This window comes from Pelmatolapia mariae, linkage group LG7, assembly GCF_036321145.2.
Source record: "Pelmatolapia mariae isolate MD_Pm_ZW linkage group LG7, Pm_UMD_F_2, whole genome shotgun sequence".
NCBI classification, from domain to species: Eukaryota; Metazoa; Chordata; class Actinopteri; order Cichliformes; family Cichlidae; genus Pelmatolapia; species Pelmatolapia mariae.
This window is the reverse complement of record NC_086233.1, coordinates 13381767-13453241: the sequence shown is the minus strand read 5'-3', so window position 1 is coordinate 13453241 and position 71475 is coordinate 13381767. Positions and strand designations below refer to the sequence as shown.

The 71475-nt window shown below is 40.8% G+C and overlaps 3 protein-coding genes across 7 annotated transcripts in view; all 3 read left to right on the top strand.

Moving 5' to 3' along the window:
* Window positions 1-13965, top strand: part of ttc28 (tetratricopeptide repeat domain 28) — a 146174-nt gene extending 132209 nt beyond the window's left edge. For 2 of the 4 annotated variants that reach the window (XM_063477989.1, XM_063477991.1), the window contains 13 exons: window positions 1462-1606; window positions 1727-1906; window positions 2071-2639; window positions 2729-2976; window positions 3643-3767; window positions 5007-5084; window positions 5179-5338; window positions 5856-5932; window positions 7671-7694; window positions 7990-8119; window positions 11250-11357; window positions 11482-12103; window positions 12185-13965. In XM_063477989.1, the coding sequence (XP_063334059.1) occupies window positions 1462-1606; window positions 1727-1906; window positions 2071-2639; window positions 2729-2976; window positions 3643-3767; window positions 5007-5084; window positions 5179-5338; window positions 5856-5932; window positions 7671-7694; window positions 7990-8119; window positions 11250-11357; window positions 11482-12103; window positions 12185-13295 (3577 nt within the window). In that variant the 3' untranslated portion in view covers window positions 13296-13965. The remainder of the gene's footprint in view (window positions 1-1461; window positions 1607-1726; window positions 1907-2070; window positions 2640-2728; window positions 2977-3642; window positions 3768-5006; window positions 5085-5178; window positions 5339-5855; window positions 5933-7670; window positions 7695-7989; window positions 8120-11249; window positions 11358-11481; window positions 12104-12184) is intronic. The other 2 variants (XM_063477992.1, XM_063477990.1) reach the window with 1 other exon arrangement.
* Window positions 13966-16828: 2863 nt separating this feature from the next.
* On the top strand, window positions 16829-40683 carry pitpnb (phosphatidylinositol transfer protein, beta). 2 transcript variants are annotated; one of them, XM_063477988.1, is made up of 12 exons: window positions 16829-16867; window positions 21479-21509; window positions 22651-22796; window positions 28148-28239; window positions 28908-28915; window positions 29596-29670; window positions 30068-30151; window positions 35689-35766; window positions 35865-35969; window positions 36336-36458; window positions 36669-36755; window positions 38324-40683. In XM_063477988.1, exons 1-11 carry the CDS (start codon window positions 16848-16850, stop codon window positions 36714-36716), a joined length of 810 nt encoding a protein of 269 aa, XP_063334058.1. In that variant the 5' UTR covers window positions 16829-16847; the 3' UTR covers window positions 36717-36755; window positions 38324-40683. The 2 variants fall into 2 exon arrangements, with proteins under 2 accessions (XP_063334058.1, XP_063334057.1); XM_063477987.1 differs by lacking the exon at window positions 36669-36755.
* Window positions 40684-51352: 10669 nt separating this feature from the next.
* Window positions 51353-70463, top strand: naa25 (N-alpha-acetyltransferase 25, NatB auxiliary subunit). Its single transcript, XM_063477985.1, has 24 exons — window positions 51353-51433; window positions 52981-53066; window positions 57383-57521; window positions 57601-57719; window positions 57842-57916; window positions 58003-58110; window positions 58457-58535; window positions 58811-58922; window positions 59065-59154; window positions 60276-60448; window positions 60540-60652; window positions 60746-60953; window positions 62273-62362; window positions 62445-62625; window positions 64962-65061; window positions 65172-65323; window positions 65407-65532; window positions 65623-65866; window positions 66939-67062; window positions 67158-67223; window positions 67305-67402; window positions 67494-67604; window positions 67729-67869; window positions 68348-70463. The coding sequence occupies exons 1-24, from the start codon at window positions 51376-51378 to the stop codon at window positions 68468-68470; spliced, it is 2916 nt and encodes a 971-aa protein (XP_063334055.1). The 5' UTR covers window positions 51353-51375; the 3' UTR covers window positions 68471-70463.
* The last annotated feature ends 1012 nt before the right edge of the window (window positions 70464-71475 follow it).

The window sequence follows — 71475 nt, the reverse complement described above, 5'->3', positions numbered from 1 at the left end:
AATTGGTACTAGTTGCATCTCCTCTACTACATTATTAGCAACAAGCTTTTTTCAATTTATCTTACATTGAGAGATTTAGCCAAACTAAAAGCTAACTAGTGGCTAACCAAAAATGCAAAACAAGAACAAGAAAAAGCCCAAAGTTCTAATTTTAATTCCAAAACAGATGATAGACAGGCAATAGGGAAAATAAAACAGGTAAAGAACAACCAAGTTCATGAATCATAGCAAAAGGTCATAAACAAGGATCACAAGAAACTGCTGGATCACTTGGCTCCAAAGAAAACAGGACAGTCTATCAAGTGTGAACTAACGGACAGGAGGTGTGCATGTATACTGTACATTGGGAAGGCTGGCTGGATAACTGGACACAGGCAAGACAAATTCGAATCAAGTCAGTGAAGGTACCCCAGACGATTACTAAGAAGGGACAAACGATAACGACAGGAAGTGGACCTGACATAAGTCCAAAATGACCAAAAATAACTCAATAATACAGTAAATGGTAAATGGCCTGTATTTATATAAGCGCCTTTACTAGTCCCTAAGGACCCCAAAGCGCTTTACATATCCAGTCATTCACCCATTCACACACACATTCACACACTGGTGATGGCAAGCTACATTGTAGCCACAGCTGCCCTGGGGCGCACTGACAGAGGCGAGGCTGCCGGACACTGGCGCCACCGGGCCCTCTGACCACCACCAGTAGGCAACGGGTGAAGTGTCTTGCCCAAGGACACAACGACCGAGACTGTCCGAGTCGGGGCTCGAACCGGCAACCTTCCGATTACAAGGCGAACTCCCAACTCTTGAGCCACGATCGCCCCAATTATGGCGATCATGGCTCCATAATTGTTTAAATTGTGGATTTAAACAGAAATCCACAACTATGAGAAGTCCATTTTTCACAACTTTTTTTCCCACTACATTTAAACATAACACAAACTCACCAAGTTGTTGCTACACAACAAATAATTTAAACATTTAAAACATTTTGAAACATGCAGTGAAAAATCGGATCTAATCGGAAACTAAAAAGATCATCATGATACAAAATATGGGCACAAAATATTGCAGTTGCAGTCATAATACAAAGGTCTTCCTGGGATTAGATAAATTTAACTTGTAAGCAGCTGTATGCATAAGAACTTGAAGGGAAACAAAAACATTGCAAATATGTTTTTATAGTTACTTGAATTTGCAAAACTTCTGTTCATTGTGACAAAAAGGGAAATTGGTGTTTCATAAATGCTAAACTATAACACATTACTCAAAATCCTGATGAGCAAGTTAGCAAGCTAACATTACCGTTCAGTTAATATCACCAGTGCTTAAGTAGAGCTTCGTAGAGCTGCATGACTATAACATCACCATGATTATAGGTTCATAGCTGTTTTCAAACAGGATAACTATGTCTGGGAGTGTATTACATTTCTTGTGTATTTCTGCCTCTAATAGAAGCTGTCAGAGCATGACGAGTCTGTACAGTACCACTGTATCTCCAATAAAGGACGGCTTATCTTCTCCCCTCTTCAGACCAAGTAACACTGGCAAACCTCCTCTGCGGGCCCTTTATGACTTGCTCATAGCGCCAATGGAAGGGGTATGTATGTGTGTCTCCAAGGAAAGATTTATATTTCAATTCACAATTTGAATTTGTCTTCTTTATGGTTTTTCACACAAATCTGTGTGTTACGATTGCCCTCCACCTCTCTCTATACAGGGCCTGATGCACAGTAGTGGACCCGTGGGTAGACACAGACAACTTGTGTTAGTTCTGGAGGGAGAATTATACCTAATTCCATTTGCTTTGCTCAAAGGCAGCTCCTCTAATGAGTACCTGTATGAAAGGTTCAGTCTAATTTCTGTACCCTCTTTAGCCAGCCTGGGAGCAACAATAAAGGTAAGTCATTTTGGTACCCTTTGATTTCTGATAATAGATGTAAAGTAACAGATATTGTATTTGTTGAATCAAACAATTCCGACATATGTGTTTATTCAATTAATTATTAAAAAAAATTTATTGCTTATTATAATATCTCTGTATCAAATGTGTTCAAACTGCAGCCTCATGCTCGACGCAGTGGACACTTATTTTGCCCAGATGGAGGCTCAATGGCTGCAGTGGTCGGTGCACCTCATTTGCCACCGAGTGTCATGGACCGTTGGCTATGGGGGCCCTTACCCTCAGCCCAAGAGGAAGCCCTGTGGCTGGGAGAGCAGCTGGGATGTCATCCCCTAATGGGAGCCAATGCCACAAAGGATCGTGTTTTAGCAGCTCTGAGTCAGGCAGAGTGTGTTCACTTTGCCACACATATATCTTGGAAGCTTGCAGCTTTGGTCCTTGCCCCTAGCCAAGAGCATGCTGGAGGAGATGGGGCAGGTGGCCGACCAAAGGAGAAATCGCCCCGCAGGACGTCAGTGTCAGGCGAAGCAGCAGATCAGGGTGGAAAAGTGAAGGGTTTGTTTTCAAAGAGCAGCCCAGAGAGACTCAGAGGAGCAGATGAAAGGAGTGAGGATGGTGAAAGTGTGTGTGAGGTAGAGAGTATCTGTGATAGTCCACCACTTCAAGATTTCCTTCTTACTGCTGCTGATATACTGGACCTTTGCCTGACTGTCAAACTGGTGGTCCTGAGGTATAACTATTCACAGATTTGGTCTTTTGCACAGGCTTTTCTTAGCTTTTGACTGTCCCATGTAACTCTTTGACCCTTTGCCACCTCAGGTTGTACCCAGAGTCCGGCAGCAAGGTAACAGCAGATGGAGTTGTGGGGTTGACTCGAGCGTTCTTGGCTGCAGGGGTCCAGTGTGTGTGTGTCTCTTTGTGGCCTGTGCCAGTAGCTGCCTCTAAGCTGTTCACACACACCTTCTACACAGCTCTTCACAATGGGACCAAAGCCAGTGCAGCTCTGACGGAAGCCATGAAGACACTGCAGAGCAGCAAGCACTTCTCACACCCCTCCAACTGGGCTGGTTAGCAAACAATCATTAATGTAAAGTACTAAAGCTTGACTCAGTTGCTTTGAGCCACAGCACGCAGACACAAGAGGAGTAGCTGTAAAATATAGTGGAGCATTTATCAGCTAACCAATTTCTTCCTTCAAATGAGCTAAAAGCAACCAATTAGTTTGTACAACTTAGCAATGTCAATGTCTGAGATATGTTAGATGATACGTAAACGCTATAAAGTTTGAAAAAGAATAATTGTTGTGGCCACTGTATCCAATATGGCAAGTCTGTTGGGGTGTTACTGGTCAGCAGTGATATGTGTGTTCAAGCAAGGTATGAGAAAGAGTAAACCATGAACTAGAAGTGGGCGGATCAATCCAATTATCGATAGCATTGATATCAATGCTGGTATTGATTTTGGGTCGATACTAGCACAGCAGGATCAACACTTTATTTCTATTCTTCAAGTTCATTATGTAGCCCACTGTGTTACATAAGTTATTCTCTGGCGATGAAAATTTTACCTTAAACATGTCATGCCTATTTTATTCATAACTTACAGCACATTTAAACAACAGAAGCTAACCCAAAGTGCTTTGGAGACGGCTACATTTACATTCCAGAACTCCAAAAAACACAGTTTCAATATGCATAAGAAACTGAAAAATGTGTTTTGTTGTATTTTTTTAGGTTACATGCTTATTGGCAATGATGTAAAGCTGAACAGTCCCATGTCACTGGTTGGCCAAGCCCTGATAGAGATCCTTCAGTACCCAGAGAGGGCCAGGGATGCCCTGAGAGTGTTGTTACACTTGGTAAGGCTTCTTCAAACTTTGCAGTGTCACTTTCTCTATTAGTTCTCTATTAGTAAGTTTAAAATTCAAAAGATGAATTTAGATATCAGTTCAATAAAATGACAGCCGATTTGTCATAAATACCACTGGAAAATCTTAAATGAGCATGACTTTAATCACTTTAATTAGAAATGTGATTTTTATTTTTTGTCAGAGCATCCAAAGATTCACTATTGTAAAGTTCACAAATGTGAATACTGGCTTAACTGCTTTTTATAGCAGTTATTTTATGTCATTTAATTAAAGACTGTTGATTGAAAAAAGTTTTTAAAAAGCCATATGAAAACATTATGTTAAGTTTAGATAATTCATACTGAGCTATTTTAATGACTTTATGACTTTGCATCAAACAAGTATTGAACAATAAAGAAAGTCATTACATTCAGCGCTAGGTCTGTGTGAACATGTTAACCTACTTTGACTGCAAATTGCTTTTTTTCTGCAATGCTTCTTATCTTTACCCCTCTTGATTTGGGGACATCACTTTCCCTCCATCTAAGGAAAAAGAATTCAAATGTCTTAGCGAGACAGACTGGGGAAACTATACTTAGCTCTCATGAAGATCAATAAAAATCTAATACAGTGAATCATGACTTTAGTTATCATCATCAGACTTCCATCAGAGCATGTTGCCGAACTTTCAGAGTCATTGGGGTTCCAGCATGCTGGTGTTAGCTGATACCTTACAGCATTGTGGTCACGTCTGGCTCTAAATAGCATGGCAGGGGGGTAAAATGCTAACATTAAAGCCTTAAAAATGCAGAGTCCAGAATGATGTCAGTGAGTGCTGCCATTGTGGCTACGGTCCCCTTTTATGGAATAAAGTGCAGTATGAATGTGTGAATGAGGCTTGTAGTAGAGCTTAGACTAGAAAAGTGCTGTATAAATATAACTCCACAATCCGCGCACAGAGATCTGAGGTACCAATGAGAAATGGTAAAGCTATTTTCTGGTGAATTCTGGAATTAAAATGCTTCTTAAGGAAGCACCCATGATTGTGTTCAACACAAAGAAAACATCTTGATTGCTAATGAAATGCATGATTATCAATCAAGATGTTTTCTTTTAATTTTCTTTCAGTTTTGTCCTGTCCAGAAAATGTTAAATTGTTTATGAATGGCACCTCAAAACACATTTTTCCCACATCTGAACGTTCCAGTCTGATTAAATAACACAATTTGTGCCTGTTTCTGTCAACAGGTTGAGAAATCTCTACAGCGCATTCAGAGTGGCCAGTGTAACCCAATGTACACATCGCAGCAAAGTGTGGAGAATAAGGTCTGTGTGTTGGTCTTTCCTTTTCCTTCTCTTTAAATGTCAACCTTTGTGTATTCTCTGTTCATGTCCACATGTCTCCTCTGTGCTGGGTAAGGTCGGCGGGGTTCCTGGGTGGCAGGCCCTTCTCTCTGCAGTGGGTTTTCGGTTGGACTTCTCTGGTAGTGGTGCTGGACTCCCTGCGGCAGTTTTTTTTCCTACGTCAGATCCTGGGGATCGACTGCAGCAGTGCAGTACCACTCTACAGTCACTGCTTGGTAACAGAGTTTTTCCATTATTCAAAACATCTCCTATGTCAGTCATACTGATAAAATCATATTTGTTTAATGTACAGTATCTCACAAAAGTGAGTACAACCCTCACATTTTTGTAAAACTTCTTTTATATCTTTTCATGGGACAACACTGAAGATATGACACTTTGATATAATGCAAAGTACTCAGTGTACAGCTTGTACAACAGTGTAAATTTGCTGTCCCCTCTAAATAATTTAACACACAGCCATTATTGCCTTTACATTGTATCAAACTATCGTATCTTCAGTGTTGTCCCATGAAAAGATGTAACAAAATATTTACAAAAATGTGAGGGGTGTACTCACTTTTGCAAGATACCCTATATTAGCAAGAGAATAATTCAGATTATATTTTTATTTCAACTTATAGCTCTTTAAAGGCCCAGTTGTAAAACGTTACACTAGGTCGTATTAGTTGTTCGTGATCAAGATATGACAGTGCTATAGAAATTTCTAATTAACTTTCTGTGCATCCCCAGGTCTTACTCCTTCAGCCTTACAGGCACTCTGTAAGCTGGTCACAGCATCTGAGGCTGGAGAACAGCTCATTCATAAGGTACTATCATGTTGGACAGGTGGTCATGACAGTGGTTGAAGAACTACGCACATCTTTAATGAAGTATAATCCCCCCAAAAAATAAGATCTCCCTCCACCACCTGTTTTTATTCTTGGCCTTTACTACAGTAACGTTGATAATTCCAAGCTCAAAAAGCTAGGGGATGGTATTATTGTGTTGCTTAAACTTGGGTGCTCTACCAGAGGCCTCGGAGTTTGGGTGTTCTATTTTAGCTGTACCAGGGGCTGAAGGACAAACTGGCGCAGATGCACTCTTCTGAACAGAGACCTCTGTTTTGGGGTTACAGCTCCTAATGTTTCTATTACCATTGGGACAACTTTGGACTTTACCCTCCACATCTACTCCAGTTTTTCCTCCTGGCCCTGGTAACTCTCTATTTTCTTGTGGTCCTTCTTCCCATTGTTGCTGTCCACCACTATGTCATGTTGGTTGGCCAGTAGCTGCTTGTCTGTCTGGAACTCAAAGTCCAACATGACCATACCCCTATTGTTCTTAACCACCTTTGGTGGTGCCCCCCCACCCCCCCATCTGAAAGTGGGGACTTTTCGTCCATATGCAGCTCAGATGTTCCTGTACACTATTCAAGGCACTGAGTCATAGGCTTTCTTATGGTCAATCCAGGCAGAGCTCCGGTTGGCTTGCCTGATCTTAGAGTCCTGGTGTAAAAACAGCAATTCTGTCATTGCAGGTAGCTAAGCATCATCTAGTTCACTTCCAATGCTTCTTCTATCAGGGTCAGCTCATTATGTCCACACTGCTCACTCATTCCCACTGGGTTGCAGCCTCTCAATCTCTAGCTTTGATAGTAACTGTGTTCTACTGATGTTGCACCATTGATTGATGCCCTGAGCTATTAGGTGCTTCTTAGTCAGTGAGGATGTTGTATTTCTATTCATCATCATCGTTCCCACATGCAGAGAGAGAGAGATTTCCAGTTTTTTCCAGAACTGTAGGGAAGTAAAATTTACTGAATATGGTTAGTAATCTAGTTCAGCGGTCCCCAACCCCCGGACCTCGGACCGGTAACGGTCCGTGAGTCGTTTGGTACCGGGCCGCAAGAGTTGAGGCTCAGGTGTGAAATGTATGGTTTTCAGGGTTTTTATCGGTTTTCAGCGTTATTTTGTCATCGTTTTTATCGTTAACTCGGTTTTCCTGGGTCTTTTCACGTGTGCTATGAATAAATCTTCTTTTTTTCGGTACCGGTACTAGTTTTATTTGTTGTATTTATCCGCGACACCTTAAAGGCCGGTCCGTGAAAATATTGTCGGGCATAAACCGGTCCGTGGCGCAAAAAAGGTTGGGGACCGCTGATCTAGTTCATTTGCACGACTGCTTTCTGCAAACACACTCAACAGTACATGCATTGTTGTTTCCCAACCCTAGCATGCATCTGGTCAGCATGGTCATGAGATATTCTGCACACTCGTCTTTTAATCACTCATAACTAAAACAGATTGCTTGTATAGCTAGTTGGTAAAGTGCAGAGCACCCCCACTCTTCACTCTAATTTTTCATTTTGCAGTCATTTGTTTGGTTTCATCACTCTTTGCTTGCTGTAGCCCTCCATAAATACTATATGTGTATCATCAAGAATTGTCTGCATAAGCACATCATCATTCATGCATGGCTGAGAATACAGTAATTCAAACACAACAATTACACAAAAATAAATCACTAAAGTTCTGTTTCTTCTTCTGTCATACACACCTCACAAAGGCAGTTAAAAGCGTGGCAGGAATGGTAAGTGTTTCATGATGAAACTTCTGGCTTGAGTTCAAAAGTATAACACTCATCAAAGCAGGCACAAACACATTCAGACACTAAGTTGCTGCACATGTTTTATTTGAATATTCTTTGTGAAGTGGGTGCTTTATCTGTCCTTGTTTATTGAGAATTGTTGATTTACACTGGAGTATTTTTATTTAATACAATCCTTATATGTTCTCAAATGTGAGGTAATAAATAAGTTAAAAACTGAAAAAGTATAAACACTCATCCAGCACTCCAGTCATTATATCTTCTTTCCTCTCCATAGCTTCACCAAGTGTTGGTTCAGTTGCAGTCAGGCGACAAAGAGCAAGACTTTCCACTGGCTCCCATTCAAGTGTCAATTAGTGTGCAGCTCTGGAGGCTGCCAGGCTGCCACGAGTTCCTGGCTGCACTGGGTGAGTCATCCTTAAAAGAAACTTAGTTTCACTTTTTTTTTTTACCTCCTTGTCAGTGATCTACTGCATCACCCATGTCAGTTGTAAGTAAAGAAAATGTCGGTAAAAACTAGCACAGAGCAAAAAATTATGTTATTATATTCAGAACATATTGAAACACATGTATATGCATTGGGCTTCTGATTAGGGTTCTTTAATAGTGTTGTTTCTTGGTTTACATTGTAAATACTTTTGTTTATCCTTTTCCATCTGTCTTTGATGCTTTTATGTCTACTTATTTTCCTGTTTGTCTTTGTGTGAGCTTTCATATCACCTACTGAACACCCCTTATCAGACACTTTTGCCTTTTACTGAATTATGTTTGTGAGAAAGGACTCAAGCTCTACAGTTACCATGTTAAATGATAAAGTTCTTTGTAATGAATTGGAAAAACACTGAACATATATGGCTTGTTTGGAAGGGTTGTCAGAAGAAAGCCTTCTCTCTCTAAAAAGAACATGACAGCATGGCTGTTTATTTCATCTGAACAAATTAAAAAAAATTCTGGAACAATGTCCTTTGCACAGACAAGAGCAAAGTGGAGATGTTTAGCATTAAAGAAAAGCACCACATTCAGCAAAAACCAAACACACCATATTAGCACAAACGCCTCATACCACCATCTGTCAAATAGTCAAAGTCAAATTTATTTATATAGCACATTTAAAACAACAAATGTTGACCAAGGTGCTGTACAATTAAGATAATCAAAAGAAATAAAAACATCGGGAGACATGATAAAAGTTAAGAAAAAGAATAATAAAATTAGAAGATTTGAGTAAGAATAAGAAAAATAAAAGTAATACAAACTCATTTTGATTTAAAAGCCATGGAGTAAAAGTCGGTTTTCAGACGGGTTTTAAAAGTGTCCAATGTTGGGGAGGTCCTGATGTGAAGGGACAGTTTGTTCCATAATTTAGGAGCAGTCACAGCAAAGGCCCGATCTCTGTGCTTTAATCTGGACCTCGGGACAGCCAGGAGCAATTGATCCGCAGACCTCAGTGACCTTGCAGGAGTGTACCAATTTAAAAGATCAGAAAGGTATGAGGGTGCTAACCCCTGCAATACCTTAAAAACAAATAATAAAATCTTAAACTTAATTCTAAAACTAACTGGCAGCCAGTGTAATGATGCCAGTATGGGGGATATGTGTTCTCGCTTGCCAGTTGTGCTGCAGCGTTTTGGACCAGCTGCAGACAGCTAACTGATGACAGACCAATACCAGAGTAAAGACTATTACAGTAGTCGAGGCGAGATGAAATGAAGGCATGGATAGCTCTCTCAAAGTCTCTAAAACAGAGAAATGGCTTCACTTTAGCAAGTAGCCGAAGATGAAAGAAACTGGTTTGATTACAGCATTAATCTGTTTGTCAAACGTTAGATTAGAGTCAAAGATAACTCCTAGGTTCCTCGCAGAAGGTTTTTTATAAATTTCTAAGGGGCCAAAGTCGCAGTGGTCACAGGAACTAAACACAATCACCTCTGCTTTCTGTTCATTTAGGTTAAGAAAGTTTAAAGCCATCCATGCCTTAACATCCTTTTTAAAAATTAAACCCATAGGGAGCATATAAAAAGAAAAAGAGAACTGGGCCAAGAATGGACCCCTGGGGGACCCCACAAGAAAGTGGGTTTTTTGAGGATGATGTATCCCCCAATCTAACAGAACAGGTAAGATTTAAACCACTCCAATGCAGTCCCTTCGATTCCGACACAGTGTTCAAGCCGAGAGATAAGAATCCTATGATCTACGGTCAAAGGCAGCACTGAGGTCTAATAGTATTAAAATGGCAGAATCTCCCGAGTCAGTAAAAGTTAAAAGGTCATTAAAAACTTTTAAAAGAGCAGTTTCAGTGCTGTGGTGGGCTTTAAAACCAGACGGAAATACTTCACTAATGCCATTTTTATATAGAAAGGTCTGGCGCTGAAGAAGGACAACTTTCACTAGGACTTTAGAAAGAACAGACAATTTAGAAATTGGTCTGTAGTTGGATAAAATTGCTGGATCCAGGTTTTTTTTTAAAAAATAGGTTCCACCACAGCATGTTTAAAGTCAGCAGGGACACACCCAGACTGAAGACTGCTATTGACAATAGACAGCAAACTCATACCCACAGTGTCAAAAACATCAGCACTTTAATGACATTAAATAGTGTTTACCAAAGCAATTTGAGGAAAATGAACGAACACCTGTGGATTGATTCCAAACGGTTCTCATGTTTCCTCATTTTTCCGATCTCGTCATTTAGGAATGTGTTGGGTGCCCGGAAGCGTAACATGTTGACGATTTGTCACCTAGCGTAAAATATTACGCCTCGAGAGTGAGAACGCGTTGTTTATATAGATTTTAGAGCCGTGTATACTCAAATCCAGATTATATCTTTTTCAGGCAAGCCTCTGAATATTTCAGCAAGACAATGCTAAGACGCATACTGCAATTATAATGAACCCATGCTGTACAACGAACCATTGCTGTTGTACAATATGGCTTTGTTGTAAAAAGTCCAGGTGATGAACTTGCCTGTTTGCAATCCAGATTTTTGATCACCTGCAAACATCTGGCGTATCAAATGAAAAATACAACAACTGAACAACCAGCTGTTAAGTAGCTAGATTCATACATCAGACAAGACAACATTCCACTCCAAAAATCCAGTAGCTGGTCTTCTCAGTTCCCAGACGCTTACAGACTGTTGTCAAAAGAAGAGAGTGGTAAACATGGACCTGTTTCAACATTTATTTATTTTTTTAGACATTTTACTACCATCAAATTCATGTCCATGCTAATATGTTTCTTTAGATGGTACTGTACATTTTCTCAATTTAAACAATTGATATTTTTTCTGTGTTCTATTGTGAATAAATTATGGGTATTTGTAAATGCTTGCATTCAATTTTTATTCACATTTTCACAGCATCCCAACTTTTTTGGGAATTGGGGGTTATATAGAATCATCATACTCATTTTGTAATCTAAAATGAATTAATAAAGTAACTAACTACTTTAGCAGTGAAGAACATAAAGCTTACTATTTGTCACTGAAGTGTACTCAGATTTGGCTTTTGGCTGGATTTTGTGCTCTGTCTTTGTCAGGCTTTGACCTTTGTGAAGTTGGTCAGGAGGAAGTGGTGCTGAAGACTGGAAAACAGGCCAGCAGACGCATCATGCATTTTGCCCTTCAGTCTCTTCTAGCGCTGTTTGGTAAAAATAAGTTATGACTTTGGACTTTCTCTTTTATTAAATCCTACTAAATCTTTCCCAATATTCAACAAATTTTTCAAATCTCTCTCTCTCTCTCTCTCTCTCTCTCTCTCTTTTTAATCAGACTCAACAGAGCTTCCCAAGAGACTTAGCATGGACAGTTCATCCTCCCTGGAGTCTCTGTCCTCCTCCCAGTCAGCCTCCCAGCCACACTCTTTACCCCTTTCCTTAGGTTGCTACCCACCTCAACCCTCGATTTTGCCCCCCATGTGCCCTGACAACCTTTCCTGCGATGCCATCTCAGTGTACAGCCTCAGCTCCCTTGCCTCATCTCTCAGTTTCCTGTCTAGACCTGAGCCTGCAGGAAGTGACATCATCAGCCAGCGCTCACATCAACAGCCAGAGAAGCCTTGTCAAGGCCTCTACACCCATTCAGGTGGTGTATCAAGAAGTCGATTGACCAGTAATGGAGGAGTATTATCAGGAGAAGGAGAGGACGAGGAGTATGCGGGGTACTCCATTATAAGCAGTGAACCGTTAGGTCGAGGAGGAAGCGAGTGTGACACTCTGCCTCTACCTGCAGGACATAGATTTGGCAGAGTTGGTGCTGGGAGAGCATCTGCCGGGGGGCATGGGTATCCTCTAACGGTTTCCTCAAAGGGAAGCATCAGCACACCTACATCTCCAATAAAAGCTCCAACGCTGCCACTAACAGTTCAGAATAACCCCAAAGTCAAGAAGGAAATGTAAGTTCAATACTTTTTGTTAAGTCAGAAAGAGTTACTCTTGAACTTCTTTTAAATGTATCTATATGTTTCATTTTCCAGCTCAGCTCCTCAGCGGAAAGGAAAAGTCAGCAGCTCTGAGTCAGACCAGTCGAGCACTGAGACAGATAGCACAGTGAAATCCCAAGAGGAAAGGACAGGACCTGCAGGACAACTGGATCCCCAGGAGCTGGCCCAGAAGATCCTGGAGGAGACTGAGAGCCACATGCAAGCTGTGGAGAGCCTGCAGAAGGCAAACCTTAGAGGAAAGACACTGAAGGGAGCTGAGGGCAGAGATGAGTCTCTCGGCAGACAGAAATCTGTGTCCACTCCAACAACCCCAACTTTGACTCCTACAAATGGAGCCCGAGGGTTTCAGCCCTCTGAGACCAGTGCATTTAGCCGACCAACAAGTAGGGCAAGTCTAAAGTCTCCTCTCTCGCTCTCTAGTCATCTTTCACCGCTCTCTACCTCTGTCTCAATCCCTCCTCCAACTCGGCCTAAACCACCATCCCGCTCCTCATCACTGCAGAAAATCAGCTCAGGCTACAGCAGCCAAGCTCATTCATCCCCTTCGTTATCCCTCTCTGTAAAAGATCAGGGTTCACCTCTCCCTACAGTCTCCCCAGATGTGCACATACAGGCTCAGCTCAAACTGAAATACCCCAGCTCGCCTTACACTGCCCACATCTCACCTTCACACTCTCCTGCTGACAGTGCTCCATCCCCAGCCCTTTCCTATTCCTCCGCAGGATCCGTTTCAGCCTCTTCTAGCCCAGCAATCACCCCTAAGCTGCACCAATCCAAACAGGATAGCAAAATCCAGGCAATCCACAATTTAAAAACCTACTGGGCCAACGCCAGCCAGAAACCCAACATGCCATGTCCGGCCAGCTTACTCCGAGGTGAGAATAAAAAAATGAGTACAGTTCAGAAAGATGTTTTGGGTTTGCTGAATCTCTCACCTAGACATGAGTCTATCAGGAAAAATGTAGCGGAACCTGAGGACCACAACACTGATGACAGACCAAATTCTCACCCAAAACTGGAAGCTAAACCACCTCCATCTCCATCTGGCCTTCTCACACATTCTAAAGGAGGTGTCAGACTTCCCTCTGGGAACGGCTACAAGTTTCTCTCACCTGGACACTTTTTTCCATCTTCTAAATGTTGAGAATTTGAATATTTAAAGTCCTGAACACAGATTTAGGAGATCAATCTTCTGGTTAATATCTGTGCTTGTACAATGATAAAATCTGCCCATTTTCAGTGGAAATACAACTACATTTTTAGCAATCCCTGCTGAGTTGCAGGAATGAAAAAGTACTCATTTCATACTGATGGTGATTTTACATGTTACTTTTTTGTGAAGGGATGTAAATGTTTTTGAATGTGATGACTGTGCCTTCTTCTGGAGAGAAATGGAAGGGCATAATAATTAAGAGAAGTGTTGAATCTCTAGCTTTAATTTTGTTTTTATGACTGACTAGAGGGCATGTGTCTCAATGCCTCCATGTACACTGAACAGAAATGTTTTTAACCTGCAGTCTGCTTACTGAATGAACATTTTACATCAGCCTAAATGCTTGCTTTCTTTGTACTGGCCTGGATTCAATCTTGAGTTATTGTGTAATAATTATTGTTTAATGTCATTACTGTCGGTTACTGATGTCATTTATTTTGAGTGTTTTCTAATTATTATTAATATAATCATCACACAATTTATAAATACAATTAAAACAATGAAGAAGTAAAGACAACTTTTTGATATTTTTATGGTAGTTTGGTTTCATGTGTGATTGTCAGCATGGTGCCCAAGTATTTAATTGATTTTATAACATGCAGTTTTGCTCCTTTCTTTGTCTTGCTTTGATCACATACAGCAATGTTCTATAATGAAAAAAATCTTCACACATTCTTTTTACTTATAATAAAAGCAAAATAGTAAATCTAGTAAAAAAAAGGGGTGAAGGGAAGAATTGTAATTCTTAACGTATTATAAGGATATACTGGATATTTATGAAACCATTTGTAGATACAGATATTAAAAATGTTTAAAGAGTACAAGCTAACCAGGTGCAATACCGGTACTTAAAAAAATTAATATTTTCTAAACCACATTATTGCATGTTAGACACTTTAAATTAGCCAAGACATGTCCTCATCATTGTCTTATGTGCTCTTAGGTATTCCAGTACTTTTCGTTAATAATAGATATTTGCTTTTACTTAGGACTTTTTAATGCAGGGCTTTTGTTCGTACTAAAGTATTTTTATAGTCTATTATGAGTACTTTTACTTCAGCAGCTTATCTTAATAGTTTCTTCACCATTGCTCTACTCTTAACACAGTACAGTAAATATTTATAGAGCTTTTATGATACTTAACAGTAACAAATATCTTATTGTTCATAGTGTTCTTTTAATTTCCAGTGTTATTTAGAGTTCATGCTAATGCTCTTACAGTGATTCAATTTAGTGCAGTTTTGCAAAATATGAAAAAAATGGCACAGTCGTCTGTGCCTCACAGCAATAAGGTCCTAGGTTCAAATCCAGTCTGTCTGGAGTTTGCACTTTGTCGCCATGTCTCCATGGGTTCTCTCCAGGTACTCAGACGTCTTCCCACAGTCCAAAAACATTCACAGGTTAGGTTAATTGGTGATTCTAAATTGGCCAATGGATGTGAGTTTTAGATTGAGTGGTTGTCTGTCTCTCCATATTGGCCCTATTATATATTTGCAACCTATCCAGGATATACCCTGTTAAGAGCTTTGTGCTATGAGATATCAGAATGATTTCCTTATGGCAGCGAGGTTCAATCAGTCTGAGGGAGAAGGAGCTCTGCTGCCTCAGAAATTAGTGGAACAGGTGTGATGGGCTGTCCATGATGTAGCAGTTTGTTTAGTGACCTCCTGTCCCTCACTGACTCAAACATCTCCAAATTCTGACCAATGATTTTTACAGCCTTGCGGATGAGTTTGTTGATCCTGCTGGCATCTTTGGCACTCAGGTCCCCCCAGCAGACGACAGCAAAATAGATGGTACTCACTACCACTACGCACAAGTACCTGTATCTGTCCACTGTCCCCACCTACTCACCCATAAGGTTGAATGGCCTAGTCACAGTTTATTTCCTCCAGAAGTCAACCACCATCTCTTTTGTCTTGTTGACATTCAGAAGGAGTCTGAATGCCCTGCCCACCCTTAATACACCCAACTAATGCAGTGTCTTCTGAGAACTTCTGCAAGTGGCATGTAATGTAAATCTGAGGTGTACAAGGTAAACAAGAATGGCGATCCCCACTGTTCCCTATGGTGCCCCAGTATTACCTACCACAATATCAGACAGGCTGCCCCCACAGGTGTACAAACTCAGACCTCTCTGACAGATAGTTACCAATCGAGGAGAATGTAGAAGTGGCGACTCCCATCCTGAGCAGCTTTTCACAGAAGTGGCTTGGTGGTATTGATGGTATAAGTACTGGAAAAATCAAAGAATATGATTCTCACAGTTCAACCAGTACTATCCAGGTAAGCATGCTGCAACAGTTAGATAACAGGATCATCCACCCCCACCTGAGAGCATGTTTCACCTGCAAGCTAAGCTGAGCAAGAATCAGTCTCTCCAACACCTTCATAACATGTGACGACAAGGCAACTGGGCTGAAGTCATTAAGGCCAGAAGGGGTGGCTTTCTTTGGAACCAGCACTAACCATGATGTCTTCCTTACCATCGGTACCTTTTCCTGGAGCAGATTCAGACTGAAGAGATACTGCAGAATGACTGACTGCTAAACAGCATAGGACTTAAAGGACCCTGGGACTGGTGCGATCAGGGCTTACACCTTTTCCTTGATTCCCTTTTCGATTAGTACCTACTGGGATCCAATCGGCATGGTTCGCTATGGTTTTCAGGGTTTTCCAGTAGTTCATAGGTACCAGGTACTTTTTTAGTACCTGCTAGCCTGGCGTTCCAAGCGATCCGCCCTGTTCCAAACAACGCCCTGTTCCTCTAGTCTGACGATAAGCCATAGAGCAGGCAGCATGTATATTCTTGCTTCGATGTTCACCCAATCAATTACTTATTTTTAAAAACTAGCTATATCACACTGTTAGAAGTAAAAGTCTTGAATTTATAGAAAAGTATGAGTATTAAAATATAGGTATATATTAAAATATATTATGGAAATTCCAAGTGAAATCGGTCCAAGTGCTGTGCAAGCCAAGCCAGTTAGTATTTTTCTAGATCTGGACCAAAAGCTACCAAACCTAATTGTGATATAAACCTACCAAAATTAGGTTTTAAAGTTTAGATCATGGAAAACAAATTGTCCACTAAGTACCCTGAGAGCAAACAGTGGTTTGTTAATTACTATACTTGTTTCTGCTGTTAGTTTTTTATTCCAAAAACATGGCAAATAGTGAGTTGTATTTACATTTTTTTAACAATAAACAAGGATTTTGATCAAGTACTGCACAAGCATAAAGGTTCTGTCTAATATAAATGTAAATACAAACGTGTATATTTCGCCATAATAAATATCACTGAACATATCATAGTAGTATATGACAAATACATTAACACGGTGTTCAATGGAATACAGAGCTACAGTATTACATGAACAATGGTGTGGATGTTTCAGCCAATCAGATTTTTCCCGGAGGGCGGAACTGACTTGTTGATCGGGTGTCGATTACCACTGCGCAGCCGCAGCCCGGGTGACGAAGATGGTGCTCATCAAGGAATAGTGAGTGTGAAAATGTTTTTTAAAAAATGTTTTTTTTTTGTGCGTTTAGTGGGGTATTCAGATCGGTCCCACATTTGATTATTGAGAAGTACGCATGTGTGTTTCATTTAGCGTTGTCGTTCGCTGTATTTTACGCTCCTGTAGTCTGTAAAAAGCCAGCTTCTGAGCAGGTTGGATCAGGACGTGGATAACGGGACCCACCGGTCTTTTTAAGGCGTTGCTAGTACAAGCTACAGTTAGCTTCTGAGTTGTAGATGCAGAGGGGATAATTAGCTTCTTAATGAAAACGAGTTACATAAAAAGGCTGCACCGCTCACACATAAGCCTTTTGCACATTCAGCGAGTTAGTACAACTTTGATGGTTTGCTGTTTTGCCAACGTGACTGCAGCTAGCCATGTAGCAGCGTGTTATATCTCTGAAATGCCGTTACGTTAAGCTTTGGTCCCGTGAGTGAGAGATTAAGGGTCCTTCTGTCGGATTTACCATTTATGCTAGCTGGCTAAGTTAGCTGTAGCGGCTAGGATGACAATTCTCTGACAACAAAAGTCCACAATCAGCTGCTAGTACAACTCATTATTAAAGCAGGAGAGAGCTTATCGTTAGGAAATAGTTATGCAGGGTTTATTGTCTGTACTCCCCCGTACCATACGTCAGCTATAGCCTACAAGCTAGCATGGGGTTATGGAAGGACTAACTACTTTGCTGTTAGTTTGTTGCGCTAGTGGTATAAAGTTAGCCTTCTAAAACTGGGCAGCTAACACGAACATTATATTAATGATGTGTAATTGTTAAAACAATTACTCTTAATATTTCTGCCCATCAATCGGGTGGATTGAAACTATACAGTGGACGTTTTCATTCTTTCTTATTAAATCTAGCCTTCACTGCGTGGCTAACCTGTGTAGCCTACATATAACGGGAGGCTACCTGTTGTTAGGGGATAGCACAGAATGGGTTCGATTCCATACAGTACTTCAGTATCAGAGCCAGGACTATTAATACCTATAAAAATTGTTGGTTAAAAGCAACTAACGTAGTCTCACGGAGGGAGAAACAAATATACTGGTTACTGAAATTAATCTTTCATTAATGGCTTATATCTCAATATATTTTAAAAATCCCTAAACATAAGCTTGTGTTGTTACTGGTTAATCACGTATTATAAAATTCTGAACTGATTGTAGTATGTATCTTCTTTTCTTTTTGTTGCTGGATAATGCAATTTTAAATAATTTAAGATTTTTAGTTTAAAAAAAAAAACAACCTTACAGCTTTAATGTATTTCAGCTTTTCATGACACTGAACATTTAGCCCATGCAAACTTGGTGTGATGCAACAAATAACTGTAAGCCACTGCCACTGGTAAATGTGTGGTACTTTTGATGTTAGACTTGATAGAATTGAGTCACAGATGACTAATATTAATGCTGTAAGGCTGACCTTACATTTTGATATGTTACACTGGGCTGGTTTAGCCCACTGCCATGTGTGTGATTGTATACGTTGAACATGAGCATTAATTATGATGTTTTTGTCAGGCATAATTACTTTCTTAATACAACCGATTTTTGGTACTAAATAATACTGTTTATAAAGCAGCTTTGGTGCAGTTATTTCAATTGACTTTGTGAAAAATGTGCAATGTTGGATTTAACGGCACATGTAGCAGTTCTTCCTTTGCTCAAGAATCTGGTTAGGCCCTCTGTTCCTTAGCAGAGCAAGGACTACCTTCTGCAGCTACATTCCCAGACAGTTGCACTGGAGAAGCAGCTGAAATATATAGATGATCAGCAAATAAAATTTGCTGAAATTTCAAAGCGATAGTTAGGGGATTGGCCATGTGCATATGAATACAGAGCTTTCAGACTGTGGGAAAAAATGGTAAAATGAATTTCCACTTGGCTTAGGATGAAAAGATGCCTGTTGTATCACTGTAGGACCACTGTAGAAATTGATTTTTTTAGTCATATTATTACATTTAAGAATCCTGACATTTTAAGGGATTCTACATGAATATTTAACTGACTATTACTAATTCATTCTATAACTAATAAATTCATTTACTCATTATTTTAGCTATAAATTTACACTGTTATTTGTTGTAGCAAGAGAAACAAATAAAGCTGCTTATAATTCAAACTTTAATAAAGGTTGTGTCTGAGCACCAGAGTACTTGTACTGCATTTGTCTGTGATGTCTGAAATTCAAACATGCTTTCACAAGCCAGTTTGGCCTTTGGCCTTTTTAACTCAAGAAGGTCATTTTCAGTGTAGACCTTTTCGCTGCCATTATTCTTTACACATAGTGAGTATTAGTCAATGTAAATACAGTTTGGGGTTATGATTGTTCTTTGACACTAAATGCTGAAGATTTAAATATATGTTGTAATGTATTGATTATTGATGTACTGACAAAAACTAGGTGAAAATAAGCAAATAAGTCACCTTTAATGATTGCCAGTGACACAACTTTTTGTACCTTTGAAAATTGCATGCATTATGCAAATTATGTAGATATTCTGAAGTATAATATTGTGTAGCACACAGTAGTGTTTATATACAGTAGACATTGAGTACACAAGAGAACACACACTTGATTAATCAGCAGAAGTTTAGGTAAAGGGTGGGGTGCTAAATCTGCCAGTCTAGGAGTATTTTTTATTAATGGGGACATGAAGATCTAAGCAAGAAAGAACTCGTTACTGTCTGTTTGGTGATTTCCTTCATTTTGTAATTAAGCTGCAATATGCATATAATAGTTCAGGTCTAGTAGCTCTTACTTTAATACGTTTAAGGTTAACACTAGAACTACTACTACTAAATTGTCTTGAAACAGTAGGTTTGTCAAATCTAGATTTTAAAAGATAACTATTTAAGTTTCAATTTTAGTGGGGATTACAGCTTAATAGATACACAATATCTGATGGTAATTTGGGGGGTTTAATGATTTCTTACAACTCTTCTTTAGCTAAGATGAAATGATTGTACAGAATGTATCTTTTACTGGCTTTAAAAAACAGGAACTGGTTGCAGAAGTTTGAAATTATTTTGGGTTTTTACTAATGCATTCAGTATTTTATTAAATGTCCCTTAGCTAACTGCACCTTGAAAGATGTTTTTGGTAGGCGTTAACAAGCATCTAGCATGAAATTGGCTGAATATTTGATCACTCTTATTTGTTGAATTGTGAAAGTTTTGATTTAAATTGAACCACTTGGGAAAGTGGTTACACATCTGAATAATTTGTACTCATGTACAGTTGACCCAAACACGACAGGAAGGTTAAACTGATGTGCAGTTGTTTAGAAATGGCCCATTAAGATTCTGGAATGGACTGTCCAAGCTCCAACCTCATGCCTAACTTGTGAACTATGTCTAAAAGCTGGATGAAACAAACTAATTTAAATTAAACCATTTCTGAGAGTGGCCAGATATCCAGCCAGAAACTTGTTGATGGCTACCAAAAGCATTTGGCCAAGGTCCAATTTGCTAAGGGACATTTAACCAAGTATTAGTGTGGGTGTATGTATGCACTTGAGCCTGTATGTATTCTTTGATCCTGGGTGGGTTAGAGAAAATGCAAAAATAAATTCAAACTTGTGGAACCAATTCTTGTTTCTTTTTTAGTGCAAGTTTCTAGGCAACCTGGCATGCTGCCATTGTTGTTTGATATTAATTTCTATGGGGTTAAATGTCATTTTCATTGGTTCTAGGTCCCACATACCCCAAAATTAATCATATGACCCCCAGTCCCCCCAAAAAACAACAATAGAAAAAGTCATTAAATATGAGATGTTTTTTTTTTTAATGCCTACTACAACAGATTTCATCAAGTGAAAGCCTGTAACTTGAAGCCAACTTGAGTCATTAGAAATAGTTTGTGTTTTATCCTGATCATTGTCTCTCTGTGCTGCACTTTTAACCCCCATCTATTGTCATCAACCTGCTGGGCAGGCGGTCAATGCAGACACCCAAATTTATGAATGCAATAACTCGAGAACAAAGTGGCGTAGGAGTTTTAAATTGATACCATAGGTGTATCTACTAAAAATATTGTACAAGTTAAAATCTCAGTGACCTCGACCTTAAGGTCACCGAGAGTTCTCTGTCACGTTTTCTGAAAATCTTGTATATGTGAATGTAGGATTTTGAAATTCGGACCATAGCTGCATCTGCTAGGTGCATCTGTTTTCCCTCACCTCGGAAGCTCTGGCAGCAGATGACCTGTTTCTTCGAAACAACGTTCCTCCTTCACACTGTTATCAAGTGCTTGCTCATAATTTTGTCAGAAAACTATTGCTACTTAATAATTGGAGTTCAGCTACAGCCATATACTATATTCAATTATTCACTGACGTTTTAACATTCAGACTGGTAAACATTTATAGCAAAAAAAATGTTTTTAAAGAAGCAAAATTTTAGGAATGTTGAACCATTTCATAAAAGTTTCTAGGCAGTGGCATCTGTCTCCTTACAACCATCCAAAAGAGTGTTTAAATCCTTAACATTTGATCAGCTTGGTTCCATTTTAAAAATAGAATTTTATTCATATCTTTTATGTCTTTAACCTATTTGTTTCTCTCTTCTTTTCCTGTCATATCCTCCTTGCAGCCGTGTAGTGTTGCCAGTCTCTGTGGAAGAGGTGAGTATTATTGACTACATGTTCTCTTAAAATATATATGGGCATATTATTTAAATTCACTGTGTTATTGTTTTTATCCTATTGTATATTTTATTCTATTTTATTCTACTGTATATAGTATTTTATTTTATTCTATTCTGTACAGTTGTGTACTGTATTTATTCTGATTGTATTCTAATTTTTGCTTCATAACTTTTGCACTGTCCACTTCCTGCTGTGACAAAACAAATTTCCCACGTGTGGGACTAATAAAGGTTATCTTATCTTATCTTATCTTATCTTATATTTTGATAAAATAGAGGGAGTATTGTGTTTGTCCTACACAGAAAATGTTCCATCCACGCTGGCTTTAGTCTGAACCTCATATTAAGACAAAAAGCCTTTGTTAGAGACTACTGATGTTATTGGGACAGGCTGTGTGTTGCAGAGAGCAGAGCTACACTGGGGTGTAGACTCAACCTTTTGAACTGCATTCTGGCTGTTGACTTAACAGCAATGATGCTTTTATGCTCTTTTTTTGTGTGTGTAATCTCAAAACTAGACTTCTGTTTATTCTTTAATAACCTTCACTTCTAATGGAGGTTATTATTGGGATTCTACAAGAAATAATTGTTTTGTTGTGTCATATAGGATTTTCTATATGAGTCTATTTGGGTCTTTTTTATTAGTTTGTTACTGCTCGTATTGTGAAGCACATTGTGTCAAATAACCATTAATATCAGGATGGTGGACTTCATTGGGCATGCAAGTCCAAATAAAGGGACAAAGTTTTTTTTTTTTTTTTTTTAAAAAGATAAAATGTACAAATATAAAGATGTTATTGATGGGCTTGTAAAAATGTGTTTAAAACCTTTATTTAAGTGTACAACTCGGTGACTGAAATGCTGTTTAAAATGTGGCTAGATTCTTGTAAACGAACGTGCAGCCCAACATTGCTTTTTTAATGTACATTAATACAGACAATTACTTCCTATGTTGGTTCTAGTTGCTGTTAGTGATACTCCATCTTTGCACTTACGTGCCTGCACAGGCTTCAAGGGCCCGCAAAGCCTTTCGCAATCCTTCCAGTTAATCTAAGGATTTTTCACTGTAGTCAAAGCTGATTTCCACTCTGTCTTCTTTGTGTTCCCATTTCTTGCAGTATCAAGTAGGGCAACTGTACTCTGTGGCTGAGGCCAGCAAAAATGAGACAGGAGGAGGAGAAGGCATTGAAGTGCTGAAGAATGAACCCTATGAGAAGGATGGAGAGAAGGGACAGTACACACATAAAATATATCATCTAAAAAGGCAAGGCTTTGAAATTAATTTTCTTTTGTAGAGGAATGAAGGGGAAATTATAGGGTCCTCTATAAGAGACAATTAGTCTGACCTAATTACTTAAACACTCAATAAGGATGATTTGTTTGATTGACAGGCTCTGTATATGCAAAGTTCTTCTCTGTTCCCGGTTTCATCCAGTTTAACTGCTGCCTGCTTTACACTGTGTAGCGAGAGGTGCCAAACCAGTACCCCTGACCTAATTCTAATTTTAAAACCTAAAACCTACTCTTAACCCTCAAATGGGTGTTAACAGAGGTGCAAAAAACGAATAGTCATGTCTATAACTTCTGTTCCCTGAAGGAGAGGAACGAGGTACAACACATAAGTATGGGATATCACGCCCTCGCGTGTCCTGGCTGAAGAAACTTTTATTCACGCCTTTAAGGCAGATGACGTGTGATGACACGCGCACGGCCCCGCCTGCACATACAGCCGCTGTCATCACAGTCATCCCTCAGTTCGTTAGCCGCTCTTCACCGAGCCAAACTGCTCAGTGGGGCCACCTTGTGTTGTACCTCGTTCCTCTCCTTCAGGGAACAGAAGTTATAGACATAACTATTCGTTCCCTTTCAGTTGATTCACTCAGTACAACACATAAGTATGGGACATATATACACACCCCGCAGAGCAGCCACCGAACCGGAATCGGACCACCACCACCACCTTAGTGAGCGGTAGACCCAGCAGAAAGGACGAGCCACCAAAGGGGCTGTAACGTCCAACCAATAAAACCACACAAAAGTGTGCAGTGATGCCCAACTAGCTGCTGCACAAATATCAGCTACAGGCACCCCTTTAAAAAGAGCCCATGAGGTTGCTATCCCCCTGGTGGAATGAGTTCTCAACCCCTGGGGCAAAGCAAGACCTTTGGTGCTGTATGCCAGTGAGATAGCTTCTATAATCCAGTGGGACAGCCTCTGTTTAGATAGAGCTCTACCTCGAGTTGGATTAGCGAAGCAGACAAACAGCTGGTCACATAAACGCACATTCTGAGTGCGCTCAATGTAGGTGTGCGTAGCACACGCACTGGACAAATAGAATGCATCCTCCTCTGCCCCTCAGATGCCAAAGGAGGGGAGCAAAAGCTCAGCAACTCAAACTCCATTGAGCTATAAGATGCAGGCATGATCTTGGGAAAATAGGCAGCATTTGGACGCAATATGACCATGTGGCCATCAGGAGAGAACTGTGTGCAGGAGGGATGCACAGACAGCGCATGAAGGTCACCCACTCGCTTTGCCGAATCCAAAGCGAGAAGTAATGCAGTCTTATATGAAAGAAATTTCATATCCACAGACTCAATGGGTTCAAACGGGGGGCTTCAAAGGGCCTCCAGCACCAAAGACAAGTCCCAAGCAGGGACACTGGACTTCACCGGGTGAAAGGAGTTCACCGGGTCTCAGCCGGTGAACTCCTTTCAGAAAACGTATGGCAAGGGGATGTGCACCTGGTGTTACCCCGTCAAAGCCAATATGACAAGCAGATATAGCTGCTAAATAAACCTTAATTGTCGAAAATGAAAGGCCCTTATCCAGCAGCTCCTGCAGAAATGTCAAAACATCCACAATAGAGCACTGAAATGGGAGAGTGTGGCGGACCTGGCACCATTGCTCGAAGGCTCGCCATTTGTAAGCATACAAGCCTCTAGTAGATGAGGCGCTAGTGTTCTGAATTGTCGCTATCACACTAGGCGGCAAACCCTTGGCAATCAAGTTTAACCTCGCAGCAGGTAAGCATGAAGGCGCCACAGATCCTGGCGCGGATGAACCACTTCTCCCCCTGCCTGAGAGAGGAGGTCCCTGCAGAGAGGAAGCTGCCAAGGACTCGCTGCTAGCAGGCTGATTATCTCTGCATACCACGACCTTGTGGGCCACCAAGGGGCCACTAGAATCAGAGAGAGAGACTGCCGACGCACTCTCTCTAGAACTGGAGATATCATTTCCACTGGGGGAAATGCATACAGGAGCACGTGTGGCCATTGGTGCGCTAGTGCGTCCATGCCCAAGGGTGCATCATGGTCCATTATGGAGAAGAACAGGGGCCAGTGAGTATTTACCCTGGAGGCAAAAAGATCTACTTGAGCCTTACCAAATAGATCCCAAATCTGAGCCACTATTAAAGGGTGTAACCTCCATTCTCTCACCAAAGGACCCCCCCTGGAGAGAAGGTCCGGAACATGGGTGGCTCTTAGAGACAGAAAATGAACACTGCACCATAACAACAGAGAGCGAGACAGTGTCAACAGGGGAAGAGAGCGTGTTCCCCCCTGCCTGTTTATGTAGGATACCACTGTTGAATTGTCCGTCCTGACTAAGACATGCTGGCCCTCCAGGACTGGACGAAAATGTTTGAGAGCTAAGAACACTGCTAACAGCCCTAAGTGGTTGATGTGCAGCTCGCGCTGGGCTGTCGACCAGATCCCTCTCACTGATGCACCCTCGCACAGCGCTCCCCACCCTCTCAGGGAAGCATCTGTGGACACCACCTTGCGAAACAACACCCGAGAGCCCTGATGCAGCAACCCGGGCTCCCTCCAAGGACAGAGCGCTAGCATGCAAGACGCGGTTACCGTCAGCCTCCTCCGGAGGTGACGTGATGCACATTGGCGGTGAGAGAGAGTCCAGCGTTTGAAACGCTCTCATCTTTAACAGTCCAAGTGGCACTACGGCGATCATAGATGCCATCACGCCCAACAACCGTAATATCATCTGGAAACGGAGTCTGCGTCCCAGCTGAAACTGTGCGAGGCAGCGATGAAACGCGGCCAGTCTGTGCTCCGACAAATGTGCGCGGCTGGAAAGCAAGCATATTTCCAAACCGAGGAAAGAAATCTGCTGACTCGGGATTAGCGAGCTCTTTTGAAAGTTCACAGAGAACCCCAGTGTCTGAATGTGTGACAGAACCAGTGACAGCTGTGTCTCCGCCTGCTCTCTGGAGCAAGCTACGAGAGCCCAGTTGTCTAGGTAGGCTAAGATGCGGATGCCTCTCTCTCTGAGGGGTGCTAGCGCTGCCTCGGCACATTTCGCAAAGGTGCGAGGAGCGAGCGACAGCCCGAACGGCAGCACCAGTATTCGTAGGGCTACGCCCTCGAATGCAAACCCCAGAAACTGCCTGTGTTTTGGGTGTATAGCCACATGAAAATAAGCATCTGTTAGATCGATTCTTGCAAACCAATTTCCCGGGCCAACTGCACTCAAGAGCTGTCTGAGTGTTAGCATCTTGAACTTGTACGTTCGTAGATACGTGTTCAAGACTGCGGTCGAGGATGGGCCAAAGCCCTCCCCCTTTTTTCGGAACAACAAAATAACGGCTGTACCAACCTTTGTCTGTCTAGGGACCACTCATCTTGCTCTTTTCTGCAATAGCGCCTTTATTTCCTCTCTAAGTATCATGGCCGATTCGGTGCCGACAGTCGTGTTTACAACTCTCCAGAAAAGAGGCGGCTTGACCCGGAACTGCAACCGGTAACCCATGGCAACGGTTCGCAGCACTCACGGAGAGGGGCGCAAGCCCACCACTGAGGCAAGTGAGCAGCCAGCTGGCTGACCTGGCTCATTCTGCCTGCAGGCTGAGCATTTGTGATTGTTTGAGAATAAACAACACTCTTTATTGATTGTAATATGGGAACATGTACATTCATACATTTTGTTGGAGGCACCTTTCCTGGGGCACAACAATGAAAAACAGCTGGAACACTTGATGTGGTCACCTGAACATTTAACACACCTGAACAGGGAGTTACAACTTGAGGCATTTTGTGTGCAGGGGGTTGTGCTTGGGAGACAGTGTTAGGAAAGTGCAGCGCCTTCTGGGGCTGACAACCTGAACAGAACTTAAGCGGCACCTCTTGGGCGGCAACAGAGGGGTAAGAGCAGCGTCTTCCTGCTGCTGGACCCCTCAAAACCACAGCTAGGAGGGCTGAGGCTTCTTCCTCCTGGGCGTCGGCCTTTGCTCCAGGCCAAATGGCGTGGAGCTCGGGCTGGAGGATGTGCTCCCGCTGGCGGCACACCCACTACAACAGTGGGCGCCGGTCTCTTTCCAGTTGGCAGAGGAGCGGTGGGCCTGTGAGAGCTAGCTGCGGGCTTGGACTTCACCTAACGCCTGGGGATGATGTCGCGCAGAGCTTCTGTCTGCTTCAATTGAGTCTAGCCTGAATGGCTTCAAGTGAATGTCCGAATAACCTAGCCGCAGACACTGGTGCGTCCAGATATACAGCTCTGTCCCTATCCGGGACGTCAGAGAGGGTCAGCCACAGGTGCCTCTGCGCCACTACTGTCAATGCCATCCCTCTACCCAGGGAGAGCACTGCACAGCGCGGAGGATGTAATCCATGGCAACTCCTGGTACGTCTGGAGCATGGTGACGGAGCTCATGGCGCAAGCAGTGCCGGCCTGAGCCCGATAAATCTGCTCCAGCTGCGAAGCAGAGAATCTGCAGTGCTTGGACGGCAGAGTTGTGGGGCCACCGACACCATGGTTATGGGAGGGGGCCAGATAAGCAGCCAGAGACGGCTCCATAGGGGGTGGGTTAGCTAAGCCAGTCTCCTCGGCGCCGTCCAACTCCATGCACTGTCCATAGCCGGGCACAGTGACGCGGGCAGACAGAGGTTTGTCCCATGATGCCGTTAGCTGGCAGACAAAGTCTGGGAACATGGGAAGGCGGGTTTTGGTCGTTGCGGGCTCCGGAGGGAGGAAAAAGCCTGCCAATTGAACGGCTTCTGAGCTGGCGGAGGAGAGGGCCAGTCCAACTGCAGCTTCTCAGAAGCACGGCAAAACAGGGGGGAAAAGAGAGGTGTCATCGTGCCCAACCGGCGCAGCAGCGGCGGCACATTGGGACGACAGTGAACACTCCTGCTCATCCTCCGACAAACCATGGATGTCCAGGCCGATGTCCAGCACGTCATCGTCTTCCTGGGGAGCGCTGGTGGGCTTCAACCCAGGCTGAAGCCCGTCAGCGCTCCTGCATGGTTCCGGCTCGTCATCAGCTGACCCATCACCGTATTCCATGTGGTCAGCCCAGCTAATTGCGGGGACATCGACCGGATAATCCTTGTCTTCAGACTCGGATGAAGCCAGGGCTCCAGACTCAAAAAGGAAAAGGTCATGCCGTGCGACAGCCGTCCCTCCCAGCACTTTTTCCACAGCTCTAGACATGTACAGCATGAGAATTGATTAAATATTTAAGATAATAGCCATTTTCAAACAGAGTTATTATTAGTTTTAAAGAGCGCAGTCGGCTCCCTGTTACAGTGTTTTATGGCCTTTGAAAGACACAAGTTGGAAAGTATAAGGATTGTTTAATTTTCTCTTTCATAACAGTAAAGTCCCGGGTTACGTGAAGATGATTGCACCAGAAGGAGCATTAGTTTTTCACGAAAAGGCTTGGAATGCCTACCCATACTGTCGCACTAGTAAGTACACGCAGAAGTCAGTTCATACTCGTGTGCTTGTGTTATTTGAATAGCATTAATGATAAAATTATGGGGAGTAATTTGTCTTTGAGGAAATATGCAATTGATTCACTAGTAGATGCTAGTGACCAGTTACCCACAGCCCTTCCTATCTCATGTTTCCCTACCAGCTGGCTTGCCAGCCAGGCTGCAATTGTGGCAGTCCTCTGTATGATTCAGATGTTTTCCTCAGTATTTCCACCATCCTGGACTGCAGCTGACAACAGTAGACCTTTTGATTCAGAGATCCACTGCAAGTGGGAGAATCACTCTAACCAAAACTTGCAGCAGGTGGAAGGCTGATTCATGCGCTGCTATGACCAACTCATCGAGGCTGAGGAAGAAGGACTACCAGCTGCAGTCCGAGACAGGGAAATTTGAGAGATCCATAGAACAAGAGCCTCGTATTCCTCTATTATTTACTACAAAATACTTGGCAAATAAATTGTTTGCACAGAAGAAACTTAGACTTTTTATTATTTAATACTTTTGATAGTGCACTTAGCCACTACAGAAATAGGCATTTTATAAGTGCATTTGTTCAAATAATACTAAAAATGTACAGTTTTTTGTTAATTATTTGATACTGATGCTCTTTTTTTTTTTCTCTTTTCCTTTTTACTCTGCAGTTGTGACGGTGAGTTACTCATTACCTCTTTTTGGGTGTTTTTTTTGTTAAAGGCCTAGTCCCGCCAGAAAATACACCCATTAGCCATTCCATGTCCTTTAGGACAGGAGGGGTCTAACACCAAGTTAGATGATCACAGCTCATTTTTATGCCAGGAAACTTCCACAAAGTTGAGTTTGATGTGACATCTTCCACTACCTGCTTCAAATCCTTTAATATAAAACATAATCTACAATTTCCATTGACATTTGTTTAATTTTTATAAGGCCAGTTTGCATTTGCATAAAGTAAACAGATAATGCTTTATGTATGCAACAGATGCTCATCAACGTATGCCACAAATATTTGATCCACTCTCTGTTCCTTGATATTTGTTTCTCTGTCCTTTTGCTGTTTGAAGTTCAGAGCCCAGTATTGCTTTACATTACTGGGAAGCTAACTAGTGTTACTAATATTAAAAATAGACCAGAGCTGAGTGGTATAGCATCACCAGTGTTGCTTTAGTCTGATTGGTTAATTGGATTTAGCTGCAGGTTTTACGTCTCACAACCTTCCATTCATAGTGTTGTTGGTACCAGCCAAGATCAGCTGTAACTGTCAGTGTAGGGGACCTGCCTGACTTCTGAGTGACACCCTGTCATTGCTTCACTTCAACATATAAAGAATGTTATTTGTCTCCTGCTTTTCAGAATGAGTACATGAAGGATGACTTCATGATTAAGATCGAGACCTGGCACAAACCTGACATGGGAACAGTAGAAAATGTAAGTGAAAAAGAATGCTGGGTGTATCCCAGCAGTGCATTGAAATTCTGTCAAATGAGAGGGGGAAGGAAAATCTATATAATATTGAGAAATGCTGGATTGTGCAAGTTGAAGTAAATGTTTAGACACCTGAGAAATGTCCATGATTTTTATGTCCCCTATGATGAGATACAGGCTCCTATTTAAAAGCCACAAAACACAGGCTGGGCAGCCTTATGTTGATAAATCTTTCTGTCATACACTTGCATGATAGAAGGGTCCAAGTTAGAGTTCACCTGGCGGTTCTGAATTTGCATGTGATTTGATTTATACTCAACAAATTTGAATGAAAAACAAATGCCTCTTTTTCTCCCTGTTTTGCACTGAAATGTTTCCACTTTATGTTTTCTTTATGCAGGTCCATGAACTGGATGAGCAGACGTGGAGGACTGTCGAAGTCGTACCCATAGATATTGCAAACAAAGAAGAAGTGGCCCCAGGGGTGAGTCTTGATTATGGATGATGTTTAATGAAGACCTCCTATAAGCCACACGTTAAGAAGTTAAGAAAAAAAAAAAGTTTAATAGACCTGAATATAGGACAATATTTTTGCTGGAACACATTTCTAAAAAAGTGAGGGCTTTATGTTGTTGTTTTGTTTTTGTTTTGTTTTTTTGAACTAGAAAATTATGTATTTACAGTTGCTTATGCAAGTAAAGCAGCTGTGCCTCAGGAGTTTGAGTGGGTCAGAAGGTTAGGGGCTTGATCCCTGGCTACTCTAGTCTGCATGTCAAAGTATCTTTGGGCAAGATGCTGAATTCAGAGTTTGCCTGTATATGTATCCATTTTAGTGTGACTGTTTGTACATGTTAGAAGAGTGCTTGAGTAAAGAATAAAAATCACTTATATGGATGTGTGTGTGATTGGGTGAATGAGACTGTAAAAAGCTCTTTGAGTGTTCTTACAAGTCTTTGAGTATAAAAGCAGTACCAGTCCATTTCTAATTTACAAAGCTTTGAATTAATTTGTTTTCAGCCTTAAGGCTGTTTTTTTCCACATTATTATCCATGTGCTGTCCACCTCCACAGAAAGTAGGACTGTGGGAATTTAACCTACACAGGGGCTATGAGATGCTTTCGTGTATGGACCTTCAAGAGAAGGCAACAGAGTGATAGACTCTGCATAGTTTGAATGCTGATTGTCTGATATGTCTACAACAAAATCAAATGTAAGGATCACCAAGAGCACAAACAGGACTATATTACCTGAGGGCTGTACTATGAAGATAGATTAGTTGGTTTGCCAGGTACCAAAATTTTTAGTCTCACAAAGGTGGTTCTCTTTTTACCTGGCTGGATCACCATGATAACATTCATTTGATTATCACATGCTCTGTGTTGTGATGATCAGCTCACCAGATAAATGACTTTGTGCAGGATTTCCTTACTTACAGGTAGGTAGGGCAGGACAATATGACCAAAAATGTTTATCACGAGATATATATATGAAAATTTGCCATAACGATATAACTTGACGATATAATTGATGCGAGACAAAATACTTTACAACTCCACAACTTTATTAGTGCAAAAAAAAAAAACATCGATTTATTTTCACTTAAGCAAGAAGCTGTTTTTATATGCATTAAAGCTATATAAAAATTTAACAGTGGAAATGCAAATTCCTTGCTGACGGTTTAACCAAAAGGCATTTCCAGTGGAAATGGGCTGACATATCCTGAGCATAACCATGTATAATATCCACAAAAGTTAAAAAGAGGTGGTTTGGAACATGGAACTGCAGTAAAAAACTGTCAGATAAGTCTACCTTTACTCAACTCATTCTTCTTGCTTCCTCCACTTCTGTACCATTTATTCATTAATGCTGAATTCTCTCGCAGCTGCTCTATTCCCATGTTCTACTGCATGACTGATAGCCTTGAGTTTAAAATCCGCTTCATACGTATGTCTCTTAACAGGTGTCATTTTGGGGTTCTTATACACACAATACGATAATATTATGTTGAAGCACAGTTCGTATCACTCCGCGAGGCTCCTCACTACGGTAGCCGTAATGCTCCGACAATCCATCAAGCGGTGCAGCTTCACAGCTTACCAAAGTCGCACGAAAACATTTTTTAACAGATTTTTGAGCGCCGGACAAAAACCAAACCAGTTCCACACCACTGAAGTTGCACCATTTTTACAAACCAATTCTGTTTCATCTGTTTCATTCAACGATTTGCTTTTGTCCTTCTCATTCTCCGTCGCCGTCATGCTTTTTCCACCATGTGCGTACGAAAACAAAGGCACTGCGCATACGTGTTTTATCCATATTCTATCGCAATATTTCATTTTCTTATCATTGCCTAACATTATACCGGTATTACTGTGAACGGTATAATATGGCCCAGCCCTACTTACAGGATTGTTGCATTTTGCCATTATATTTTCATAAACTTGAATAATAACAATAGTAATAACATTTGAGAAACTGCTTTACAGTTTGAACACTTGGAGGCAACCATTGTTGTGAATTGGCACTTTATAAATAACTTGAATTTAATTGAATAAAACCACACATTAAAGACAGGTTTATATGTCCAAAAGTGCAAAAACACAGTCAAGCATATGGTTTTATATTCATTCCTGCATACACACTAACCTCTGTCACTAGCACTGAAAACAACTGAAAGAATAAGTGCCAAAATATCTTGTTTTTGCTCTGTCACCTGTTATCTGATAACATGTCTGATTGGAGTAAATTGTGCTCGCTTGATTCATTTTGTGCAGGAGAAGAGTCAAATTATGTTCAAAGCTACACAGAGCTTTGTAGATTGCACTTTGGATCGTGAAAAGATACACAGGTTGTTTTCACACATTGCTGTTCTTTTTGTGCCTATCCGTTTTCTGCTGATAGTTTACTTGTATAAATTACATTTTGTTACACCAATAATAATTATTTATGACAGCTAAATGAATACTATATTATCAACCACACTACAAACATAAAGCTCTACTGCTGTTTGACACTTTTACGTATTACAGCATAGTGTGATGCGGTCTGAGCCTACACCAAGCCTGCAATCAGAGTAAGCAGTGCTGGAGCAGCCATTTGTCAGACATGTAAAGGAGTGATTTAAAGAAAATACAGTGAGGAATTTGTTAATATGCTACAGATTTTCACTTTGGAATTTAGTGAAGTGTTTAAATATGAATATTTTCTGTGATTGTAAATATTACTATGGTTAGCTGGAATACTTAGCTATACTCTGAATACCAGTAATACCAGTTTTTAACTAAATAATGGTCCTTTATTTAACGAAGAAAAGAGCACAGTCTTATATACAGCGGCGGAAAGGCAAAAGTCAAAGCCTCTCAGGAAACAGTTGGTGCTAAGAACAGCATAAAGTGGAGTTAATAGTCCCACAAATGTGTTCCTCTGCATACACTTTTCAGTTGGACACAGGGGCTCCAAGATCCTGACTCCGCATCACTAGAAGCAGATGGCATATGCGACAGACAAATGTTGATTGGCTGACAAGTGGACTGGAATAGAGCAGGGAGTGATAGTTCTCCGGGAACAGCAGAACTGGAGGAAAAGAAACATAAAGCATGAAAAGCAAGGACAGAGGTTGCAGTGACACTTTTCATCGTTTTTAACACACGGTTTCACTTCAGCTCTTTGTATGCTATAGCTTTGATCTCCTTTGCGGCTGGCTTATGGATCAAAAACAACACGAGCCTCACAACACAACAAGAGTGGCCCACAAACTGGTTGTAGAAGATACTTTGTATGCTGCTTCCATCTGACAGCAGAGCTCATCACAGGCAGACGAGTAGTCCCTGGAGTAGAGCGACAGTGAACGTGCCCTTTCTACTCTACTACTACTCTACTACCTGCTTTACAGATCTGGACACATTTCAAGTATCGCATTGGTTAAATAGACCCCCTGGTGGTGGCAGTTTGAGTATAAATTTGCATAGGCTAATTACAAAAGATACCTTTTTATGGATAATTTAATAAGCAGTTGATTGACAAATTTTATAATCACACATCCTTTTGAGTATCTGTCACCCTGCTTGCTCTCTGACCAAATGTCTTTTGTGTCAGCACTGTTTGCTGTGAATGTCACTGTATAAGGGAATAAGGGATGTCAGCAGCTAATTTTTACCAAATCCATTAAGGCAGTCATTTACTCGGTAGTGCAGCACAGAGCATTTTATTTAGAAAGATCTGTCAATGTAATGCTGGGCATATACTGTGCATTTTTTGTTTTTTGCTCATTATCAGCCAATTTTTCGGTCGTGCGACCGTTTTGGGGATCGGCCCGAGTTTCGCCTTCATTGTGTGTCGTGCATCGTGCAGTATACGTGAGGTAACGAGAAGCGATTAACACCTCACGACCAGCTCCCGATCATCGCTTGGTCGTAAGAAAATCAAACCTGTTTGAAATCCTGTCGGCCGTCGTGAGGGTGTCACCGCAGCCTCTCACACTGCGCACGCGCAAACACAGAAATGAAAGTGAAAAGACGGAGCAGCACGGCAGTGCAGCGTGTGATCTGGACACAAGCGATGGAGGCACAACTTGTAGAACTTTGGCAAGCTCATCTAAGCCTTTTCGATGTGGCCTCACAAAATTATCACGACCACAACGACCGTGAAAATAGTTGGATGGACATTGCTGCTCAATCACAGCTGCCTGATCAATGTTTTTCATTAGCAATTTAGCAAAGTTGATGATGGCGGTGTGCGTGTCTGTGTGAGTGAGAGACAGAGGGAGAAAAAGGGAGAGCGAGCGACAGATTTTCTGTTATAACCTCCATGTTATGGACGCACAGTGTGCGTCTAACCCCTGCGAGTCAATCGTGCAGTCTGAGCAGAAGCTGAATAACGCGACTGAAAAAATCGCACAGTGTATGCCCAGCTTAAAATGTTCCTGTTAAAATTCCTAATTCTGCTATCACAGTATCCCAGCAGATGGTTTTATTACTTTCTCTCTGCATAATCTATTCATTTGTCTTTTGTGTGACTATAATCTGTGTCTTTTGCTTCTGTGGATTAACAACATTTTGTCACCGTCTGACTTGAAAGGAATGCCCTTATAGTTTGTGTTATTAAATAAACTATAAATCTGTCTTTTGGAGCAGCTCAGTAATCCATTGGGCCATCAATTAGAACATAAATCATTGTACTTGTAGTTGAAAATTTTAAAGGTGGTATTAAAGCATTGTCATTGAGGTGGGTCTCGATTGTCCCAGTGTTTCTTATACTGACTCCTGTACAGTAATGACTTAAGTGGATCAGTGTGGAGGTCAAGGCTTAATCTAAATGTCCATCTGCTCCAGCTATTCGCCACACTTTCCCAACAAAGCTGATGGATTAAAACAGCACAGTAAACCTTGAGCTCAGGATTTAGGGCATGTAACAGAGATACGTTCTTGCTCTTCTTCAGTGTTACAGGCCATCCTGAACTCTGCTGAAAGGGTAGGCTGGATTCAGTGTGACTGAGACAGCATGTAACAGAGAGAGAGAGATTGTTGCTCTTCGTCAGTGTTGATATATTGGCAGGGTGATATAGCGGCCTATATTGGCAGTTTAACTGATATATTTGTGTCTGGATTTATGACCAAGAAATGAAAATTAAAAATGTAAAAAAGAGACAGGAACAGCACCCTTTAATACTCAGTGTTGATATTCCATAGTTTATCCACTAGAGGGGACTCTGCATCTTCTTTGTTGACAACACATTTGGGACACCACAAACAGAACAACCAGCTAGCAAAGTTTGGTAGAGGGTAAAGAAGTAATTTCAGGGATATCAGATTTTTAATCGCCAAATATCACATTGGTCCAAAAAATCGTTGGGCTCTAGTCTGTGTAGTATCTGCGGTCTTCAAAGAATCGTGCCGGGATCTTGAATCAGTGTTGACAATTAGTAACTTCCCTCGTGAGTTTGTGACTTCTCTGTGCTCCTGCAGCAGACAAGTTGATGTTCTGCAACATTTAAAGATTTATTTTTCTTTGACTCTCCTGCAGGACTATAAGCCAGAAGAAGACCCTGCGCTTTTTCACTCAGCCAAAACAGACAGAGGACCTTTAGGCCCTGAATGGAAGGTACCAGACATGGACACAGAATCGTGCTCATTTTTGTCCTTTACTTTCTTAATCCTAATCCTGTGTTTATTTATGCTTTTCCTGTGTGCTCTTTGCAGAGTGAGCTGAAGGCAGATTGTCCTTACATGTGTGCATACAAACTGGTCACTGTCAAGTTCAAATGGTGGGGTCTGCAGACCAAAGTGGAAAACTTCATCCACAGGGTAACATATGCTCTCCTCTCTCATCAGATAAAGGAGAAGTCTTATATAGTCTTTATAAGTATTTTAAGGTCACTGAGGTACACTACTTTCTTTTTTTTTATGAAAAAAAACCCTTTAACTTTTAGTGTTTTTATTGTCATGATGAGCTTTTCAATTTATGTCCTGTCTTTGCATGCTAGAGTTGAGTGTGGCTTGTGTTTTACACAAGTGTGATGAATGTGACATAAAGACATGAAGGAAACAAATCTTTCTTGCTGTTGGTCACTAAAGCACTTCTGTATTTTGGAAAATCTGTCTTTATTTCAGCTGCTGTAAAACATTTATGGTATTCTTTTTTTCATTTAAATTTCTGTCTGTTTTCCACAGCAAGAAAAGCGTATTTTCACCAACTTCCACCGCCAGTTGTTCTGTTGGATTGACAAATGGGTGGGTTTGACCATGGAGGACATCAGGCGGATGGAAGAGGAGACTCAAAAAGAGCTTGAGGAGGTAATTAACTCAAACAGAATCCAATCTGAAATAACTGCCCTTGTCTCGGGGTAGTTTAAAGTTTAAATTACATACAGTTGTCTTCATATTTAGAAATGTTTGGAAATCTGTGGTAATGGTTTGAAATAATGTTTTGACCGGGCTGTTGGAGAGGACACAACATGATTCATGTTCGCGATTTAACCCTTTTGCTCCTGAATTTCACATTAGATGCGTCAGAAAGGAGATGTGCGAGGCACCTGTGCCACAGATGAGTAGAACCCCGTCGCTGTAGGTCTGACACTAGAGGCAGGCTGAGTAAGTTTCATCACGAGTGATGGTTACACTGCATGGATCAGTCTCCACTCCATGGCTTCAGGCTGCTGTCGTCCTGCTGTTTTTAACCTTTATCTCGAACCATCCAGTGTTCTCTTGTCTCTTACACTTTATGTCTCAGTGTCATTTTTTTCATTCTAACCTTCCTCTCCTTTTATCCCTTTATCTCCTTTATTTTTTTTTATTTTTATTTTTTTAAATGTGTGGATTTCAGTTCTTTATTATTTTTTTGTATTCATGACAATCAAAACTAGAATGAGCGTTAAGGCTGTCGATGAGGATTCTCAATTATATTCAGCAGCACTACCAGGGGCAGTAGGTACCTCTGACTGACATATCCATCTACCTGGTAAAGCAGCTATACCAGGTAGATGGATATGTCACTCGCAGAGACAGAGCATGTTGTAATTATGGAATATAAGTAGGCTGCTGTCAGCTGAAAAAAGGCAAAACATATTAATAATGTTTGAGGGTTTTTCTTCTATTCAGTAATTTTATGTTTTATGACACTTAATAACAGCAGCCTAATTACATATATTAGCTAGCTTAATGGTTGTAGCTTTTCTTCAAAATAAAACTCTCAAATGCTTAGACCCAATGGGAGTCTATTTAGGTCTGAAATAATTTAACAGCAAGCGTGTGGTAATGATGGCAGAGTGCTCACAAGCCAGCTCCACAAAGACAGATTTACAGTCCTCTCTTAGGCAATTTTTCAGATTGAATTGAATTTAATCATTTTTAATCAAATATTCATATTTTAAACACTTTAATCTAATTATTTGGCATATTTTGTAATGTGTTAGTGGGTGGGATGTATTTTTAAGACATATTTCTGTTGAAATTGACACACCTACTATACAAGTAGTTATGTCTCTGAATGTAATGCAATATAATTTGAACCTCTGTGGATGGGGGTAACGAAAGGTAATAAGTGAAAGTTATAAGAAAACAACAGGGTTTACAACAAATTCATGTAAGACAGATTCTTCTCAATATCTCACTCGTCTCTGCTCTCTCACCAGCCCAAGTGATATGACCAATACATTTTAAACATTGTATGTAAAAACCTTCAATGATAAGATAAGGAATAGGATTGTGATCATTTTCATTTTCCCCCTCCTGCCTGCTACTGTTTGTCATTTTCACTCACATTTTAAGATTTTCTTTCAGCTCCCACACCTTCACGTCAGACACTTTCATTTTTCCTCCTCATGTTTTGTGTTTGTGATGCTTATTGTTGTTTTTTTCTTTGATTTTTGGAAGTCGGCTGCATGCACATTGCTCTTTACTAACAGACTTAAAACATCAACAGTTTGGCAAAGAGAATTCTTTTGTGTTTGGCTTAGCCATATGTCAGTTTTCTGCCTCTCATTTAGGTCCAGTTTGTGTACATTGAACTAAAATATGTGAACTAAAGAGGGGGAAATTTTCATTTTATAATCTTATCTGTGTTTAAAAAAACGGTTGTTTAAAAAACAGTTTAAGCATCACTTGACTTTTTCCACACATTCAACACACAAGCTGACTACTGCCTTTTCTTTTTCATTCAGCTGCGTAAAACAGGTCCGATTCGAGGCACCAGTGCTGCTCATGAGCAATGAGGCAAATCAACCAAACCCTGTCACGATGATGTCATCAGAGACATGTCCACCACGCTGAGGAAATGGCCCTGATTGTCGCCTCTTCGCTTCCTGTCTCACATGATTCATTGGGGGGTTTGAAATGATTGGTTAACAGTACTGTACAGATCCTACCCCCAGTCACAAGCCTCCTGTTCACTCAGAGAAGAAAAAACAAAACAAAAAAAAATTTAAAAAAAGAACAAAACAAAAAAAAAAAGGTTTTGCATTCATATAAAAACAAAAAAAAACTTTGCACAGATCGTAAATTGCCTGATATGTAATTGTTAGTTGATTATTCCAATGGGCTTTGTTTTTATCCAGGTGTGTAAATGGTGACTCACAAAGTCAAGCCTTTTAAATTCATTAGAATGTTTTTAGCTACACGTTCCCACACAAATTTCTATGAGATGATTGAAGCAGGTATCAGACAATTGAATTCCCCACGTTCTCCTTGTATTATAACTGTCTGTCTCTACTTTAAACCTCGTCTCTCCCCTCAGTATTGTCGATATACTTGTCCTGGTAAAAGGTTTTTCTCGATTCTCTGCCCTTGTTCCACTGGCCCACTATGTCTGGCTTTTTTTTTCTTTTGAATTCTCAGGCAGATCCATGCCTATTTTTATGGTTTAAAAGCAAAGATAATGCTCATGCATGATGGGTAATTTATTTTTGCCCACCCCTTTCTTCGACACAAGTGCATGTGGACAACAGCAACTCCTCACTTTTAAACTGTCGCTGCATGTCTACAGCCACTGCAGTGCGTGTTGTGTGTGTTGTTTAGAGGGCAAGTCAGTACCCTCCACGAGAGTATGTACCTTTGTGTTGGCGTACGCATCTGTGTGCTTGTTTGTGTTTTTAACTGCCTTCACTCTTAAAACTGTCAGTCTGGGGACTGAGATGGTTAACATTCAGCGTAAGATCAAGGCTTCTGAGTGCTCTCACACCACCAGCAGCCTCTTGAACTTTGCCTCATGCTGTCGCTGCATGGCCTTTCTCCTTGGCTAGGGCTTTAACTGGAGGACTGTCAAACCTCCCCAAAAGCTTTTTTTTTTTTTTTTTTTACTTTTCTGTTTTAGATTTAAATGAGGATGAGAGTCTGTGCACTGCTGCGTGCATGAATCAAGGTAGTTTTTTTTTTTTTTTTTTTAAATATCTTTCTCAAACTACTGTTTCCACTCTACTGACAGAACAAATGGGTCCAGGCAGATCTGCCATGTTTGTTACAGATGTGGATTAGCTTAGTTTTTTTGTTTGTCCACCCACACACAATTACTTTTTTTTTTTATTTTTTTTTTTTAAAGCTTTTCACCTAAGTTAACTAACTACAAGAAAGTAGTATAGTATGAGGTCGCACTGCAAATTTGACTCTTGCAGTGAGCTAGTCAGAGCCTCATCTAGAAAATGGGTTGGTCACTTTCCTCTGTCACAAACCTTTTTTTTTTTTTTTCTGGCTGCATTGACTTGAGGTTAGAGCAGTGTATCACAGCACGAGCTGAGTTTTTTTTATATATATATTGAAGTTAACACAGATCAGGTCAGGCTCAATGTAAAATATTTAGGATGTTTTTTATGATCATGACGTAGTTTGGTTAAGGCTTTTGATCGTGTGTGTGTGTGTGTGTGTGTGTGTCTCAGAATTTGTAGGTTTTGATAGAACCTATCTCTGTGTGTTTCTGTTTAACAGGTAAAAGAGAGCCTTTAAGTGTACTTTATAAAAGGCCCGATTTTACAGATAAAGCGCTCATCAGCATTGTCAGGTTTATCATTTAATACTGTACTGCTACAAGTAACTCTAAGGAAGTTGGAATGTCAGTGGAGCACATAACAGCTTTGTGGATAGCATGCTGCTAAAGCAGAGCAAACTGTTCACGTGTTGAACTGTACCTCATCCATGCTTATGAATGTACAGCTACACAGATAAAGGGATAGATTTTACAGGATGTTAATAACTCCGGGAGCACTGACATGTTTCACACCTGTACAAGCATGACATGGACCTGTTATATCACCAGTACGAGGACAAATAGGTTTAACAAAACAGCTAATTTGCATGCTCTTTTTTTTTTTCTTTAGATTTTTTTTCTCTCAGTTTGATCTCTTGATGCTTTTAAGAGACTCTTGAATTGCATCACACAAGAGGGAAGTGGCCTCTCCCAAAATCCAACTCCATTCAGCTTGACCTCTGAATTATATGACGAGGAGTGAAAAGCCTGAGTTTGATGACGGGAGTCGCCTTTTGTAGCATTACCAGTGATGCCAGGTATGACTGTGAGGGGAGGGATAGAAGCTTAGGGAACAGACGGAGTCAAAAATACTGTTTTCTTTATTGTAATCATGAAAAAGCATCTGCAAAATCTACTGTTGTTTTTTTTTTCTCTATGTTTTCTTTTTGTTTGTTTTTGAAAGACAAAGATTCACAGTGTATTCAGTCTTTTCTTTTCTGATAAGGCAAAATTCAGGGGAATTAGTAGTGAATGTAATAAAAATTAGTTCTTTTTTCCCGCAGCGTCCAAGCTGTGACAGAAGGTCTAGACAATGGAACATAACAAAATATCTAATAAATTTCAAAAAATAAGCAAATCAGTTCTGTTTATGAATCATTTGTGTGTTTATTTGTGGGGATGATATTCCCTTTCATTATGCTTTTTTAAGCTTGCCATACAATAGATTTTGCATATCTAATCAATTCAGTTGGCCAATCAAGGTCATAGACTTTAAGAAAAGATGGAAATTGTTGACCTGAAAAGGGTAAGCCAGTCCAGAACATAAACACCTGAAATGGCCTACAGGGAGTAACTGATTAAAAAAAGTCCAGTAGAATAAAGTCTATCAGAAAACAGCCTTTCTGGTGTCGTATCACCTCCTTAAAAACGTTTCTGATCAATTTATGATCTCAGTTGCTGGTTTAAAGTTTTACTGTTTATTTTGTAAATTCTGGTTCCCATTAGAGTCAGAAAGGATGATAAAGCAAGGCTTAGGGCAGGGCTAACTTGTCATTTACAAGTTTCTACCATATGGAATCCACCTCTCTCATCAAGTCAGGTTAAAAAAAGATGATTGGCATTGAAGTTTGCAAAACAGACATTAACAATAAGGTGATGTCACAGTTGCTATGGTGTATGATCAAGGCATCTTATAAATAGTTAAATAAGATGTATTGCCACGATTTAGTGCAAAGAATTCAGGGTTTTTGGGTTTTTTTTCCATTTTGTTAGACTAAACTGGCAAGTTCACCAATTTAGAATTGTACAAAATGAAAAAGGCGTCTGAATCCTTTCTCCATTCAATGATGAATGCTCATATTAAACATGATCATAGTCTTAAATAATAGTTAGTGTTTGCTGCTGTGGGCCAAAAGCCAACATAAACTTTGACATTAATATATATGCTTCATGCATGTATCATTTGGCAGAGTTATAACACAAAATGTAGATTGTAAATATAGATAATGGATAGTAAATGGGAGTTCCTGACATAACTGCCATTTACTAGTAGTCACTAGTGATTCGTGCAATTCATGCATGGAGGGTTTCACCCCAAATCCAGCACCCTGAGACTAGGCTAAGCGGAAGGAAGGAGGCCAAGGACCAGTGAGTGTCATAGCCACTATTTCTGATTTCTGAGACAACAACCTCAGCATTCTGTCTGTATCATCTCATAGATGTTTAATGTAAATGCACAGATGACCAACCTTATGTTAAAAGCTTTTTTAAAATTATTATTATTTAATTGAAGTCTCCTTTTATTTGCTGCAAGTAGCCATTCAAAGCCTTGCTTTAAAATTGCCTCTTTATTTAGCACATGTGGTGAGGGGCCTAGAGTTTCCATTGCGTTAAGTACAAATCTGTCACAAATCTGTTATTACAAGAGACTCACAGGCCTGTGACAGGTTTGAATGAACTTAAAACACCTGAGTTTCCTAATGTGTTTTCAGCCTGTTATAATTCTAGACAAAGAGGAGTAGCAATTTTAATACATAAAAATATTAATTTCACAATATTCGACACAGTTATAGATCCAGATAAACTATCTATACTTAACCAAAAGTATGTGTGTATATGTATATATATATATATATATATATATATATATATATATATATATATATATATGGTCCAAATGTTGATGACCCCTCATTCTTCCACGGATTTTTTAGTACACTCTCCGAACACCTAGATTGCACAATTGTTCTTGGGGGCGACCTCAACCTGGGGCTAAATGAAGAAATGGATAGGCTCAATACAGCAGGAACTCAGCGTAATTGGCAGTCCACAAATATAATCAAACAGTATATGAGCGACTTTGGTCTTTGCGATGCTTGGCGCTCCCTTCACCCCAACAGTAAGGAATATACTTTCTTTTCACACACCCATCACTCCTACTCCCGTCTGGATTATCTCCTAGTCAACAGCTCACTGCTGAGTGACATCTCAGACACTGAGATTCACCCTATAGCTGTCAGCGATCATGCTCCTGTACCTTTAACACTAATACACAAGAAGAATACTACGCCAAGTAAAAACTGGAGATTTAATACATCACTACTCAAAGATGAAGAGTTTATCAAATATTTTTAAAAAGAATGGACTCTATATTTAGGCTATAATGACATTCCTGGAACATCAGCATCTGTCCTCTGGGAAGAAGGGAAAGCTGTGATGAGAAGTAAAATAATTTCTTTCTCATCACATAAGAAGAAAGAAGAAAACAAAAATGTTCAGGAACTAGAAAAAAACATCAAATCCTTAGAAAAAGCCTATGTGTCACACCAAGATAAAGAAATATTGAACAAAATACGCAAAACAAAACTAGAATTAAATGAAATTATTAATAAAAAAGACTAAATTCTTAGTACAAAGACTTCGCCTGCAAAGTTCTGAACACTGTAACAAATCCGGACAATTTCTAGCTAACCAGTTAAAAATCACTAAAGAAAAAACAACCATATGTGCTGTTAAAGATTTATCTGGGAATACAATATATGACCTTAAAAAAATAAACAAAATTTTTAGGGATTTCTATAAAATTTTATATACACCACAAATAAACTCATCTAAAAACGAAATTGATCAAATTCTCGACAACGTACGTCTTTCAAAATTATTAGACACCCAAGTAATGGCACTGGATTCACCACTGATGCCAGGTGAACTCCAGGAAGCCCTGATAAGTATGCCCAATAATAAGGCTCCAGGTCCAGACGGCTTTCCAGCAGAATTTTACAAAGAATTCTGGACGATTCTGGCACCAATTTTTCACAGAATGTTGCAGGAAATCAAAGAAAATGGCAGACTACCACCAAATATGAATTCTGCAAATATTAGTCTCTTACTAAAACCAGGCAAAGACCCTGTATTTCCTGCAAGCTATCGTCCAATATCCCTTATTAATGTAGACCTTAAAATAATCTGCAAAGCTCTCTCAAAGAGATTAGAGAAAATAACCCCCCTTTTAATTCATCCTGACCAAACTGGTTTCATAAAAGGTAGGCACTCATCAACAAATACACGTAGATTCCTTAATTTAATAGACTACTCATGCAGTAAAAACATTGAAACCATTATATTGTCTCTTGATGCAGAAAAGGCATTTGACAGAGTTAACTGGAAATTTCTATTTGCAACTTTACACAAATTTGGTTTTGGAAACTCTTTCGTAAGCTGGTTAAAAATATTATATAACTCCCCAACAGCTTGTGTCAGAACAAATGACCAAACATCCTCCAGCTTCTGTCTCCTAAGGGGCACCAGGCAGGGATGCCCACTCTCCCCTTCACTGTTTGCAATTTTTATTGAGCATAAAGGGCATAAAATGTAAGAATGTAGAACATAAAATCAGCCTTTATGCGGATGATGTGTTAATTTTTCTCCAAAACTCACAAACCAATCTCTCTGGGGTGATTGCATTGATAAACTCTTTCTCAAGAGTCTCAGATTATTCAATTAACTGGTCAAAATCTACAGTTCTTCCAATTAATTGCTCCTTCCATAATTCTTCATCTACCCGACTGCAATCTGGAAATATTAAATATTTAGGTATCAATATCTCTCCTAAGCTTGCAGAATTAACTAAATTAAACCACATCCCACTTTTAAAGACAGTAGAAGGTGATCTGGCTAGATGGAAATCTCTACCCATATCACTCATGGGAAGGGTCACCGCTATAAAAATGATGGTCTTGCCAAAAATAAACTATTTATTTTCAATGATCCCAAGTAAGCCATCACAAGATTGGTTCAGATCTCTAGACTCGTATATTTCTAAATTCCTTTGGAAAGATAAACCCCACGTATCAGCTTAAAAACATTACAAAGGACCAAGGATAAAGGAGGACTAGATCTGCCTAACTTTAATCACTACTTTTTAGCCAACAGGCTTCAGTTCATCTCTAGATGGTTAAAACACACCTTCTTAGATGAACCCTGGATAGATGTAGAACAGGCACTATGTAATAATCTAGAAATTTCAGACCTACCACTTATCAGCTCAAACATCAAATGACATGAATGCTTTAAAAGCATCAACATCAGCTCTTCTCTGACAGCATGGTGGGAGTTTCTAAAAATAACAGAGTCTTCATTAATTCCATGCAAACGTACACCTATCTGGAACAATCCGGACATATTACAAAACAATAATATGATCAACTTGCCATATTGGAGTTATAAAGGAATTAAATACTTGGAACATATATTGGAAGGAACAGACTTTATTTCATTTGACAGACTAGTTATACAATATGGAATCAACAAGAAAAGATTTTTGGAATATCAACAAATTAAATCCATAGTAAAAAAGAAATTTAATCTCAGTGAAGCTGAATTACAAACACCACCAAGTGTGGTACAATTTTTTAATCTAAAACCCCCCAAATTATTGTCTAAAATATACAGAACAGATATACAGACTTTCTAAAATAGATGAATCAATATCCCTTCCTATTGCAAAATGGGAAGCGGATTTATCGATCAGCTTAGACCAAAACCTTTGGTCTCAGATATGCTTAAAAACCTTTCAGTGGATCAGAAATCCCAGTTTGCAATTAATACAATACAAAATATTACATAGAGTGCACTATACTGGTCATAGGATGTTCAAGATGGGCTATACGTCTTCCAACAACTGCTCGCACTGTCAAGGCAATACACCAGACAATTACATCCATGCTCTTTGGTTCTGTCCACCAGTTCAGAAGTTTTGGCGCGAGATATGTGAAGACTTATCAAAGTGTCTGAAATGTAACATTCCAGCCTCCCCTTTAGTGTGCTTGCTGGGCAACTTGGATGAGGTCACTACAGAAATAAACACAGTCCACATTGTTTTACGGCCCTATGCATTGCCAAGAAAACGGTCCTCATTAACTGGAAAAATAAAAATAATCTTAATTCTAACCAATATAAAAACCATCTAATAGATCACATTAGTCTTGATACAGCCTCTGCCATCACATTTGCTCAATCCCTCTGGGCTCCTTTGATCGGCTTCATCACCTAGTGGGGGTGGGGGTTCATGGTTTGTTCCTGCCTCCGCTATTGTGGTTGATATGGGGGTAGGGACGGCCTTAGGGCGTCTGGGGATTCCCTAGGGACGTTTTTCCTGGAGGGCCTAACCCAGGGGTTGTGGCCATGACCTAATTAGGGGCTCTGGTGGCTCTTAGATGGTGTTTTCCTTGTGGCTGCGTACAGCGGAGATGGGGGAGGGTCTGTGCTGGCAGACGTTGGTTACTGGCCTGGTAGCCTGGCTGCCCCTGGGTGTGTGCGGGACGGGCGTGAGGGCTTGGGGGTCTGGGGGTGCTCCACCCCCGGGCTGGGGCTCTGGCTGGGCCTTGGGGGCTTGGGTCCTGGTTGTTGTGTCGCCGGGGTTGTGGGCGGGTGGGTGCATGGGGTCTCAGCCCCGGTGCGGGGGACCTCTGGTGCATCGGCCCAACTGGAGGGCTCTCTAACTGGTGGGGAGGCTGTTACATCTTTGCAGGTGGTCTCCTCTCTACAGGAACTCACTCTGCAGGTGGGGGAGAGATATAGGAGAGGTGGAGAATGAATTCAACCTGGGTGTCTGTTGTCTTGTGTAGTCTGGGAGATGATTGGATGATGGGGTGGGTGCAGTTTTCTCTGCGGTGGGGTCGGGTGGGCTGTCCCGGACTCTGTGGGGCTGGGCGGTGCTGCTGCTGTGGGCCCCGGTCCGGATGGGCCTGGGCCCCCTTGCCCTGGTGGGTTCCAGAATGTGGGGGTGCCTACTGGGGTCAGCAGGGGAGCTGGCCCCAGGGAGGGCCGCTTGCCCCTTCCCTTTCTTCCTTCCTTCCCCATCCTCAGCTGCCTCCCTCTTCCTGCTCCACCACACCCACCCACACACACAGGGCTTGGGGTGCAGGTGTGTCACCAGGGTGCAGGGGAGGCACTCCCCCTCTGTTCCCTTCTGGCCGCCTGTGCCTCAATTTTATTCCGCAACCTAGACATCCACATTACTCATACTCTCATAACACATACATATAGGGCCTTGGGGGTGGGCACATTATACAGCGTCCAGAGGATGCTCTGTGTATTCAAACCCACCTCTGGCGCTGGTGCCCTACCCTCAATTTTAAATGCATATAGACACTGAGGGTTTTCGGGAGGAGCCATGCTGCTCTCTGGCAGGAAGCACCATGCCCTCCTGTGTTTTAAATGCACTTTAGAACAGCACGCAGCAACACTACATATGAGCGGGCGGAGGGAGGTTTGGGGTCTTCACTCACCCCCGTTCTGTTAACCGTCGGGGCTGGGGGCTGGGAGGAGGTGCTGGCCGTCAGATTGGGGTCTGGGATGCGGGGCCTCCCTGCTACTGCAGATAAGGAGGCAGTCTGCTTGCCTCCACCCCAGAGAGAAGGGTTACATCTCTGGGATATAGAGTATGTTTGGGGAGTGTGAATGTGTGTACAGTGTCTATTTGTGTCTGTCTCCACGTCGGGTGAGTGCTGAGTATTTGTTTGTGTATATGGGGATGGGAAGGCACGTTTGTGTCTGCGTGCACCTGTTCGTCTGTGTCTATATATCAGGTTGGGTCTTAGACTCCACCTCTCTGGGAACATCTCAGGCCGAGGTATTGAGGCCTATCTCCCCTCACCACATTCCCTGCCGGTAGCTGATGCCCTCAGACGTTGGTGTGTTGGTGGTTCTTGGTGTCTGGGGCGCTCATGTATGTACCGACTCACTCCTGGTGGTTGGGGGCCTGGCGGGGCCTGGCACCTATGGCCCGGCTGGGCCCCTTCCGGGTGGTGGGGTGCCCTCAGGCCTCTGGCCTCTGGGCCTGAGGCTCGATAATCTCTGGCACAGCTGGCTTCCGGCAGAGCCCGCGGGCACGTCACTGCAACCCCCTCTGGCCTCTGCTCCGTGGCTGCTGGGTGACCTCTTGTTTGGGGCTCTCCTCAGCTCTTCCCAGGAGGGTGGCACAGTTGCCCCTTTGGTGGTCCTCCTTAGGTCCTCGTACTCTGGGGCCTCTGGATGTCTGGGGCCTGGATCTCGTCCATACCTGCTTCATGCTCTGGGGGACGGGACTATGGCTCCCCACACTCCCTAGCAGATCGTTACATGGAGAAACCTTTTGAATATAAGCGTGCTGATCCACACAGGTGTGCACACAGGTGTACACACGGGTGTTCACAGACACAAACTACACCTTTCTTGGCTGCTACCTCAAAGCACATTGTGCGCTGTCGATCTTGCGTGCTGCACAATAATATTTAATATTTAGTATCTACTGTTAGCTAGTTTATTGTGATGGTGTTGTATTTGTTATGTTGCTCTTTTTTGTTTGTTTTCTCTTCTGTTTTTTATTTTATCTCCATACAGGTGATCCAGGTGTTTTGTTTGTTTTTCTTTTTTTTTCTTCCCCCCCTTTCTCACCATCTCTTCTCCCCTCTATTTTTCTTTCTCTCCCTCTCTTTCTTTTATTCTTTCTTTCTCCCTGTCCTATCCCCCAGTCATGTCTGTCCCGTCTGTAACAACCAAAAATCAAATCAAATAAATACATAATCATAGTAAAGGTCAATCAAATGGACCAATATGGCAAGGCCATGATGATCCACTTGGTAAAGTAAATCCACTTAGCATCTTTCTTGGCCTTCAGACAACAATTCTGATGGCTAAAGATCCAAACGGGACAGGCAAAAAAAAAAAAAAAAAAGTACAAATCTGTCAACTGTTTTATCATTTTTAAAAAATTTGCTTACTGTCATGTCAAAATACTTATGGGCCCCTGAAATGAGACCCAGGAATTGGTTACAGGAAGAGGGTGATAGACTGTCTGAAGCAGTTAGAAGAAGACAATGCTACTGACTGGACCTAATACTACAGGCTCTACCCAGGGGAATCTATGGTCTGTATGGTTTATCAAAGATACATAAACAGGGTGTACCTTTAAGACCAATTGTCTGTATGATCGACTCTGTCACCTCTAACATCTCAAAGTTTCTGGCTCCGATCCTCAACCCGTTGGTAGGCAACTTTGAACACCATATCCAGAACACCTTGGATTTTGTTGAGAAGGTTAGAGATGTCAAGTGGAGACAGGTGAAACAATAGTCTTATATGACTGGAACTTGTGTTCCAGTCACTGAAGCGTTGGAGGTAGTTCTCACTGGTGTAGTACTGTCTTGTTTTGTCTGCAATTTTTGCAAGCTTTGCACATTTCACTTTATGTAGTCCTATGTTGATTGTGTGTCATATGTCATATGTAGCACCATGGTCTCATTTCACTGTGTACTGCACCACTGCACATGGTTGGAATGACAATAAAGCCACTTGACTTGATAACTACAGACAGAAACATGAGTGTGCCATGGGTTCCCCAGTTTCACCCACTGTGGCCAACTTGTACATGGAAGAAATGGAAAAGAGGGTTTTGTTATCCTACCCTGGAACACCACTAAGTCATTGGTTCAGGTATGTGGATGACACCTGGGTGAAAATCAAATCTCAGGACGTACCACAATTCACATTAACTCAGTGGACCAACACATCAGATTCACCAGGGAGGATATGAAAAGTGGCAGGTTAGTCGTCTTAGACTGTGAGATTTCCATCAGTAATGGGGGACATTTAAAAGCTGATGTGTACTGTAAACCTACGCATATGGATCAGTATTTAAGGTTTGACTCTCATCGATCCACTGGAACACAAAGCTGGGTGTCATCAGGATGCTATGATGCTATAACATACAGCGAAAACCATCCCCACAGACACTGCAGCCAGGGAAGCAGAAGAACATCACGTCAAGAAGGCCCTGAGTAAATGTGGTTATCCCAAATGGACATTTGTCAAAGCTAGGAAGGCACCTAGCTCCAGCTTATCCAGGAGAGAATGACAGCTGCTGCCTAAGCGAAAACCTGTAGTGATCCTGTATGTGGCAGGAGTATTGGAACAGTTGAGACACATTTTTTCTAAATACCACATCTCCGTGGCTTTTAAACCCCAAAACACGATGCGCCAAAAATTGGTCCACCCTAAGGATTGGGTCCTCCGACACAAACATAGTAATGTAGTGTACGCTGTTAAGTGCCAGGAAGATTGCCATAATTCATAAATCGGGGAAACCAAACAACCTCTAGCAAAGTGGATGGCACAACACAGAAGAGCTAACTTGCCAGGCCAGGACTCCGCAGTCTATTTACACCTACAGGCCAGTGGACACTCTTTCAATGATGAGAATGTACACATCCTGGACAGTGAGGAACGCTGGTTTGAGCACGGAGTCAAGGAGGCCATTTACGTGAAAAGGGAAAGACCATCTCCAAATCGAGTAGGGGACTAAGGGTACATCTTTCACCATCTTACAGTGATATGAGTGCAGCCATTCCCCAACTCTCTGTGAATGGTACTCATGGCCATTGATCAGTGGTTGTTGATCAATGGTCATGACAATTGTTCTTTCATGCGGCTAGGTTCAGTTATTGTGCAAATGTACTGTTTATAAGGTTGGGGAAAACTGCAGTCAGCTGAGACTGAAGAAGTCAGTAGGATGAGTGACGAAACGTTTCTCCCACTGAAAACGCTACGTCCGGATGATCAGAATTAACCTTTTGGGATGAGTTTATGTTATTGTGTTAAATTGATGCCCGAATGTTACAGTATGTGACTGCTTGGTGGAAAAACAAGCAAAAACTAAATATACAAACAAAAAAGATGAAGCTGCCAAGCAGGAGGAAAAGAGGAAGATAACAGAGAGGATTCATAGATGATGTAGTGAAGGAGGAAATGCGGAAGTTTGGTATGACAGAAGGTGATGAAAGGGTAGTAGAGAGACAGATGATCTATTGGGGCGACCCCTAGCGGCTGAAATAAGAATATGGTTTTATTTTACTCTGTTCTTGAGTATTCAGCTTATATTTTATATATTTTAAATAATTTAAAATATATAAAATGACAAGGGTCATCCTGTAATCTCTTACAAAAACTATAGTAAAAAATGCTGGCTTTGCTTTTGTGCTTTGTATCTGTTAACCTTGAGCTTTGATTGAATACGTTTCAGTTTTTAACTTGTAATTATGATCTAAAATCTTAAAAGCCGGGCTTTGACTAAATCTGAATTATTAGTAAAATAGCCAGTCTTACTACAATTTGTGGCCCCGAATTAGCTTTCTTTTGAGTCACAGCCTAACTGTTTTTTTGTTTTTTGTTTTTTAACTTATTAGGTGATAAACACAGCTAAACAATATTTACAATTCTTTTTTATCTATCTGGATAGCGAAACATTTAATCTGCCACAAATACACGAACTATTCTAAAACTACTTTCCTTGGTTATGAAATAAAATTTTAATCGTTAAATAGCTGTCTGTTTTTCATATTGTATTATTATAGGTTTAAAGTCAAAACATGAGACAGGTTTCATCCTGACAATAATGTACAATACTTTTACGTTTTCAGCGAGAAATAAAATCCTTTAGTCTTTCCCGAGGTCGCTTCGAATACGCATGCGTGAACATCTACTCAGCAGGTAAACTACACCATGGCGGCGAGAGGCCATGTGCAAGATCCAAACGACAGGAGGCTCAGACCTATATACGGTAAGTTTTCAATGGAAAGTTACACATTTCTTTGTGTGTGGAGGTTCGGTAAACACAGCTGTGCCCTGTCCTGGGGAATATGTTTAAACTAGAGGCTGCTGGAGTCGTGGGGCAGCGATGCGGCCCCTCCAGCTGCAGCCACGGACTCTGCTGCCCGCAGCGCCCAATGACAGTGCACCTTACCCGGTTTTCAACCAAGCCGGGGTAGAACACATCTCCAGTGGCGGGTCTCTGAATGAAACAGCCTGTCCCTTTTAAATCTATAGAGATTCTCGGTGGTGTTGTTGCATTATTTGTCGTTCGGCTTGACTCGTTCTCAAAGTCGAAGTGCTCTCTCCTCTGGCTAATGGGCGCTATTTAACAGCGTAGCTTAGCTTGCTAGTGTGTCAGCTAAGCTGCAGTCAATCAATAAGCTCCTGCACATGCTGCAGGTTGAGAAAAAGAAAAGTTGTTCGTTGATGCAAGTTGGCTTCCTCTGTCTGACATATATTTCCTTTGCGATTAACGCCACTGTGACGCTTTAGTTGTTTTGTAGCAGACTGAAGGTTCCACTGTTAACTCCCAGCTAAATTTAGGTTCATAGTAGTTTAAGGACAATGCTTCAAGCTAACTCTAGCAGTTGAGATGTAATGCTTGCTAGCTAGCTAGCTAGCTGTCAGCTCGCGGACCTTTCAGTAACAGTGCTGATGAATAACGTAAATAATGGACTATTTGGTGTTGTTCCGTGAGGGGAAATTAAAACAGTTCACACCAGTTGAAGCTGTTTTAATTTCTTTTACTGCTAGTTTTGCACTGATGAAAAATAAACAGTATTTCAAGTCTACAAACCGAAAATACGCATTGTTTTATGTGTATATACATATATGTGTGCGTGTGCGAGCGGGGGATTTTTGCCCCCCCCCCCGTGTTACTTTGGGAGTGAAGCTTAAACTACAAATACCTCTCCACAGTAACCTAAACCACTCTGTAATACAGTTATTGCAGTTTCACTGCAGCTTAGAGCTGAAACTTGATCAATGCCGGGTCTTAAGTACACCTCAGGGTTTCCCTGGTTTCTGTAGGATTTGGCAACTTTTCCCTCCTGTGATGACAGTTTAAACCGAGAGAATAGACATGACATAATCACACTGCTGTCTGGAACGGTTAATTTTGGCACTCAGCTGTACTGAGGTATCTCTTGTCTATGTCTGAAGCCGCATACTTTAACCATTCACTAAGATAAGCTGTATTTAATTATAGTGAAAGATTTACTGGCAGTTATTTTCATTATCTGCGGATCATTTTAACAGGTCAGTTAGACGTGAAAGCATCTGTAGCCCAGATTAATATGGTAAAATTTCAAATTTTGTTTAAACAGCGTTCCAAACCCTTAAAAATACTATCCTGCTCTGCAACACGAACCCTGATAAGCTGGGCCCACTCTGATGTTTTTGCTTAGAAAACAGGAAAAAAAAAAATGAATCCAAAACCAAAATAGTTTCTGAATTACTTTGTCAATTCCCCAAATAAATATTAAATAAAAGCAATGTTGTTCTTGTGCTTCCCAGATTACCTTGACAATGGCAATAACAAAATGGCGATACAGCAGGCAGATAAACTGCTGAAGAAACATAAGGACCTGCACTGTGCCAAGGTGGGTGACTAAATGACTGTTCATGCTGAAAGTGTTGAGCTCTGTTGGTGTTCTGTGAGGGTTCCTCCACTGTTGCAAGAGTGTAATAAAGTGCACAATACTTTTTGGAACCTGTACAGGTCTGTAGGTCAGTGGAGCTTATGTATTAAAAAACAGTATATTTTATAAAATTTCAGTGTCAGTGCTCATCTGCTCTAATAATCACATTATTTGAAGTCCCAAAATATGAAGAGGGACACATCAAGGTTTTGCTCAGGCTTGAATTTCAGTGCTAGTTACAGGTGTTGCAATAATCCAGTGGATTCATGCACATCTAGCACCTGTAAAGCGGAATATTCATGCACACTATTAGAGATTTGGAGCAGGACTGGACAGCTGCCTTAAAGTCACAGAATTAAAATAACGTCTGGACAACAGGTCAGAGGTACACTTGTCAGTTCAGCATGTCTCAGGAGTAGGGCTGTGCCATTCTTCCAAACCGCTGTTCAGTTTGTCCCCCTTTTTTCTCTTCTTAATAAAGTGGGCATGGTCCAAAAGGCAGATTTGGGCCTCCATTATACTTATTTGCAGACAAAGCCTGCTGGAAACCTGATAGCTGAGTAGTCATACTTGTTATGCTTTTTTGAAGCCCCCGGTCTAGAGTGAATGTATATTTGGTGCATTGTAATGTAAGTTCTCGGAGCAGTCTGCACAGTCACAAAAAACATTGATATGGACACTCACACTTGCCGTCTAATGAAATTCAAGGATGTAGAAAGTATAATCCCGGTGTTAGTGAAAACTGAGTTTGCTAATCTTGGGATTATAGACACTCTGGATTTTCAGTCCCACAATGAGAGCTAACTCTCTCAGTTAACTCAGCTAACTCTCACTCTGGTAACAGTTTAGATGTCCAACAGTTTGAAAATTTGAAGTTGACTTTCTTCTCCACTGCAGATCACCAAAATAAACTGTTTTACTGGTTTGATCTAGGGCTGGGCGATATGGCCTACTATCCATATCACGGTATAATTTGAAGCATGTGCGGTAACGATATATATCGCGATATATTTCTTTTCTTCTGTAGAACGTATTTTACACACTATAAGGCACACTTAAAATCCTTTAATTTAATTGTAGGGTTACTGAAGTTTGACTAGCTGGTATATAATGATGTCCTACATGATCGCTAGCAAAACAGCTACGTTAGCATAACATTAGCACAGTGAAGCTGAAGGATGAACGCAAACTTTTTTCTACTCAATGAAAGTTAACGTGAGGGTTTCTGGTGGTTAGGGACAAATGCAATTGCATGGTAGGATGCTATAAACGGACCAAACTTCACTTAGGAGAACAACTGAGATAATCCATCCACAATACGAGGTTAGTCATTAATATACTGCAACAACATGGGAATAGAGCAGCTGCAAGAGAATTCAGCATTAATAAATCAATGGTACGGAAGTGGAGGAAGCGCAGTTTTTGGCTTTCCCCATATTCCAAAAGTGCTTCGATTACTGTCGCCCGGCATAATTTGCAGATGATGTTGTTTGCAGCCGCTGCAATGCTTTCGACCAAAACAGGCGCAGCTTGATGACGCCATCAACATGTGCTATCGCGATAGAGCGGTATAGTCAAAATCTCTACCGTTGGTCAAATTTATATCGTTTCTACCGTATACCGTTTATACCGCCTTAGTTTGATACATGTTTATTTTCAGCTACTCTCACTGTATTGCTGCCAAGTTACAACAAAATAATTACTTTTTAATATAACATGTAAAAATAGTTGGGTTGCGGTCACGTGGTTCTGATGACGTGCGGAGGCAGCGCGATTTTTGAGTGGAGGGCGGAAGTAAACATGGAGGACACTGTGGAGAGTCAGGAGAGCAGCTATTGTGCAACTTTAGACCCCGTTTCTCGGGAGAGATATAAACAGATAGTTAAAAAATATATCGGACGTGATCCGTATTCTTTGAAAATGTCCGAATACACCACAGAAGTAAAGGATTTGCCTACTATCGAGGCTGTGGATATCACCAACTACTTGGTCCTCCAGACTTCTTACTACACTAGGCAGCAAATGAAAGCTTTCAAGAGTCTGGAGGCGTACAATTTTTTTGTCAGCGGGTGGGTCCACAACCTTGGAACAAAACGTCTCCGTGATGGATACAGTTTGGTGTTTGCAAGGGTGAGTGTTTGTTCTTTTCTCTCGTTTGAGAACTGATTCCGATCTGGGTTTTCGTTCGTAGCCGAGATTGACCGTCGGAGCCCAGTCCTCCGACTCTTCGTCATCCAAAGCACTTGGGCAGCCTATAGTCCCAATCAAGTCAATATTAGACTACTAACTTAAAAGCACTAAGTAAACGAGAATTTAACGACAACCTAATGCTAATAAGTTCGTTTGCAAACATAACATTACCTCTGACGAAGTGGTCGCTGCAGACACGGGCATTGGCAGACTCTGCTCCTCCCGACTGTAAACGTAAATTTAAAATCCATTTTTTCCTACGTTTTTCGGTTAGAATTTTCCATTTTTCTCCTCTTCGTTGGGCTATTTTTGGTACCCTAAAATACCGTTTATCGGTTTCTCTGGTCGACCTACTGGAGCATCCGTAAACACAACAGGACATAGGCATTTTGCGTACTGTCTGTCTGTGATTTTGCGCTTATCTTTTTCACTTCCGACCGCCAGTCAAATTTCGCGCTTTACGTCGACGTCACGTCTACGTCAAATGAAACCTAGCTATAGGTAGGATTCCTGATCTTGGTAAGAAACTTTTAAAACTGACAAATGACGACTGAGTAGGTCAGACTCATTAGAGTGACTTTTTCTCCCATCTTGTTTTTAAAGTTAAGGTCCCATATCTTAAGACTTCGGGACATGTGTTGTTATTCCCACATGTTCTCAGAATGTATATTACAAGTTTCAGCACTAAATACCACACAATCTTTTGGACCATGGCTGAATACCCCAGTTTATTTGTTTTTTGTTTTTTTGTGTGTCTGTAGCTTTAAATGCTACTGCACTCGCCCTTTCAGCAGGAGGTCTGTGAGTGACAGAGAAAGGCAGCCAATAGGAGCAATGTGGCTCATTCAATAAAAATAAGATTGCTAAGGATGTAGCAGGTCTACATCCTTAGTCCACGAGACTCTGTTGGTTCTAACTCCTCAGTAATACTCTGTTGGTTACACAGAAGGCAGGAGACCCGACGGCCGAGCGTTTATTCTTGTTATACTCTTTTTGAAGTCCGCTTGAACACACAGTAACACACACATCCAGTATTTGTGTGCTGGGTCAGCCCATCAAGTTTCCACATTGTTGTCCCTCAGCATTGTTTTTCTCCAGAGCTCGTGTGTGTGTGCGCGTGTGTGTGTGTGCGCGTGTGTGTGCGCGCGTGTGTGTGCGCGCGCGTGTGTGTTTTATATGATCAAACGACTTCTGTATGTCCAAGGTGTGACAATGGTATCCAGTCATAATCACACAGTCGCATCTCAAAATTATTTTCTAAAACAACAAAAGCATAAAGATGTTAGCATTCGCTATTTTTTTGCAGCCTGTAGCAAAGTAACAGTTAAGGCCATTTCACACCGCTGCAAAAAAGCAACAGGAAATTCAGATACGAACTTGTTGCGTAACATATATAAACACTAAACGCTTTGCTTTTTAGTTGAAAACTCACCGTGGAAAAAAAAAAATGAAGTCAGCATCAAGCAATCATGAGAAGGTCCTGATGTTTCTTAAAAAGGAAAAGGAAGAGTCTGATTGTGGGTTGATCCAATTCCCAAGTGAAGCCAGAAGCAGGGAGAACTTCCAGGTTTCATCCTGGAGTTGAAGCTGTATTACCATCACTTATATTACATACTTTGTACGCTGCCTCCATCAATGAAAGAGCTCTCTGCAGTCAGATGGGCAATTCCCAGACTGCAAGCAATCAGCCAATCATCAGCCAAAGTGGCAGAGTATCATTGCAGTACTGTAAATTCATGCTTAAGGCACACTGCACACTGGACTACAAGTGGGCCACTGCTGCAGTGTTACAGGTGGAGCTCTAAAATGATCAAGACAGCAGAAATTTAATTTGTTTATAAAACTGTTTTTGACATCAGAAGGTTTTAGGTTCTTAGTGCATCCTTGTCTTTGGAACTGTCTTGTTGAAAACCTTTGTTTGGGTTGCCATTATGCTTCTAGCAGTAACTGAAAACCTCTGCAATGGCTTGCCATTTTATTCGTGCCAATGAAATCTGTAATGTTTATCTTTTTTTCTTTTCTTTTCTTTTTTTTTGACTTTTCCTTCTCATTTAGTTTTATAACTCAGTCTTTTCTGCTTCCTCCAGGTCCTGAAGGCAATTGGCCTTCAGAGGACTGGAAAGCAGGATGAAGCTTTCACTTTAGCCCAGGAAGTGGCCACTCTCGAGCCCACTGATGACAACTCGCTTCAAGCTCTGACTATACTATACAGAGAGATGCATCGTCGTGAGTATATATGCACACACATGAAAGCTGGTATTAACATTGGATGACTGAATATTGAATATGTGTGTGTTGTCCACAGCTGAGTTGGTCACCAAGCTGTATGAGGCTGCAGTGAAGAAGGTTCCTCTAAGCGAAGAGTATCACTCTCACCTCTTCATGGCGTACGCTCGTGTGGGAGAATACAAAAAGATGCAGCAGGTGAGACAGCTCAAAAAGAGCACATATGAGCAACAAGCAGGTTTATGGGCTCCCCTGAAAATGAATTCCATTGATTTAGAAGCAGAATTAATATATTAATGGCTACATCCTCCTATTTACAGGCAGGAATGGCCTTGTATAAAATTGTCCCGAAGAATCCCTATTACTTCTGGTCGGTCATGAGTCTTGTGATGCAGGTACAGGAAAGCTTTTATAACATGAATGCTGAAATATTAGTATGATTGGTAACAGACAGTAAAAGTACTGTGTGCTTGTTTCTAAGGCAATCTCAGCCCAAGATGAAAAGTTGGCTCAGACCATGTTCCTGCCTCTGGCTGAACGCATGGTGGAAAAAATGGTCAAGGAGGAAAAGATTGAAGCAGAAGCAGAGGTGAGTATGTTGGCTTTATGACCTCAGTGTTATGACAATGGAAACCAACTTAAATGGACACCAGGATTCTGGCAAAATCCCAGTTACTCAACTTGTTTTTTAAAATTCAGAATTTCCTTTGGATTTTTATTAACAGCTGAGTAGTCTTATATTTTAAGTTACATTAGTCATGTTGACATTAAAAGAAACTTTTAGTGAATGAAACCCATGGCATATTAATTGCCAGAAAAAGCCTGAATTCTGCACTTTAGTGTTAACTGCTCATTACACATGTTTAAGATGAAAATACAAATGTTAGAATATTGCACAGTCCTTACTTTTTCACTTTAACTTTTGTGTTCTGTAGGTGCAACTGTATTTTATGATCCTAGAGCGCTTGGGGAAATGTGTAGAGGCCCTTGAAGTGATCCGGGGCCCACTTGGGGGTAGGTAGATCCCCACACACACTCACAAACACACACACTTTCTTAAACTAACCATGTGACATTAACACTTTGAAATAGTATCAGTCATGTTTGGCAGTGGAAGAAGAAAAAGTTATTTATATTTAAAGTAAGCTGTAGTGAGTACATAAAGTGTTAAACAGCATTCTCAATAAAATAACGGGAATAGTTTGAAGTAATGTGGCACGCATGACTTATAAATCTGATGCTGTACATTCTGAAATTCCTCTTCAGCTAATACTTGTATTTTTGCACAGAGAAGCTGACCAGTGAGCTGCAGAGCAGAGAAAACAAATGTATGATGCTGTACAAGCGACTGCAACGCTGGCCAGAGTGCAACGCTTTGGCCCACAAACTGCTACTTAAAAAGTGAGTGAGCTTTTATCTTAACAGTGCACAAGCTGTCCAAGACCAATAACTGATCAGAACATGGCATCAGTCGATGCACATCACTTCTGATGGAGTACAGATATCAGCCAACAACAACAAAAAAAAATGTGTTTCTTTGCAGTCCTGATGATTGGCAGTTCTACCCAGCTTACTTTGACTCTCTCTTTCACTTGGTGGATCAGTCGTGGAGCCCGCCAGAAAAAGGCGAACAGTGAGTACACAGGTGTTTGATTTTGAATGCATAAAGATTTCCATCTGTGTGAACTCTGCATCCGTTCCCTTACTTTAACAAAACCCACACATGATGGTTAAATAAGGTTTTCCAACCAAAAATCGTCAGTCCAATAACCAACGATGATTGGGCGGAATATATTTGCGCATGCGCTGACTTTTTGATGGGAGGAGCAGTATAATCATGCGCGGACTGATTTGCGCGTTTAGAATTTGTAAGTCTGGTTTGGAAGGAATATTTAATTTAATATTTAATAATTATTTAATAATTTACTTTCTTTTCTTGTTTGTTTCAGTATTAATATAGCTACTTTTTGGATTGTTCATTTATATATTTGAGATGCGCCAAATCGCACAAAAGACTTAACATTACGTTGGAGGTTGGTTTTTTTGGGGGGTTTTTATGTTGGAAAGAGACATTTTGATTTTTAACTTTTTAATTTTTTGTTGTTTGGTCGAGTGTGTAAGACAGATAAACACTGGAACAGCCTGTAAACACTGTTATCGTGGAAAAAAGAAGCCAGTTTCTCTTTGTTTCCCTCCCCACCGTTGTGGTTTTTTTATTTAAATAAAATATTTTTGTGTTTTTCTGAACATAGGCTACTGCCTTTCTTTCTTTCTGTTATGAGTTGGAGTAAATGAATCGCTGCATTTGAGCGCACTCTGAGGAGGGTGTATCTGTTCGCAGCTGCTTCCCTTAGCTTCAACCAACATTATCACAAATAAATAAATAAATCACTCTTGTAAAAACGATCAACGGAAAGCTCAGCCTATTGTCGATATATTCGTCCAATCGCCCAACCTTGTGGTTACCTTCACTAAGGTATTCCTCCTATTTAACCTTAAAAGTCCCTACTAGTTGCTGAAAGCCATGTGTGAATTATTCATTTAAAAAATACACACATCCTTCAGCAAGACAGACAAGATGTGGAACACCTTGTGTCTATGACCTGCTGCTGTGCTGTTCTCCAAACTTTATAGAGGATATTTTTTTTCCAAATTAGACATTATATAATATTATATATGTCCAATTTATCTCTTATTTCTCATAATATTATATCTTGTCCACTCTGAAGTTTTTTTCTTCTGTCCATCCTATAGCTGTTCAGAGGGTTCAGTACATCACACTGTGGTTGAGGTGGTGAGGTTTGTGGAGGAGAGGATTAAGGGGGAGGACAGCAAAGAGTCCCGCTCACTCAGAGGGCCTTACTTGGCTCGTCTTGAATTAATGCACAGACTGAGAGAAAGAGGCTGTCCTGAGGAAAGCCTGCTAGGTAAAACATATACACACACATACTGAATAAGCATGTATTTATGTATGTCCTGTTGCCTCAGTCTGACAGTCTGTTGGTTGGTCATAAATAGGTGAGCCTTTAGAGTTAATGGTGCAATTCTTCAACAAGTTTGGAGACAAGCCCTGCTGCATCACTGACCTAAAAATATACCTACACCTGCTATCTCCTGAGCAGCACGTTCAGGTGAGAGAAAGTTAAAGCAGAACTGTGGAACTGCCTCTTGCAGAATGAAAAGCGTGGTCGTGAAACACGTTTCTGTCTTTGAATTCTTTTTAGTTCATTAATCGTCTTAGTGAGGCAGTTCCACTGGGCAACCAGGAAGAGGAAGGATTTGCTTTTCCAGAGGACACCAAAGCGCTGCAGAGGCATTTGTGTGTCTGTCAGCTGAGCCGCGCACTAGGGCTGCATCATTCCCTCGACGTGGATGGCAAACTTCATCTTATCACAGAGCTTAAGGCTCACTATCATCATGGGCTTAAGTTTGGTGAGAGCAACATTTTTATTCACTCTTAGACCCATAAGGATTGACATTCATTCAGGATCATCAGATTTTCCACAGCCAAGAGGTGTGAAATCTTGTCGTGGAGCCAGACAGATATGTGATGTTGTCAACAGCAAAGTGTGAATGCCTTCCTTGTTTGCTGGCACATTTCTTCTGATAACAGCAGCGTCCAGTTGAACATGCCGATAGTTGATTACTAATAGGGCTTCTTTCTCAGAAATCCCAGGAATAAAAAAGTGCTTTCGTACATTTTTGTGTGTTCAATAAAGTTATAAAACTGCAATTATGCACGACATAGACTGTAAAATAGAAAGACATTGGTAACGTTATGTCATCTATTGGTTTACGGACTTCAAATTTTTAAGTGTCAGATGTTTGTTTTTTAAGCTGCTGTCATGTTTTGTTACTCCACAGCCGTAAAAGGCTGAGGTGGGCAGGCAATGTGGACATTTAAATTTATGAATGCAGTAACTTGAGAATGAAACGAGCTTCAGGAGTTTCAAATTGATACCACAGGTGCATCTGCTAATTATCTGTATTACTTACTTTACTAAAACAAGACATTTTAAGATGTTGGGGGTTTTTTGTTTTGTTTGTTTTTTTGTTTTTTTTTTTCTTTTTAAGCCAACCCAAAGTGGCCATTAGATGGACTGCAGATGGATGTAGCTTCTGGGTCTGAAGAGCAAAGCAAACATTTATTCTTTCTAATTAGCAACAGGGAGCTCCTGTGATGTTTGCAATAAGACATCCAAATATATAGACACGTATGCAACAATTGCCTAATGACTTTGTGGTCTCAGTGACCAATATTGAGTATAAACTAAAGGCCATTTTGTAAGTTATGGTCCCAATTTGAATAAAAAGGGACGATAAACACAGGGTATGCTTTGCTATGATTGATAAGCTGTTAGCCAATGAGCAGATAGTGTCCCTCAGTTTACGGTTAGCTAATAAGGTGAAGGTAAAAATGCTCAGCTTGAGGTTTCAGATAGTAGGGCTTCACTAACCGGTAGGTGACATCACAGTGGCTTTGTCTGTCTTTCATATACAACGTGTAGCACTTGGGTATTGGCTTCATTTTTTCATTTTCATTTTTACAGACAAGCATACTTTTCTTGGTCATATTTGGCATGTTTTTTAAGATATAAAGGAGACTTTATTGGACGTTTGCAGTCAACATTCTAAGAATTGTAGGGTAGGGTGACTTTACTGTACAAAAACTGAACGCTTTTAAAGATTTTTGTTGTGTTCATTGTGCATGTTTTTGTTTGTTCTGACTTCTTGGTCTCTCTGTTCAACAGGAAAGAACGCTCTAAAGACGGAGCTGCAGTTTTCTGATATGTATTGTCTCATGGCCGCTCATGTATACATTGACTTATGGACAGAGACTGGTGAGTTTTTCTTTTTCAGTGCAGAACTTCCTGTCTCTCAGTGATGTGATGCGTCTAAATGTGTGTATCTGTATGCCTGTAGGAGATGAGGACATGATGTGGCAGTGTTTGGGTCTCCTCCAGGAGGGACTATCTCACAGTCCTTCCAACGCCCAGTTCAAGCTGCTGTTACTGCTCCTGTACTGTCGACTGGGAGCATTTGAGCCTGTAGTGGACCTTTACTCAAGCCTGGATGCCAAGCATGTACAGCATGACACCATAGGGTCAGTACAGAACATGTTTCTGTGGTGAAACATGGAAAGAAAGCAGATTTCTCGTCACACAACACTTTGTTGCCAATGGTTGGTCGCTACCTGGCGTTCTAGGCTCTGGTTGCTTAGTTAGTCATCTATCTAACATGTCTGCTACCATGTCATATGTCGGTCAACAGCATACTTAACTTTCATTGGTAGTTGCTTCAATCGTTTGCAACATAACATCTATAGTATTCCTTAAGTTAGGAAACTGACTTCAATTTTATATAAAATAAAATTAAATAAATTGAATCAAATGAAAAGTTGGAGTAGGGCTGCCACGATTAGTCGACTAGTCAAGGTTACGTCGACTATCAAAATTGTCGATGACTAATTTAATAGTCGACGTGTCATTTGACACTTTGTAAGATCCCAAAAGACGCAGGAATAAGTAGTAGGATTTAAGGGTGTAATAACGGACTGAAACAGAAGATGGCAGCACTGCATGTACAAGGATGCCAGCTGCCGTTAAACCTCAAAGAAGAAGAAGCAGTGTCCGGTATCGTAGCTGTGTCCAGTATCGTAGCTGTGTCCAAATTCAGGAACCGCATCCTCCTGTGCCCGCATTTGTAGGCCGATTACGTTACAGCGACACGACGAAGACTGTCCAAATTCGAAGACTCTGACAAATGCAGCCTTCGTTTCCCCAGATTTGAAGGATGGGTTGGGTGTATACTTCGTGGCCCAACCTATCCCAGAATTCATAGCGCGGCCCTGCTCAGTTTCCAACAATGGTGGCAGCTAGTTAGTTTTAATATTACTCTTATTATTCTTAATGGGGCACAAAATAAATGTTTAAAATATTTTCAGGCGAGAATGTAGCTGTGTAAACCTCAAATATCTGCTCAGTTTATCAAGACACCACATATTTTCAAAAGCGCTCCGACGTTTTCAGAGACGTCTGTTACCCACCAGCTCGATAGCTAGCCGGGGTTCAAGGGTCACTAGAGCCGGTGAGAACACCGGACACCCGGAAAATCGTTTTTTCTTTCTTTTTTTTTTCTTTTTTTTTCTTTTTTTTTTTTGCCTGTCCCGTTTGGATCTTTAGCCATCAGAATTGTTGTCTGAAGGCCAAGAAAGATGCCAAGTGGATTTACTTTACCAATTGGATCATCATGGCCTTGCCATATTGGTCCATTTGATTGACATTTATTATAATTATGTATTTATTTTATTTTATTTTTCGGTTGTTACAGACGGGACAGACATGACTAGAGGATAGGACAGGGAGAAAAAATGAAAGAAAGAGGGAGAGAAAGAAAAATAGAGGGGAGAAGAGATGGTGAGAAAGGGGGGAAGAGAGAAAAAAAGAAAGAAAAAGAAACAAAGCACCTGGATCACCTGTATGGGGATAAGAAAAAACAGACGAGAAAACAAACAAAGAAGAGCAACATAATAAATACAACACCATCACAATAAACTAGCTAACAGTAGATAACAGTAGATACTAAATATTACATGTTATTGTGCAGTACGCAAGATCGACAGCGCACAATGTGCTTTGAGGTAGCAGCCAAGAAAGGTGTAGCTTGTGTCTGTGAAAACCCATGTGTACACCTGTGTGCACACCTGTGTGGATCAGCACGCTTGTATTCAAAAGGTTTCTCCATGTAATGGTCTGCTAGGGCAGATCATTTTCAAACCCACCGCCGTCTTTCGCTACTCAGATTAAACATGATATATAAGTCACTTAGACAACTTAAAAATGTTATTGTTTGGCTTTTTTCAGTATTTTATTTGTTCCTGAGTAAATCGGTTTGGCTGAGATTAAAGTTATAGTTTTTACACAGCTGAATAAACGTCAAGCAGACAAGTGATTATCAGAAGTGTCAGATGCTCGAGAATATACTTCGGTGTCCTGTTATATTTTAGATAGCAAGGAGCAGACGGCTGAGTTTATTAAACTTCACCGAAACAATCTGCAAATTTCATTAAAATTTAATAAACTATCATCTTGTCTTTAGTTTTAGTTAGCACATACCTTAAACATTTAAAGCTGTAAGCTAATGATAGTTGTATAAGAGCAGATGCATGCTGGTGCAATAAGCTGTACGTTTTACATCCAATGGATGCATGATCTGATTAGTCGACTAATTGCAAAAATAATCGGTGACTAGTCGACTATCAAAATAATCGTTTGTGGCAGCCCTAAGTTGGAGTAAAAGAATGTTTGGACTAATTTTGTACTTCGGATGAATGTGAGTCCTTGCCCTCATCAGAATCAGAATACCTTATTAATCCCCAAGGAAATTATCTGAGCTTTGACTCAGATACTTTAATTAAAAACATCTTTTTACTTTTTGCAGTTTTCTGTTAACGCGCTATGCTGAGTCACTGGGTCAGTTTGCTGCAGCCTCCCAGTCCTGTAATTTCTCCCTCAGGTTTTTCCACTCGAACCAGAAAGATGTAAGTCTATCCCTTTTTGTGATTTAACTGCAGAGACTTTTACTGGATCTCCTGCTCTTACGTTATTTTCCTCATTTATTTCTCCTTTGCCTCGGTCTTCTTTCCACCAGACCTCAGAGTACATCATCCAGGCATATAAGTATGGAGCGTTTGAGAAAATCCCAGAGTTCATTGCTCTCAGAAACAGGTTAAACCAGTCGCTGCACTTTGCCCAGGTCCGCACTGAGAGGATGCTGCTCGACCTCTTCCTTGAGGCTGATATGTAAGAAAATTCACACTAATTTACATCAACTTGTGGATTTCTATCTATAGTTGATTGTGATGTTGTATTTTTCTGTTTTGCAGTGTCTTGAGTCTGGAAGAGAGTGTGAAGGCCATGTCTTTGTCTGCAGAAGAGGATGACATCCCCTGGGATAGTATGAGGGACAACAGAGACCTAACTGTTTTTACGTGCTGGGATCCTAAAGACAGGTATAGTCCTTTTTTTTGGTTTTGGTTACAGAGACGCTGGTACTCACTCACAGTCTCCAATCCAACCCTGTGCTACTCTTCTGTTTACAGACAGCTAACAGATGAACACAGACGTCAGTCTGTAGAGGAAGAGTCCATGTGGCTCAGAATACGTTCTCTAACGCTTCGCCTCCTCGCCTCATTGGCTGCATTGGGACATATGCCCTCACAGCAAAACTCTGAGATGTCCAATGAGAACGGAGTGGGAGACAAGACCTCAATTCTCAGCAGCCTGCTCTCCCAGCTGAACCAGACTCTACAGACAGCAGCTCAGATGGCAGAAAAACGCATACAGGTACACACAAACAAGCAAGTCTTCTCTGTTATTGTAGCGTCTTTACCGTTTAGTATAAAGTGCCTTGAGGCGACTGTATTATTTTGTACTACACGAATACATTTGAGTTGAAGTCAGCCTCACTCATTTGTCCCTTATACAAAGGCTCACTTCACAGCAATACATGAATGAGAAGTCATAGAGTGATTATTTATTTATTGTTTTTAAACATGAAAGGTGATGGCATATGCATTCTAACGAATTTGAAGGATTTTTCTTTTAGACACAAAAAAGTCTGAATCTCAACTGTCTATTTCTTAGTCCACACGTTTGACTGTTGGGCAACTAACAGTTTATTTTTAGATTTAAGAATCAAACAATACAAAGGCACAATATTTCAACAAGAAGCTGGTTAATTAGTGGGGGAAAAAGGCTGAATTCTGAAGTTTTAAATAAGGTGTTAGATAAAACTGTTACGTGTGTACGTACGTGTGTGTGTGTGTGTGTGTGTGTGTGTGTGTGTGTGTGTGTGTGTGTGTGTGTGTGTGTGTGTGTGTGTGTGTGTGTGTGTGTGTGTGTGTGTGTGTGTGTGTGTGTGTGTGTGAGTAACATGCCTCCATACAGTTGACTGAGTCAGATTCAAGATGGCAGCCTCGCACTCCCTTTAATACAAATTACATACACAGTAAATTAGACAACACAGCTAAAAGCCAATGCTGACCCAAACCTGTTAGCATTCGGTCAGTGTTCAGGAACAGCACTAATCAATGAGTGGAAACTCACCACTACGTTCATATGATGGTGTGCTCACGGTGTCCCAGTCAGCAGTGAAAAGATCTTAAACGGAAACTCTTCGATCAGGAATACACCTTATGATCTTGTAATTATTGTCATGTATCAATTTTAACATCCTCCCCAAATGTATTGGATCCATGTTGCACAGGGTAACTGGAAATAACCTAATTTACACCAACCCCAAGTGGTCAGATGAGTTTGGACCAAATCTCTACGTCATCAATATTTTCACATGACGTTTGCTGTACATTTGCGCGGACTGGAGTGCTTTGCTGTAATGGTGATGTTGTTATTCCAGTATCCATTCCTGGGACCGCCCTCGACCCGTCTGGTCCTAGCTTTGTCCAGTGGAAGCTGTCAGTGTCAGGCTGCAGCCCTGCAGTTGTCTATCCACCTACATGAGCTCGAGACGGCTGGACTTGGTAAGAAGAGACAATGGTAACATGAAGACTAACAAACTAATTGGATTTAGCCTGATGATTTTCTTCTCTCCACTCCTCCTTATTTACCCTCCTAGATGAGTCATCAGAGCTTCAGACACAGATCTGTAACGGTTTCAAATCAATAGTAGTTCAGCTTCAAGGTGAGTCACTAGATGGTTTTCTTTATCAAAAATAAACATTGCACATCTGGGATGCTTCATGTTTTCCTCCTCTGTCCACAGAAATCCTGAATAAATGCAAAGGAGATTTATTGGAAATGAAAGAAGGCAAATTAAAAACCCAGCCGTCCTTATTAGAAAACCTAGTCTTCTTTGTTGAGGTGAAACATCTCAGCTTCTACACACACTTTACAACTTGTTTTCTACCAAATCTCATGCTGTCTATAATATGCACCATGTTATTTTGCTCAGACTGTGTGCATAGTCTTGTGGATGGCTAGTTACTGTGCCAAGATCCTTCGACCACTGAAGACTAGTTTACAGAAAAAGAAAAAGAAGAAAAAGGATGCAAACACAGCTCTGGTACAGTTGCCCCTTTCACTCCTCCCATTTTTAGGTGCACTGTATCTGCATATGGACTCATAAACAATACTCTGCTGTCCACCTACTTGCCCTGAACACTGTTGTTGTGTCTTTTCTTTTCCAGCCAGTGGTGATGTGTGGCTTCCAGGAGCTGACAGGGAATTTGCAAGACCTGTTGACACAGGCCATGGAGCATATAAAGGGCCAAGAGACTGCCATGACATCACTTAAATTGGCCACTTTAACCTTGGAAGGATACACACAGGTTAGTGCAGAGAAAAATACGTTTTTGTTCTGTTTTTGTTTTTTAAATAGAAACAAACACAGGTTTGGTAGCTGACAAAATCTCCAGCCTGTCCCAGCTGCCATAGGACGAGAGGAAGGATACTCCCTGGATAGTTTGTCAGTTTGTCACAGGGCTAACACAGATAATCATTCACTCACATTCATACCTATGGGCAATTTAGAAGACCGTGGGTGGAAGCCGGAATACCCGGACAGAAACGACACAGACACAGAAAGGCCCCGCCCATATGGTGGATTCAAACCCAGGACCTTCTTGCCTGAAACTACTAATCATTAGATATTTTCTATTAGGATAGAATTTATGCCTTAATTTGCAGAAAGACATAACAGGGTTTGGATATTAAAGATCTTAAATCTTTTAAGCCTCAAATCCAAAGTTTAACTGTAGTATCTCCCGCCCGGCTGTGAGGTTTCACCTCCTCTTTCATGTGTTTCAGGAGGAAGTGTCGTTTACGAAAGCTGCTACGGATAAGGTGCAGAGCAGTTACCTCCGCTCCCTACAGGAGGTGGGAGATCTGCTCAAGAAGAGAACAGAAACTATAAAGAACCTCAAGATATGAACGCCATCACGCATGTCCAGAATAACTCGCCCTCGACCATCACCCTTAAATGCCTCACACCACCATCTACTGTCAGCCCACCAGCTATCCTATGAATCCTTCCCTCTTCACTGATGATGAAAGTTCCTGGGCCTCCCGTGCTCTCAGTCATTTCTGACCTTGAAATTCTCACTCTGCGTTTGTGAGTTTTTGATGTCTTTTTCTTTTCTTTTTTCTTTTTCCTTCAACACACACCTCTGGAACATTTGCAACTCTTATAGCACATAAGCTTGTAATTAAATTCATGAATTTATATAACAGTTCTAAATAAAAATAAGGAAGAGAGACATGTTCCTTTTAAAAAAAAAATAAAAAAAATAAAAAAAAAAATAGAGAGTGAGAGAGAGAAGATTAGTGAATACGCAGTTTTAGAACAGCTAATCTAATAAATTATTGTACATAATAAAGAGCAACAACCACAACTCCGTGACTAAATGAGAATATAAGACACAATAAACCACTATGTGTGTTGGTCAGTTATGTTTCCTTTTTTATTATTTTTGACTTTATTATTTTCTGGTGAGTTCCAAAAAAAGAAAATTGCAGTTGAAGGATTGCTTTTCCAGCACATTGGAGAGCAAATGGGCACAATTTTACATTGAACTCATGAACTCTTTGTAACTCTTTGGACGCCTGACCGCCTGCAGGAAGCCTTCAGACTGATGTTTCCCCATACACAAATTATTGTCATCGTCATTTAAAAAAAAAAAAAATTTCTTTGCTTCGTGTACCCTGTGTGCGTGTGTGTGGCTTTAGCACTAAAAGTGGAACCACCTCTGTAGTTGCAGTATTACAAAGAGCAATGTTGGAATGAGTTACTTAACCAGGGTTGGGGTTTTTTCTTTTTTGGGGGTGTTATTGTCTGCCGCTCTTTTTTGTTTGTTTGTTTTTTAATACTAGTGGCACCATTAGTGGAAGTGGTGCTTGTAAACATGGTCTTATGGAATCAGGTTGTTCCAGCACAAAGAAGAAATCAGGCTTCAGAACCTTTAGAGACAGGAATGATTAGAATTATTTAAGAGACCATCTATGACTATCATAACATGAATGTTCACCAAAAACATGCTTTCTGTTGAGGCTGCGAATATGCAACTGCTTGAATTTGTGTTGCTGAAGGAAGAAGAAAAAGTGACAGTTATAAAGATAAATGCAAAGGAGGCTGTGATTAGACTGGATATACTGACACTCATGTTCATACTAGACCAGATTATATGTCCAGCCAATATGCAGCTTCATAGTAACTGTCCTGGGACAACTCTTCTGTCTCAGGTGTGTTTCACAGGCGGACATTGGACCTAATTGTAAATAGCTGAGGCAGCCTTTTTTTGAAGTACTGTGTGTGAGCGAGGACTTTAGTGTGTTTTTAAAAGCAGGTGCAGTAGATGCTATGAGATTTGTCCTGTGTTAATGGTTTTGTCATTCCCGCTTTATTCCCTCATCTTCCTTCCTCCCCCTACTAAAAGACTCGTGAACCAAAATGGTGTCATCAGCTGCTGCATCTTCCCAATTTGTGCAAAATTAGCATCTTGTGCTGTCATCAGTAAACAGGAGGTGGAGGAAAGAAGCAAATGGAGGCATAGTTTACAAATACCAAGGGGCACTGATGGCACTGCAGGTTGTGTGCAGTTTTATTTATACTGTTGTAAGAATTTGTCACAGCAATGTGAATATGTGAGTAAATGACAAACTCTTCCCCTTCCTGTTAGTCCTGAATATGCATTCAGTCGCATACACATCTGCTAATAAATGCCTTTTTTTTTTTTCTTTTTTTTTTTCTTTAAAGAGTCGAGCCCATCTGTTTGAGTGGTTGGACAGAAGGTGTCTGTGATCTGATTACATGTGTTGAGAATAATGGTTGACAATCTGGAGTGTCATCTTGCCACCCTCTTTTGTTAGAAAATGGAAAACAGAAACACTGGAATGTCAAAGCTTTTTTTAAATAAAACAAGGTAAATGTGAGGATTTTGCTGTATTTTATGTTTTTGTTATTATCAACACTAGGAGAAGTAAAAGTCTGCTTTAGATTTGGACAACTTTTCTAAATTCTAGTCCTACAGATATCCCCACAGATGCTGTTTAACAGGACCAGCCAACCAGAAGAAGTTGGCTTTAAAAGGAGGGGAGCTACACCAGCTTGTTTCAGACACAATGAACTGAAACTTTGGAAATAAGCTCAAAATACAAGTACAGAAAATTGATGTTATTTAGTTAGTCAGTCAGTCCATGGTGATTAAACCCAAATCATGAAGTAAGTAAAGTTTATTTATTAAGCGCTTTTCACAGACAGGCAGTCACAAAGCGCTGTACACAAATATTAAAATAAACAATACAATCAATAGACATTATACACAGTGTAAAAGATCAAATGTAAATACTGTAAAAAATATAAAATACGTAGATCAACAAAAGGCTTGTTTGAACATAAAAGTTTTTAACTGCTTTTTAAAAGAATCCACAGAGTCAAGCAAACGTAATTGTAGTGGTAAACTATTCCACAGCCTTGGTGCAACAGACTGAAAGGCTCTGTCCCCTTTTGTCTTCAGTCGTGTACGGGGAACAACCAACAGACTCTGAGTCTGTGAGTGGAGACGAAGTTCTCCTATACACACAGGCAACAGTCAGCTTGGATGAAACACTGGGAACAGAAAAGAATTTTTAAACAAATTATAAGAACCACTCATATACAAAGGACCTCAAACCCAGGATGAAGAGTGTAATGGAAAAGTTTGTATGAGAGAGAAGGTAGAAAACCCACTGTGGTGACACCTTAAAGGGAGCAGCCAAAATAAGATGATGATGAACATCCAAGAGTGTGGAGACAGAGAACGTGGCATTTGAACTCCATATCAGCTATCAGTATTTAAAATGAAGATGATGGAAATTTTGGGGGGCTTTTGGTTGGTGGAAGATATTAAGAACATTTCAAGGTAAAATTGAATATTCATATTTTGGCAGGCATATATATT

Bases quoted from the DNA above. Each gene is read 5' to 3' on its own strand.
- naa25 (XM_063477985.1), top strand. From the start codon at position 51,376: ATGGCGGCGAGAGGCCATGTGCAAGATCCAAACGACAGGAGGCTCAGA. The intron at 58,923-59,064 runs GTGAGTGAGCTT...GTTTCTTTGCAG, and splicing joins CACAAACTGCTACTTAAAAA to TCCTGATGATTGGCAGTTCT. The intron at 65,324-65,406 runs GTAAGAAAATTC...TCTGTTTTGCAG, and splicing joins CTCTTCCTTGAGGCTGATAT to TGTCTTGAGTCTGGAAGAGA.
- pitpnb (XM_063477987.1), top strand. From the start codon at position 16,848: ATGGTGCTCATCAAGGAATA. The intron at 22,797-28,147 runs GCAAGGCTTTGA...CTTTCATAACAG, and splicing joins AAAATATATCATCTAAAAAG to TAAAGTCCCGGGTTACGTGA. The intron at 35,970-36,335 runs GTAACATATGCT...TGTTTTCCACAG, and splicing joins TGGAAAACTTCATCCACAGG to CAAGAAAAGCGTATTTTCAC.